Source organism: Heloderma suspectum, chromosome 1 (genome assembly GCF_057233095.1).
Source record: "Heloderma suspectum isolate Gila_16-S chromosome 1, 16-S_ref, whole genome shotgun sequence".
Taxonomy (NCBI): Eukaryota; Metazoa; Chordata; class Lepidosauria; order Squamata; family Helodermatidae; genus Heloderma; species Heloderma suspectum.
The window spans coordinates 69921634-69993220 of record NC_139458.1 but is presented as its reverse complement, the minus strand read 5'-3'; the positions used below and the strand labels follow the sequence as shown (position 1 = coordinate 69993220).

At 45.8% G+C, this 71587-nt stretch overlaps 2 protein-coding genes across 10 annotated transcripts; one reads left to right on the top strand and one right to left on the bottom strand.

The window, feature by feature from the left end:
• Positions 1-24858: 24858 nt before the first annotated feature.
• On the bottom strand, positions 24859-28206 carry CHAC1 (ChaC glutathione specific gamma-glutamylcyclotransferase 1). Its single transcript, XM_084827448.1, has 3 exons — positions 27783-28206; positions 27227-27262; positions 24859-26043 (listed from the first exon to the last, which is right to left on the bottom strand). The coding sequence occupies exons 1-3, from the start codon at positions 28203-28205 to the stop codon at positions 25639-25641; spliced, it is 864 nt and encodes a 287-aa protein (XP_084683574.1). The 5' UTR covers position 28206; the 3' UTR covers positions 24859-25638.
• Positions 28207-28568: 362 nt separating this feature from the next.
• Positions 28569-56036, top strand: LOC146357353 (uncharacterized). 9 transcript variants are annotated; one of them, XM_084845702.1, is made up of 5 exons: positions 28569-28642; positions 36422-36565; positions 41182-41279; positions 43685-43769; positions 49405-56036. In XM_084845702.1, the coding sequence occupies exon 5, from the start codon at positions 53819-53821 to the stop codon at positions 55229-55231; it is 1413 nt and encodes a 470-aa protein (XP_084701828.1). In that variant the 5' UTR covers positions 28569-28642; positions 36422-36565; positions 41182-41279; positions 43685-43769; positions 49405-53818; the 3' UTR covers positions 55232-56036. The 9 variants fall into 9 exon arrangements, 7 of the variants coding, with proteins under 7 accessions (XP_084701828.1, XP_084701815.1, XP_084701855.1 ...); XM_084845689.1 differs by having other exon boundaries at positions 49402-56036; XM_084845729.1 differs by lacking the exon at positions 36422-36565 and having other exon boundaries at positions 49402-56036.
• The last annotated feature ends 15551 nt before the right edge of the window (positions 56037-71587 follow it).

Below are 71587 nucleotides of genomic sequence, written 5' to 3'. Positions count from 1 at the left end.
TCAAATGGCATCTGTGGGATGAAACATTTTTTACCTCTTTAGGCAGGTATATCATCTATGGCCTCTCCTGGTTGAACATAGCCTTGCTACAGTTTTCCATAATCTTACACTATCCAGATTAGACTACTGTAATGCATTATCATCAAAGCAGAGCAATGTAATGTATTCTCATCCAGAGCTGGCAGCACCCTACCTCCCCAAATCATTTAACTGTTAACTGCTGACTAACATTATCAAAGCATGGGCCTGCCCTTGAAGACTGTTCGGAAACTTCTGTTGCTTAAGACTATGGTGGCCAGACGTTTGATTAGAACCTGTCATCATGACTGTATCATTCTTGTTCTGAAAGATCTGCAGTGGCTTCCAGTGTGTTTCTGGACTCTATTCAAGGTTGAGGCATGCCTTAGCCTTTAAATCATGTATGGCTTGGGAGAAGTGTACTTAAAGGACCGACGTCTCCCAGATGAACCTGTCATTCTCTGAGTACTCATGCTGGGCGAGGTTAGGCAGGTGGTGACTGGGGACAAGACCTTTTCAGTGCTGACGCCTGTTAAGTTTCAAACATCTTAATGTACTGTCATTGTTGCTTGTTTGTATAGATTTCCTTTTATTATTTGTTGCTTTGGATATCATTTTTAATAGAAAAGCAGCCTATAAATACTTACACAAATGCATTCTCTCCCATTGGCAGAGGTAATAAGGTGGCTCTGGGGCTGGGGAAAGAATTGTGTGTGTGTTGGAATTTATCTGCCAAAACATGTGGCTCTCCAGATGTTGGACTGAAACTCCTATCATCCCTCACCACTGGCCATGTTGGCTAGGGATGATAGGAGTTGCGGTCCACCTCACATCTGGAGGGCCCCACATTCCCCACCCCTGCTCTAGTGGCTGTTGTGATGGCATTTCTAAAACTTCCCTTATGTCCATATTCAGAATATACAACGCTGCCTTTGCCCAGGACAGACCCTCTGTCCATCTAGCTCAACTTTCCCCAACCTGGTGCTGGCTGGGAATTATGGGAGTTGTAGTCCAGCACATCTGGAGGGCACCAGGTTGGGGCAACTGATCTGGCTCCATATTGTTGACGCCGACTAGCAGCAGCTCTCTGGGGTTTCCGGCTGAATTCCTTACTAGCCCTACCTGGAGATGTCGGGGATTGAAACTGGCACCTTCTGCATGCAAAGCAGGTGCTCTAACACTGAGCCACAGTCCACATTGCAGTTTTTGCCAGGCCAGAAGTTCATTATATCCACTCAATATATTTCCAATAAAATAATACCACATTAATACAAAAGTGAAGTACATGTTGCTGCGTTTGCTCACCTTCATCCTTCGTTACCCTCCCAGTCCCTTCCCTGTCCCCTGCTGTTGATATTTGGACTGTAAGCCCCTTGGATCAGGAGCCCGCCCTTTTGCTTAAATTACTCCGATGTGCCATTCATACACATTGATAGCTCAGTCTAAATTATTTTTGTCCAGGCACAAGGATCAGGATTTGCATATATATGATGCATATATATGGTATATATATGATGACTCCCCCTTGTCTAGACATGTTGAGTTTGCACGTGCAGTCCCAAAGTCCCATTTACTTCCTTGTCTAGTCAATAGAACCTGATGCCTTGTCAGAGTGGCTCGCAATCTATCCTGTGGGATTTGGACTGCAGTGTGCAGCTCCAGCCCAGTTACCACAGCATTTCATTTTTAAAGCGAGAGAGATTTCCCTGGAAGCAAAATATCAGGCAAAAGGGACGGAGAAGCACACAGCTGTGTTTTTTTTAAGGTGTGCAATGTAAAAATCAGAAATATGGTCCATATGGGGGTTGTGGTTGTTGTTTTGTTTTTTAAACATAGCAAGAGAGAGGATGAATCGTGTGGATTCTCATGCAAAAGTGAGCCACCAACAACGTACCGAATAGATTTATGCTGCAGACATATACTGGGCTGTCTCATCCATAATGTTAACAGGCCCTTCCATAGCAATTACCTCCAGCTTGCAGAACTCAGACCAACCTTGCAGCCTTGTGCTCTCCCCCATTCTGTTTTCCTATCCAGATTATCATCCATTTTACACGTGGCAATGAAGGGATTCGTAGAAGGTGAAATTCCCTCCTCCACTCTCTCTATAAAAAATCCGTGTTTAAATGAGAAGGTGCAGAAAAGGCACCTAAGAAGATGACTGGTCCCAGGCCATGAATGAAATGGTTGGGAAGCCCAGTGGCTAAACCATAGATCTTTGGACCAATGTGCTGGGCAAGAAAAGGAAGCTATTAAAGAAGCAGAGATATTTTTTTCTGTCTTTATGTTTATTTTATTTTTTTAAAGAAAACAACAACAACAACATAAACACACAATACACATACACTAAAATATCTCTTAAGATTGTAAGATATCTACCCTTGGCTCCCCTTACACAACAAATGCTTATTATTATTCTCTACGTCTTATCTTAGTTGTATGTCATACATTGAGTTCACCGACATTATCTCATTTCTCAAGTTCAAAATCCACATACATAGATATAATTTTTCTCTATTTCTTGTACAAATTCTATAAAAGGTTTCCAATCTAACATAAATTTAGTCGTTGATCCTTCTTTAATTATATTAAGTTTTGCCATCTCTGCCAGCTCCATCATTTTCATGATCCACTCACTCACATTTGGTCAAATTGTTTCATTCTTCCACTTTTGTGCATACAATAACCTTGCAGCCATTGTCATGTAGAGAAAGAGGGTTCCCCCCTTCTCTTTTACGTGTTTATCTGTTAGTCCCAATAAAAAAGTTTCTGGCTTTAATTCTATAGTAGTCTTTAATATTCTTTGGACTACAGACTGTATTCGTTTCCAAAATATTTTAGCTTTTTTACAAGTCCACCATAAATGATATAACGTTCCTTCTTGATCTTCACATTTCCAACATTTTCCAGAAACACATACATTTTAGACAGTTTAAACGGTGACATATACCATCTATACATCATGATGTATATAGATGATGAAAAGAAGCAGAGATTTTGCCTCTGTCACACCACTTCCAATGAACAAACTCTCTGCCTCAGTGACCTGAAAAAATCGTTGAGCCGCAGACTCCCGTAAACACCATCCCTGCCTGACCTTTGGCATAATTTCATCTGCATTTCCCAGGATAGCTCCAATGCCTGGCGTGTACGACTCAGAAAGTGCAAATGCGGGCACCACCATGCCTGGCAAGCCATCCATTGCTGGGATCAAGGAGAGGCAGTATAAACACACCCACCTGTGATTGAGAGCTCAAGTTGTGAAACTCGAGACCCAAGGGAGATGGGGTAAACAGACTTCCGCAGAAGCGCGCAGCATTCATTCCAAAGATGTCTTGCCTACACTGCACTTCTGCAGAAGCAGGTTTCACTGAGACTAAGAAAAATAAGTTGCTGGTTAGTAATGAGAATGTAGACAATCTGCAATTAAATAATTGCTGTAAATAATTGCTTAGGACAGACGTGGACTCTCAGGCCTGGGGACCGACTCCGGCACTCCAGGGTCCCAATCCAGTCCCTTCCCCTGCCCTCCAAATGCCTGTCATTTGGTGCCTTCTCAGCTCCTGTGCCATTTGCCCCCATTCTAAAAGGTTGAAATGCCTCTCCTAAGGCTGAGTGACTGGCAGGAAGAGGTTGAAGTTACAATATGCTGGCAGTTTGACCTCACCCAACACTGTAATATGGCCCCCCAGACCATGTCTGAAATGGAATTTGGTCCTTGGTCGGAAAGAGATCCAGCACCCATGACTTAAGATCATCCCACAGAGAATGGGTTGAAAACACAGGGAGCGTTGGCATAGTCTCTGATGGGATATGTGTTGACCTTTAAAGCTGGTCCATGTGTGCACATTCATTTGACTGCAACATCAAGTGAAGATCTGCATATGTGAACGAGCCATCACATCCCTTGCTACTGATAGTATGTCCACATAATCCAATGATATTATTATATTATTAATATGATATTATTATAAAATGCCTGGGGAGAACAACTTATTCTGAAAGGCAATTTAAAATCCATTAAGGCTGCAATCCTATGCCATTTACTAGGGAGTAAGTCCCATTGAACTCAATGAGTAAGTAACTCAAGACTTATCCAGTGACAGTCAATGCTCAGGGTGAAAAGAACTGGCTTCACCTTCTGAGAGTGACTTGTTGAAGACAGGACATCAAAGGTATTGTGACAATATAGTTGCATTTATAGATTAAATGAGCCTCACACTATTTGCGAACTGCAGAAAAGGCAAGGGCTGGAGTCACCACCTCGCAATCCCAGCACACATGCTTATTCCTATAAGAACTCCTGGAGCAGGGAATTAGTTGGGCGGTGACTACCTGTGTAGAGTATTTCTTTACACCTGCACTCTTAAAGAAACAGCATCAGAAGGTTAACAAGTGGCAATCTCATCTGAAAGGCAAACATAAATGAGCATTCTGGCTTGAACACGGCACCTTCTTAAGGCAGAACTAAACATTGCAGACAATATGGCAGCCATAAATAAATAAATAAATAAATAAATAAATATTTTTTGATACTGCCCAATAGCCAAAGCTCTCTGGGCAGTTCACAACTGTTTAAACCATAAAATGCAACATAAGGTACAACATAAAAGTTTAAAACACAGTATAAAAGGCCTAGGAGAATAAGGTCTTCACCTGCCACTAGAAAGAGTACAATGTAGGTGCCAGGTCAGCCTCTCTGGGAAGCTTGTTCCACAACAGGGATGCCACAACAGAAAACACTCTCTTCTCCGTAGCCACTCACCAAACTGCCTTTGGTGGGGGCTCCTGGAGAAGGGCCACTGGGAATCATAGCTGGAAGGGATCTTGGAGATCGTGTAGTCCACGATCGTGTAGAGATCGTGAAGAGTGATGCCTCTTCAGTGAAGGCTCTGTAATGCATGATGCAGCTACAGCAGCCTCTGCTTAAATACTCCCAGTGAAGGAGAACCTACATCTCCCAAGACTATCTATTAAACAGCCGAACAGCCCTCACTGTTCAGAGATTCCTCCTAATGTTTAGCAATATCTGCTTTCCTGCAACCTCCAATCATTGGTTCTAGTCCTGCCTTCTGCAGTGGCAGCTGAAGGCCATTGTGGTTGATGGGGCAGAGGGTCGTAAGAGAATTCCGTGCCCACCCTCAGGCAGAGGCGCAATACAAGGTTAAATTCATGCAGATAGATTTTAAAAGGATTCCCCTTTCTCACTTTCCCTCTTAACTCTCTCTGATGCTCACTTAAACCGTGCTGATTACAAATATATAGCTGCCTTCCTAAATGCTCTTATATTTCTATTAGAGGCTCCTCACAGCCCCACTCCTTTCTCGCCATTTTATCAAGAGCCCTTGAGAAATTTGTGGACTTTTCTTAAGTGGGGTTTTTAAACATCAACTGCATGTGTTTTCCAACATAATATTTAGACTACTATTCAACAAATGGATTAATTTCACTGTGTTCTTGGAAAGCACTGAATCCCTTTCGACAAGAAAAGGTGAATATAAATAGAAAAGGAGGGGAAACGTCTTGCTTTGGTGTCCCCAGAAGAAGACTAAAGTCTCAGACACTCCATAAACAAGCTCTCCCTGTCATGGAGTTCTCCTGACCTTTACTTCAATTCTCCAGAGTTCAAGTTACTGGCAGTACTTTTTAGGAACTGCAGAGCATAAACACACAACCATTCATTTGGCAGAGTGGAAAAGCAAGGAGAGATGAAAAGGGAGCTGAAGAAAACACATTCCAAAGTCAATCCGGTTAATACAGCAGGGGGCAGGGAGAGAGCATGTAGAACTTCCTGAGTGTCCCACTGAGAATGGCCTTTGAGACCCAGCCTCTCACAAGGCTCTGCCTTTGCTAAAAACAGACGCAGCATTGCCTGGATGCAGCAGGTGGAAAATATTTGGCTGTGCATCTGTTTGCACTGGGAAGCAGTGGTGCTGGCCTCAAATCACTTTAGACAGAGAACCCATGGTGCCTTTTGGTAGAAGAAATGCACATGCTCATTCTGGATTTTTAGACTGCGCTATTAAAATCCTGTGGCTGCCAGTTTGGAGCCAGCTGAAACTGTTTTTCTGTATATCTAGGCATGGTCCCAGGCATGGTCTGAAGGCACATGAGGCAGCCACCTTGCTGAAGCTAAGCAGGCCTGGGTCTGGTCAGTGCTTGGAGGGGAGACCACCTGGAACCACATGTAGCCACCTTGAGTTCCATGATGGAAGAAAGGTGGGATATTAAGTAAATAAGTAAAATCTATTAACTCAGTGCCTTCAAACCATCCAGAAACCAAGGGTGCCGGAGCTAAGTAAGTGCTTAAAATGGGCATCCATGCAGTGGGGGCAGAAAACATATATGTATGACAACTGGAAGCAGGTCATAAATAGCAATGGCTTTATGACTACATTGCCACCCAAATGTCATGAAATGTTAAGAGCTTTAACTGAAAGGTACATCAATTTTGGCTAGTTTGTGGCTCACCAAATTTGCAGAAACCTCTTGGTGGAAAATAAAGCAGTGTATGCCGATTCACGCCACCAAATGCAAATACACACCCTTCTTTCCCATTTTCCTGGAATATATAATGGGGAGGATGTGTTCTTCCACATGAAGAAGGTTTTCCTTGGAAAATTGGCCAAGGGAGAAATTAACTTTGAACTCAAGCCAGTTGAAGCTGAGTATCTCTTTTCTCATCTTTTAGTGGACAAAGTGATGCCATCAACATCTAAGCAAAATCTACCACCTCTAATGTGACTGTGCAGTTAGTAGGTCTTTAATACAAGATTCCCAGTTAATATAGTTTTGATACTGAACTGTACAGCTTATGAAGTGTGCTCAATATGCTGCTGAGGGCTTGTCCACAGAGGTTATTGGTCAGATGTGTGTGTGTGTGTCTCTTCAGTGTACACCTGTAAGTGATGTGGCCACCCATATAGTATAGGCAGGGAATTACAATGTGCAGTCCGCAGAAGAAAGGGGTGGCAGCAACTCTTCGGGACTTCCAGACAGAGACTTCTGCATATGACAGGCACTGATTTTCTTTTGTTCGTTGCTAGTTCAAATAAACTGGAAGGATCAGTGTGGATGAAATAGCAGCTGTGATGCAAATCAGTAGCAGTAGCAGTGCCAAGCCTTTGCAGGGGGACCGGGGGGGGGGGACATCTGGAAGCACCCTCTGTGAATCATACTTAATTTTCTTAGCAACTGCTTTGTGCATTTAACAGTTTAATTCCTAGAATTCTTTATGGTAGAAAACAGGATGTACACAAAATAAGGATGTTCACTGAAGCCAATGAATGTTGGTTTCTCAAACAGGATGCCTACATACTAATTCCTAGAACAGTATCTAATATAATTAGGAACACTTTAGATACCTCAGGCTGTACGGCTTCTATCAGGGAGCACTTACACCAATGCTATGCACTTGCAATAATGTGATTGCATTATTTACTTTAGTGTAAGCACACACGGCCCTAATTTGGATCAGGACCATGGCATTCTGGGAGGAGGGATTTAAGCTTTGGAGGTTCCACTCCTTTGGAGAAATTTTTTCTTCCCCCCCCCTCCCTGCCCCCGGCCTGGAATTTCAGGATGAAAACAGGAGTGGGGAAGTTTAAATCCCCACCCCCATCCCAGAGTGCTACAGTCCCAATCTGAATTGCGGCCATGCCTACCTACACTAAAGTAAATAATCCAATCATGCATAACTCTGCTGATTTGAAGAACATTTAGTCTGGCCCTCAGTTGCAGGAATTGCCTAGGAGGCAGAAAGTGGAAGCATTGATTGGCCACAGGGCTGGCCCAAGACATTTTCCTGCATGAGGTGAGGGACAAAATGGTGCCCCCTCCCCATCCCACCTACAGAAGCAGGCTGGACTGGCAGTTGAAACTCACCTCAACACTTGCGATGGGATAGCGTCCTCCACCACACCTGAGGTCGCAGACTGGTTTAAGGGCCCAGGACAGGTTGTGTGGCATGCACAGCTCAGTGCTCCAGAAAAAGGAGCTGGGGAGTTCTGGGGGAACAGCCAGGCAGCTGCCACTGCTGCCTCCCAGAATCTGCCACCTCAGGCAATTGCCTAATGGCAGGCCTAATCACTATCACTTTGCCTAATGGCAGGCCCTGATTGGCCAACTGGAAGAAGTAGCAAAAAGAGAAGTATTGACTTGGTCGCCAAATCAAAAGGAGACAGTAGAACTAATATTTAAGACACTGGGGTGCATGTTTGAGATGCATACCCTATTTGAACTGAAGCAGAGGTTTTATTCCAGAGTTCAGGGCCCCACTGAAAGTTTGAGGGGATATGCCCCAGCACTCGCAGGAGGTTTTAGGAGCAATTCAACATTTGGAAGCAACTACGGCTGGATCTACACTTACTGCCTTTTTTCGCTTCGAATGAGGTTTCACTGCCTGCCTTTCACGCTACACAGTACTCGCCTCGAATTGGAACCAGAATTTCCCACTTCCGTGCTCCTGCTTTCAATACCCTGATATCCTGGTGTTTCCCCTTAATGTGCTCTGATTTTCCGCCTTTGCTACCGTATCTGGTCGTAGTCCCCGCCCCTGCCTGTCCATATACAGTGGTGTTTGTATTTCCCTCCTGTCCAATCACACCTCTCGACAGCCCCATGTCGTCTTCCGGCTACTGACCGCATAGCTTTCTCAGCAGCCCCTGTTTCCTCAGCAACAAGCAAAGGGCTGGATGTGCGCACCCTTGTCAGATCTCAGAAGCTAAGTGGGGTTGGCCCTGGTCAGTAGTTGGATGGGCGACCGCCTGGGAATCAGGCTTACTGCACTGAGTAGGGAGTTATTCTATCCCTTCAAATTAGATTAAGTTTTACCCCCTCCTATCCCCTGCCCCAGATGTTTTTGTAATTAAGGCATTATCCTCGCAGAACCGGGGCTTCTCCACTATGTTTTTTTTCCCCTAATTCTGGCATGATCTTCGAATATTCGACGTTGTGAAGCTTCACAACGTCGAATCTTCAAAGATCATGCCAGAATTAGAAAACAAAACACGGAGAAGCCCTGATTCTGCGAGGATAACACCTTAATTGAAAGAAAACACATCCAGAGCGCAGGATAGGAGGGGGTAAAACTTAGTCTCATTTGAAGGGATAGAACAACCCCCTGCTCACTGCAGGAAGCCTGATTCCCAGGCGGTCGCCCATCCAACTACTGACCGGGGCCGACCCCGCTTAGCATCTGAAATCAGATGAGCGCATGCAGGAAAACAGCAGCACAGCGCTCAAGTGTGAACTGAGCTCACGCATTTGATGAAGCACTGCAACGGGGAAAATGGGTGAGTGTTAATAATCACATTTTAATGCGAGAGCGTTTAACCCGACAGGACCCTGAATTCATTGCGATGCCGGGCGCAATGTAGATCGGCCCTTGGTCCCAGGACATAGAGCTGAGGCTCAAGGACAGATTGTGGAAGGCATGTATGATGCTGCTGCACAAAGGGAATTAAATTGTTCCTTTGGTAAAGGGGAGCTACAGGAATGTATGGATTTTGTTTAATCTGTTCTGTCTGAGGGCTCCTTCACATTGAGCTTTTATCCTGCAGTTGAGATTGCTCCTTCACGGAAGTCTGCGGGCTCTTTACACGACACCGTGATCATTCAAGGCATCTCCTGCACTAAATGCCCTTTGTTCTGTTTTTAAATAGATCACAGATAATGAGCTATCAAATTGCCCCCTTGTGTTCCGCTTCAGTTTCCCCCGTGAAAAGAGTAAAAGCGGCAAGAAGAGGAGCGAGATCAATTAAAGATAATGGAAGACTCAAATACAGGGAGAAGGAGGGGGGAGAGGGAAAAGGAAGCATGTGAAAAAGGGAGTGATCGTGATCCTGCATTTAAAACAGAAGCAGAAAGCCCAGTTTTAAATGCAGGATTTTAGGCTGGTGTAGAGATGCCCTGTGTTTTGCAGATAGTCAGGCATCTTTCACTCCATCGTCTGCTCATTGATGGATTTGGATTTTTTTTCCCCCTTTGGAAAAGTCTGCAAAAAAGTCCACCACAATTTATGGAACTTTCATTGGCTCTTAACGTTTTGTGTATTTTTCTTAGCTCAGTGCAGTCCCTGAGCAGAGCACGCAAAAGAAAGACAGGCCCACAGTAGAGGCTGAAGAGAGATCAGGTGTATAAAACATCTGGGTTCAGATGATCAGCAAAGGAACAGGCTGGGTTCAGACGATAAGTGGAGGAAAAGAAGCCACTGTGGCATTTTCCTCCTGCTGATCATCCAAACCCAGCCATTGTGTGTGTCATATATATTAGCATATTTTCCAGCAACTTTCGTGTTTTTGTACAACTAAATTTGTGTACAATTCCAGGAAGTAAAAAAACTGGTCCACAAGTCAGAAAAAGCCGGTTTGCTGCAGAATCTGCGCGTCAGATTCATAGAAATCCAAACTAATTTGAATCCGTTGCAGATTCCTCCGACATCCCTAGGGATTGACCCCTTTCCTAGACGTTAAGGAGGATGCCATAATGCTTCTGGGTAGCCACAGGCAAAATGGGGGAGGGGGGCAATGGAGCAATTCAGTCAGAAGTGTGATTGCATAAATATCATGCAATCTGCAGTGGGTGATGCTAATCTTGCACACATGGGAAAGACAACGGAGGCTAATATCTCAAAGGAGGGACTAGATGGAAGGAGCTGAAGGGAAGGATGGAAGAAATCAGTGAGAGGATCCAGAGGGAGATGCAAAAGGTGAAAATGAAGTTCATGGGGGCAGGAGAATAGAGTCACAGATCACCACATAGTGGAGGGAAGGGACCACTGGTCACAGAATAAATTTCACGAGCATGGTGGGGCAATGAGCTGAAGATGTGATAAAGCAGGGCACATTGCCAGAAGATGTATAGCAGGAAATGATGCTGCTGTGGCTTTAAACAGAGTCTCCTGGGTCACTGCCTAATGGCTCCAGCTTTATACCAGCCTGCCCAGGATATGATGAAGGAAATGATAGAAGCTGGGGTTATAAAAGAAGTTATAGCCTGTTGACTGCACCTGTTGTGCTGGTGAGGAAGACGGCGGGGAAGTTTCATTTCTGTGTGGATTACAGGACGCTAAACCTGGTAACTCACTTGGATGTGTACCCAATTGACAGAAACAGTCTTTTGGATCCGATGGCAGTAGATCATTTATGTATGTATTTTATGTATTTTTGAATTGCTGTTCCACTCAATGAGTGCTTGAGACTTGCTATAAAACCATAAAGAACACAACAATTAACACCCCCCACACACACACAAACCTAAAAACAATACAGACAAATACATTCATTACAATAACACAGGAGAATCTAAAGTCAAAGAGTGGCATTGACCACTGAAAGCTTGGTGGAACAGTAAGTTTTTACCAACCATCTAGAGCCAATAACAAGGGAACCAACCTAACCTTCCTGGGGAGGGAGTTCCTCAACTGGGGGGCTGCTACAGAAAAGCTTCTGTCTTGAGTCCTCACTAACCTTACCCCTCTAGGAGGTGAGACATAAAATAGGGCCTCAGATGGTAAATGCGGGCTCCAAGCAGGTTCAGTTAGATAGTGGCAGAGATGGGTATACTTACATGCTTGTAATGACTGCTCATTACTGTAAATTTGCAATGGCAAGACCAGCTGTTAGTGTTATTGGCCTGTTAACCCTCCCTCCCACCCTAAATAGTATTTATATGTGTGTTGATGAGTCTCTGGTATGATTGTCCTTCAGCCTCTCCTCATCCTTGGTCTTGAACGGAGGCATTGCACCTGGTTCCTGTAACAGCAACATGGATTTTTATTGTATGAGATTATAGCCTTGCAATAGTATCCCAAAATATGGCACCATTTCTATTTCCTAGAAGCCATAAAGAGGAACTGTAAAAAGCTCTCAAGTACCTTATATGACAAGTTCATTACCAAATCAAACCTCAGGATTGCAAAAACTGGTGAACAACTCACACTTCTTTCTTTGAGTCTAATAATTGGCTTTTATTATACTTCACCAACCCACAGCTAGCGCAGGGCAATTATTATTTTGTGTTTATATAATACTTTTAACATGCATATTGCTTTAAATATCTTTAACCTCTTTGTCCTTGTAATATCTCTGAGGTGGACATCAGTATAAGTCCTGTTTTAAGGCGTAAGAACCGATGACCAAAATCAACATGATAACAGAAATGCATGAATGCATCTCTACTCCATTTAAATGTTGGCAAAAAGCAGCCACATGTGTGTAATTCCAGATCATGTAGGTACACATGTATTTTGTAATGGGGCAAAACAGCATGGTGGGAAGATATTAAATCTCCCTTCTCATGGCCCTGATCCAGACTGGGCTCCCCATGGCTGTATCTCACACAATTTTAAAAAGACAGAGATGCATTCATGTGTCTCTCTTATTACATCTAGTCTGACCGCAAGAACAACAGAATGCCTGAAGCTACCATGAGTTCATGCCTGAACCCAGGTCCAGTACAAGCTGCTTGAAGCAGAGCAGGCAAGACAGGTGAGCCTTTTGGCTACCACATAAAACAACTCTTTGATGCTCCATTTGGAATTATGACTTCCCAGAACCTTTCTCTTCTCTGGAGTGACAATTGGCAGCCCACTTCAAGAGTATAGGAAGGTGTGGCTGTTGTATAATTTCTTGTTGAGGTTTAGTGAACACGCACATGCACACACATGCATGCACACCACTGCCACCCCAGAACTGCCTGCTGTCTGATCAGACACTTGCTGCGGCTCCATAGCCCCTTGCAGAGGGAAGGAAAAAAGAGGCCTAGGAAGGGGACCCGCAGAGTCCCAACAGAGGCTGACTCTCAACTTGTCCATAATGCTATAGTGGGAGACATGAAAGGGCCTTTTATGGGAATGGGGAAATGATGCCCAAAAAGGGGATTGGGTTATACATCAATGCTGAGTATGGAAGAAGCAACTACTGTGTGGGGCAAATGGTTTTGTCAGCATGACTTTACAGGTTGAGCTGGACTGGCGAAGGTAGCAGACTGGCACAGGTAGCAGGCTGGGCTAGTCTCACTTCCCTCCCACATCCCTTAAACATTTATAAGTAACAAAGCCAAAACCAGTATCTGTCTTCCAACTGACAGGCCTAGAAATGCAAATGGAATTATTTGAGTGGACTGCCAGTTATAAATCCATCTGCAAAATGCCTGTGCCTGTGCCAGCCACATAGTTAAGTGATGGGAGATGTTTCATGGAGAACTAGTACGTGCAAGAAGGTTTTGTGTATTCAGTTCACAGAGTATGTCAGATCCAGATATCTTCCCCCTCCTGCTCAACGTGTTTCCCGATCTACAGTATGGGGCAAGGCCTCTATTTTGTTAAGTGTGTGGAGAACATAAATGAACTATCTTGGTAAGATACAGAGAAAGGTGACAACTGTGGCTAAAATGTTACATTTTTAAAATGGAAGACCAGAACCGGAGAGGTTAATATTAGTTTTGACAAATTTAATAGGTGTAGGGAGCTGATTTTAACTTGGAATCAGTTTGTATTACTTGTCTTCAGTTTGCATGTTTGTCTTTCTACTGCCCAGGTATTTAGGGAAAATAGAAAAAAAGAGAGAAAGAAAGAAAATGTGTGGGAGACGTCTGGCAGCTACAGCTTCTTCTGTCACTGTGTGTTATTGGTTGAAAAAGCAATGTCTGCTCTGGTGAAATTGGAATAATTGGAGTTGGAAAGAATTGTATTGTAGTAAGAGTCCTAGATTTTAAACAGTCCCAATAAATATGTTTTGTTTTCTTTCAACCCCTTTCCTGGCCTATTTATTCCATCACCCAACTGGATTATGGTCCAAAGTCCTTTCCCATTAACCCAGCTACATTTGCTTTACTGTAATATTGGGCTTACTGCTATAGGGCCTTTATAGTTCTGGTAAATAGTTATTCTCTAAGTTTTTTATGACAGCTTTTTATCATCTGGAAAATAACTATCTTTAGCTCCCCTTGGCCTTCTTCTCCTCTCTGGCACATGAATCTTAAACAATTATGCTGTCCTGGCACATCAGTTTTTACGACTGGGCCTGAATCTCACCTTCTCAAACAGAGGTAAAACCAGCTCCTAGGCAGGAATTTGAATGTTGACTGACAGGTGCCTTAGGAGAAGAGTGAACAGTGGCATCTTGGAACAAAATGAGCTAGGAGGCACACTGGTGCCAGTCTCTCATTCTGCACTGGTATTGTTATAAAAGCCAAAGGTGTGCTCTAAAAGTTGCAACCTGACAGTCTGACCCACTCATAAATCAGGCTGTGACCCGCTGTAACTGCAAGCTCCTTCTCAGCAGTGCTAGAGACTGAGCAGCCCTATTTATATTGATTCCTTTATTTAAAATATTTAATTTAACCTCCCTACCTTTTGCAAACAGTGACATTTTGCAAGCTGACTTTATAATGTATTGTAAAAATACAATATACAAATAAAGGTATAAGGTTGATTCCAGAAAAACACCACATATAAAACTTGCAAATCAGGGAGGGAGGCTGATGAAGCCCAGTCCACTCCCTGCCATGCTGGTTTTCTACTTGCAAGGATGGGTGGATTGTTTGTTTGCTTTAATGTCAAGGAGCATTAAAAAATTAGATCCACTGCCTGCAGTCTGAAGCGTGCAGTGGTGGCTGCTGGCTCCAATGGCAGTGGGGCCATGAATCCACTCTGGGTTTCGGCCAGAACCAGTCAGAATTCTAAAGGAGCTATCCGAGGTGCACCAGTTCTGACTGAAACCCGAGCAGATGCACTGCCCCACTGACATCGGAGCCACCAGCCTCCACTGGAAGTAAGTGTGCACACGCGGGTGTGTGTGCATGAACAAGAGAAACTGCCTTGCAATGTGACTCCTGCTTATGCTGCTGCCTAAACAGCTACAGAAGTAGACACGGAGATAGCAACTGAAGCCTCTGGGAGGCAGTCACCATAAAAGAGGGGGTAGGGAATAAAAAGCATGCTAAAATCATTTAATATGAATGAGTCCTGCTTGGAAAACGCTAGAACTAGATGCATCCCACGCGGAGCATCTGCTCTACCTCCTTTTCCAGTGAAATAACATCTTGAGTAAAATCCAACATAAGTTCTACATAGAGTAGACCCATTGAAAGGAATGGGACTCAAGTTAATCATGACTGACTTAAGTCCCATTCATTTCAATGGGTCTATTCTATGTAAGACCTAGGTTAGACTTTACTCCTTGTGACAGCAGTTTTTCTTTAAATAGTGGTGACTTCCTCCACTCCCCTATTTGATAGCGGGAACTGGGCAAGGTAATATTGCCACCTTGACTCCGCAAACCTATACATGTCTACTCCAATATAAGTCCCATTCAATTCAATTAAGCTTACTCCCAGATAAGTGTGTATACGACTGCAGCCTAAGGCACAAACGTTATCAAGAGACATATTTAAGTACCTGTCAAAGAAAAACAGTGTCATGCCAGTGAGAAAGAGAGTTCATCACACTAGGAAGTTCTGGAATTTAAACATTTTAAAAAATTTCCCCTTCTTTTGGCAGGCATTTGTAGCCCTAGGATGATGGTGATAATTATTGGCTTTTGGACTGATGATAAGAAAGCTGTTCATGTGAGTGCTGATACATGTGTAATGCAGGATTTAACTCTTAACATAAATAAGCACTATATGGGCTGATGGTCCTACCTACAGTGACTTTGGTTGCAATGTCTGTGCCTACTACTTTGGTAGCTCTTGAGATAACAGAACTCTCCCTCCCCCACCCCGTCTCTCTCTCTCAGCTTGAGCAGAGGTGCACTGCAAGGCACTTTCTCCTGCTCTTTCATAATGGTTTCTTGGAAGTCTCCCTCCTGTGAACCTTTCTTGGCATCTGTGCAAGGAGAGAATTCTGTTTCTGTACTCAGCCTCCATCTTCAGAAGACCTGCTTCGAGAGCAGCAATGGCCCTTGGACCCCTGCCACAGAGGAAGAGAGCAACCAGGCCTGGAGGGTGTTGTTCTTGGTACCAAACCACAAACAGGAAGTATATAAAGGAACCCTCCAGGGCTTCTTTTTGGGGCAGAGATTCTGCAAAGCTGATCTAATGCTTGTAATGTGATGGTTCCATCCTAATACAATAGAGATGGGTGCAGCGTTTCTTCTGTTTTTTTTTAATTATTATTCTTTAGAGGAAAAATGAGGGCGTGTACACCGAACATTGGGAATGGGCAGCTTCCAAAGACCAACATTTTGTTCTGTATAAACAAACAAAGATAGCCAGACTGGGCCATTCCAGGGGGAGAAAGATCTAAGATCCACTGTTGGGCAATATCTTTATTAGGATCAACCAAATTGCCACAAAAGAGTGTGCAAGCTTTTCAGTTCTCCAGCACTCTTCATCAGGCTAGATGATTTAAGAAGAATAAAGCAGGGAGGGGGCAACCAAGACTAGGCCAGGTGTTGTGACCACGAGCTCTGCATTTAGACTCAGTCTTAATATGGAGATTACAGGAATGAATTAGTTACTGGTAGGTGCTGCAGGCATCAGATTTCATTTGCCATTCTGGGACAAAGAAGCAATGGCTGACTTGCATTTCTGGGGGCAGGGGGAGTCCAGCTGCAACTCAGATCTGTCTTTTGCCTTGGCCGAAACACACAGGCTCCTGGATAGGCAGAGAACAGAAGTAAAAAAGAAACATGGCGGTCTTTCTATTAGAAAAGCCAGAGATTAATTTTAGGTGATGCACTAGATAAAAAAACTCAATAGAAGCCACATTGTGTAGTATTACCTAGTGGGTGGAGGGAATGGTACTTTTTTGTTTTCCCTGCCCCTTGTTTTTTGTACCACCTAGCCCAATGAAGAGTTTTGGAGAATTCAAGTTTCCACTCTCTTTTGTAGCATTTTGATGGGTCCTAATAAAGGTATTGTCCAACTGTGGATTTTGGATTTGTATCTGTGTAACATCTTTAAGCCACAATATGCTGGCACTTTGGCATTTGGTCCCACCCACCACTGGAATGTAGCCCCCCCCCCCCTTCTCCAAGTTTGTTGATTTCGGCCCTCCGACTCAAAGAGGTTCAACATTCCTGGCATAAGCAGTAGTGTCGTGGCAAATTCAGAAATGCAGGGTCCCTTTGTGACAGTCACAGCCACGCCCCCTTCTAAGATTGTACAACTTTGTAAGATATACCGCCTTCAACTGGGATCCAAAAACAGTGCAGCTGAGAGTAAGAGTATTTCAATTGGATGTCTGAGAAAAAATGCAGGGGTGTTAATCTTCCCCACACACACACACTCACTCAGTCAAACACAAACATTTTGGGTTTTCGAAATATGATACTCTATGGAAGCTTCCATAGAGGGTAAGCCATTTAACATCACAGTGATCCAAATATACGCCCCAACCACAGATGCTGAAGAAGCAGAAGTAGATCAGTTCTGTGAGGATCTGCAGCACCTACTGGATAGTACACCAAAAAAAGATGTTATTTTCATTACAGGAGACAGGAATGCTAAGGTGGGTAGTCAAACGACACCTGTACAGGCAAGCATGGTCTGGGAGAACAAAATGAAGCTGATAGAATTTTGCCAAGACAACTCACTGTGCATAACAAACACTCTCTTCCAACAACCTAAGAGACGACTTTATACATGGACTTCACCAGACGGTTGACACCAAAATCAGATTGACTACATCCTTTGTAGCCAAAGGTGGCGGACATCTATGCAGTCAGTAAAAACAAGACCTGGAGCTGATTGTACTTCAGATCACAAACTTCTTATTGCACAGTTTAGAATCAGACTAAAGAGAATAGGGAAGACCCACAGATCAGTTAGATATGAGCTCACTAATATTCCTCATGAATATGCAGTGGAGGTGAAGAATAGATTTAAGGGACTAGATTTAGTAGATAGGGTCCCGGAAGAACTATGGACAGAAGTTCGCAACATTGTTCGGGAGGCGGCAACAAAAAAGTCCCAAAGAAAAAGAAAACCAAGAAGGCAAGATGGCTGTCTGCTGAGACACTGGAAGCAGCCCAAGAAAGAAGGAAAGCAAAAGGCAACAGTGATAGGGGGAGATATGCCCAATTAAATGCAAAATTCCAGAGGTTAGCCAGAAGAGATAAGGAATTATTTTTAAAACAAGCAATGCGTGGAAGCGGAAGAAGATAATAGAATAGGAAGGACAAGAGACCTCTTCCAGAAAATTAGAAACATCGGAGGTAAATCCCAGGCAAAAATGGGTATGATCAAAAACAAAGATGGCAAGGACCTAACAGAAGCAGAAGAGATCAATAAAAGGTGGCAAGAATATACAGAAGATCTGTATAGGAAGGATAATAATATCGGGGACAGATCTGATGGTGTGGTCAGTGAGCTAGAGCCAGACATCCTGAAGAGTGAGGTTGAATGGGCCTTAAGAAGCGTTGCTAATAACAAGGCAGCAGGAGATGATGGTATCCCAGCTGAACTGTTTAAAATCTTGCAAGATGATGCTGTCAAGGTGATGCATGCCATATGCCAGCAAATTTGGAAAATACAAGAATGGCCAACAGATTGGAAAAAATCAACTTATATCCCTATACTAAAAAAGGGAAGCACCAAAGGATGTTCAAACTGTCGAACAGTGGCACTTATTTCACATGCCAGTAAGGTAATGCTCAAGATCTTGCAAGGTAGACTCCAGCAATTCATGGAACGAGAAGTGCCAGATGTACAAGCTGGGTTTAGAAAAGGCAGAGGAACTAGGGACCAAATTGCCAATATCCGCTGGTTAATGGAGAAAGCCAGGGAGTTTCAGAAAAACATCTATTTCTGTTTTATTGACTATTCTAAAGCCTTTGACTGTGTGGATCATAACAAATTGTGGCAAGTTCTTGGTGGTATGGGGATACCAAGTCATCTTGTCCACCTCCTGAGGAATCTGTATAACTGTCAGGGTGGACACTGAGCCCATAGAATCCCAGAGTAGTTCTGATTCTGAGGAAGAGCAGTCGCTCCTGGGAGGGGTGCGCGCTCCTCTTTCCCAGGGCCAACAGCTGACAGAGATTCCTCCCACCAACATTCCTAGCTTAGATAGCAGTCCAGGGAGTAACAGAGAGCGGATAGCAAACTTGGTGGACGCGCGACGCCGACGCAGAGAGCAGCGCCAGATGGAGGGCGCAGAAAGGAGGCGGAGTGCCCGGTTGGCGCGCAAACAACGGCTGCGCCCAGAGGATCCAAGGGAAAAAGGGAGGGAGTCTCCCTAGTCCTTAAGTTCAGGGGTCTGCCAGTAATTCCCTTTCAAACGGGGACCAACTGTTTCAACTTAGGGCATAGGTTCGGTGCTGCTCAGATCTAGTTGCAAAGGGTATAGCGGTTAAGTTGTAAAAGAAGAATAAAGCTTTGAAAAGCATCCCTTCGTCTGCGTCTGGACTTGGCTACTGGATTAGACTGAGAGAGGCCTCCAAGGAGCCCTTGACAATAACGACCAAGTAGCAACAGTAAGAACAGACCATGGAACAATGGACTGGTTTAAGATTGGGAAAGGAGTACAGCAGGGTTGTATACTCTCACCCTACCTATTCAACCTGTACGCAGAACACATCATGCGATGTGCTGGGCTTGATGAAGCCAAGGCTGGAGTTAAAATTGCTGGAAGAAACATTAACAATCTCAGATATGCAGATGATACCACTTTGATGGCTGAAAGCGAGGAGGAGCTGAGGAACCTTATGACGAAGGTGAAAGAAGAAAGTGCAAAACCTGGGTTGCAGTTAAACCTCAAAAAAACCAAGATTATGGCAACCAGCTTGATTGATAACTGGCAAATAGAGGGAGAAAATGTGGAGGCAGTGACAGACTTTGTCTTTCTAGGCGCAAAGATTACTGCAGATGCTGACTGCAGCCAGGAAATCAGAAGACATTTACTTCTTGGGAGGACAGCAATGACAAATCTTGATAAAATAGTGAAGAGCAGAGACATCACACTGACAACAAAGGTCCGCATAGTTCAAGCAATGGTATTCCCCGTAGTAACCTATGACTGCGAGAGCTGGACCATAAGGAAGGCTGAGCGAAGGAAGATAGATGCTTTTGAACTGTGGTGCTGGAGGAAAATTCTGAGAGTGCCTTGGACTGCAAGAAGATCAAACCCGTCCATACTCCAGGAAATAAAGCCAGACTGCTCACTTGAGGGAATGATCTTAAAGGCAAAACTGAAGTACTTTGGCCACATAATGAGAAGACAGGACAGCCTGGAGAAAATGCTGATGCTAGGGAAAGTGGAAGGCAAAAGGAAGAGGGGCCGACCAGGGGCAAGATGGATGGATGATATTCTGGAGGTGACAGACTCAACCTTGGGGGAGCTGGGGGTGGCGATGGCTAACAGGAGGCTCTGGCGTGGGCTGGTCCATGAAGGCACGAAGAGTCGGAAGCGACTGACCAAATAAATAACAACAGCATGGAAGCTTCACCCTCTCAACTCAGCCCTCATGGACCATCTCATTTAAACAGCCCCCTTGCACACTCCCTTCGTGCCCCACCATTACTCATTATCCTTTCCGAAGCTCCTTCATTATCTCTCTCCCATCCTGCAACAGAAACATCCACAAATCCAGCTGGATTGAAACACACACACACACACCCTACCTTCTTCTCTCCCCGCAACTGATTTTTTTCTGTTTCCCTCCCCTCCACCAGGGTTTGTTTGTCCAGATACATGCCAACCTTGTGCCAAAAAGCGTAGCTGACAAGGCAGGTTGCACTTGGCAATTCTGCTTACTGTAGAAATTAATGTTCAAGAATTAACGGCGCAATCCCATGGGTGTTTATTTCGAATTAAATTTGCAGAGATCTTGGGAAGGCAGCTAAGGCTGCAGTCCTACGCACGCTTACCTGGGAGAAAGCCCAACTGGCAATTGAACAGAGTGGGGCTGACTTCTGAGTAAACATGCATAGGATTGTGTGATCAATCCTAAAAACTGGCACGAGCCAGCCACCTGCCCTGCCCCATAAGTAAATAATGGTGGCAGTGCCCCCCCCCCGGTGCTGCCGTGGCCAGCAGCAGCCCTGAACGGGTGGCCGGTGTTGCGGGGGACGAGCGCCCGGCGGGCAGGCACGGAGCAGGGCCGGGCAGAGGAGCCAAGGGCTGAGGAGGGGGTCGGGGGGCCGGGGGCGGGTGAGAGGAGGCTGCAGAGCTCCCTCAGGCTCCCTCGCTCGCTCCCTCCCTTTGTCAGGCCAGCTCCGAGCGGTAGACGAGAGGCAGCCCCCGCACGCCCTCTGCTCCTCCGCCTTCCCTAGCAGACTGCGACCCGGCTGGGGCTGGCGCCACCCCGCGCCGCTGCACCACTGGGCTTCAGCCACGCGGCGGTGCCGCTCCATCGCCGCTGCTCGCACGTGCGGGGAGGCCCAGCGAGCAGGCGGCATCTCCCGGAGGAGCCGGGAGCGCCTGAGAGTCGGCGGTGGGCTCCCCTGCGGGGGGAGGGGTCTCTGCAGGCGCCCCGGAACGGCGGCGGCGGCGGCCGGCGCTCATGGGGGCCGGTGGGGCGCGGGGCAGGGCAGCGGCGCAGTACTCGGAGATCGTTGGAGGCGGGCAGAAGATCCTGCGTGGCGGCTGGCAGCTGCACGCCGTGCATGGGAGCCGATGTGCCTGGTTGTGGGGGGATTTGTCCGCCACAAGTGGGCAGGGGAGAGGCGGAGGGCTGCAGCCCCATTCGCCTCACAATAGAGCTGCCTCTGGCTCCTGCGAGCCCACGGCACAGTGGGCGGCCTGCGACGCTTATCACGACGGGTTCATATATATTGGCGAGGGGAGGGAGTTTTCATCACCGGCGATGGCCTGGGCGGTAGGTGCTTGTGCGACTTGTGCAACCGTACTGCGAATGGTTGCCCCAGGAACAGGGTCAAGAGGGAGACTAAAATGGCGCTTTGATTGCTAGGTGAATTAGATTTCTGCACAGCAATCCATGGAGAGAAGTGCTCCCTTGAAGGAACGCTTCCCGGCTCTGTATGAAGACTTGGACCTGGTTTGCGTATGATGGCTAGCTATGGACCAAACGACCCATAGTTAGCCGTGGCCACACTGGCGCAAGTGAGCAAACAAGCACACTGCCCTCCGTGTGCTTGCCACTTCCGTTTACTTTCCTGATCACAAAACAATCCAGGAATGCCCCATTCCTGGGTTGCTGCTGCTGTTGTGATGTGTGAACCCAGCATTCTGGGCTGTTGAGGGACAAAGAACACAGAGTTTTCACTCAACAATAACCCATTGTTTTGTGATCTGGAAAGAAAGCAGAAGCAGTGAGCGTGTGGGAGGCAGTACGCGTGCTCCAGCCCAGCCACAACTAACAATGAGTTGTAACATAGGGGCTTCCAGTTCCAGGTGAAGTTCAGCCCTGATACTGTGTAGCTTAGAGATGAAGCACTAGAACAGTGGCAGGGAGACTTCCGGCTTGCTGGAACTTTTTAATCTAGAACCTTGAGTTCCACCAACCAGAGCCATTTGCAAAATGGTAAGAACATGAGAAGAGTTGTGTTGGATCAGACCAAAGGCCTGTCTAGTCCAGCATTCTGTTCACACAGTGGCCAGACGGATGTGGGAAGCCCAAAAGCAGGACATGAGTGCAACAGCACATACCGCCACCCCTGCTCGTATTCCCCAGCAACTGGTCTGCAGGGGCATTGCCCCGATACTGGAGGCAGTAGGCGCTATCAGGACTAGAAGCCATTGATAGCTTAGTCCTACATGAAATTGCCTAATCTCTTTTTAAAGCCATCCAAGTTGGTGGCCGTCATTACATAGCCCCAGGGGTGGGGTGGGGGGCTTCTGTACCCTTAAGAATTAAGGACCATGGTGCCACATGCTCAGCCCAGGAACTTGTTTTCATGACCAAAACTGAGCTCAGAGAGAAAGATTCATGCCTGGTCCCACTGAATCTCTCCCCATGAGCATTCATTAGAGCAGTAACATTTACGACAGAAAAAAGCTGTTTAGTTGTTGTTAAACCACTGGAAGTCAGAAACTCTTGATGAACCACTGCAAATCGCTCTGCACTAGAACACTTGACCGAGAAGCCGTGAATGAACACTTCGCTATAAGGCAGATGGAGACATGGTAGTTATGCCTAATATAGTCATCCTCAGTGGAGGCTGGTAGCTCTGATGTCAGTGGGATGGTGAAGCCACTCCAGGTTTCAGTCAGAACTGTAAGGGAGCTATCCAAGGTGCTTTGAAAGCTCCTTTGGAGTTCTGACTGAAACCCGGAGCAGATGCACTGCCCCACTGACATTGGTGCCACCGGCCTCCACTGGTCTTCCTTTGTTGAATTTAATTCAAGAAAAGTGCAAAGATGTGGCACTGTGGCAGCTGTTCTTATTACAGCAGCCTTCCCCAACCAGGTGCCCTCCAGATGCTGGCTGAGAGTTGCAGCCCAGCACCCCTGGAGCGCACCAAGTTGAGGAAGGCCGGCCTACAGCTTCACGTGGCACGGGAAGAGGAGGCTCAACAGCGCCACATTTTTGCACAGGTTCTACTGCCCCTGAGCACAGACAAGTTCCGGAAGGTGAAGTCACACAGGCCTTGCAGGCGAGAGAGCGCTCCACACGGCCATCAGTGGTGGCTGTGGGAAATAATGCAGCATCGTAGGTGGAGGGATCCTGTGTGGGCGTTGGTGGCAACATGCACATCCTGCCCACAGCAGGATTCAGAATAGATGATGGAAGGGACCAGAAGGGCATCTTGATGCTCGGCCAGCCAGCAGCGCTCAGCCAATCAGCTTACACAGTCAAGCCCATACCGTGGCACTGAGAGCAGGGACCCTGCAGAGTGTTCTTTACAGAGCCAATAGCTTCAGCAGTCCCGAGTGAACATCTGCTGGCTGCCGGAGAAGGACAAACAGCTTCACTGCTGGATCTCTTTGCTGCAGAGCTTTGGAAACTATTGCTAGAGCACTGTCAGTTATTCACTATGAGAGTATTACAGCATCTGTGACATAGCAGTTATATTTCCCTCTACGATCGCACAAAACCCCTTGGCAAAGGCAGCTTAACGCTCTTGTCAGTGTAAGACCCAAAAAAGTTTCCCTTCTCTGATTAATAAAACTGTTGGTTTGGTTTTATTTCTAGGCACAAGAGATACACACTTCCTCCTTAGAGACGCAAACAATGGTAAGATGTCACATGTTAGGTGCTTTTTCACATGGAAAACCTTTGTTTCAGGATTTGTTAACAAAATACTTGCAATAGCAGCAGTCTCTTACAATGGCTACATTAGAAGCAGGGAACTAATTGGATCCTTTCCCAGCCTTCCTTGTTCAAACAACTCTTTAGGGCAGGGGTGGGTGACTTATTGCCCTCAAGGTGTTGGACTACAACTCCCATCATCCTCCACCATTGGCTATGCCAGCTAGAGCTGATGGAAGCTGAGGGCCACGAGTCACCCACCCCTGCTCTAGGGTGATAATACTCAGCCTAGGTCTTTCATTCATGTCAAACTCAATGTCTCTATAGTCCTTCATTCGTTGTGCTTTTAGGAAGCCGAGGCAGTGAGCAAAGGGCTGTTTCCTTAACCAATGTGTTGCCAGAGTTGGACTGTTCTGTGGCAGAGAGAGACAGAGCTTGGTGTTTATAGCTTGCAGTCACGTAAGCAGAAAGGAGGCAGCTGGTGCAATGTAAGAAGAAGGAGAACAGAAATATTGTACACTAGACAGTACACAGTGATACTACTGGCAGGGAGCTGCCTCAAGTAAGCAGGCTTGGAGCAGCTGCTACAATTGGAAGCTCCGCTCCTGCAAGTAGAAAAGCCATTCCTAAACCAGAAGGCACGAGCCTACCAGCCCCCGCCCCCAAATAACTTGCAACACGCCCTGCACTGCAGGGTACCTCCTAGGCCATCAGCAAACAACTTGGACACTTTCTTCTCACGAAATATATATATATATATAATATGCATGTGTATGTTCATTACAATAAATACAGCTTCAAGTTATAAAAAAAGTAGTGCGTTAACAGTTCACTTGAGTCTAAGGAAATTTGGGCCCAACGGAGCCTAAAGAAGGCAAGGTAAGTTCATATTGCACTGGAAACCCCGGCATACGAGTGACAGACAAGTCAGTGGAGAAAAAGGCTGACACTTAACACCACACCTGCAGCTTTGCCAGCTTATGAGGTAGACCAAAGCTGATTGTGTTTCAACACTGCAGCCATGGCCCTGCTTTTGTGGGTGGGGTCGGATGGGGGCTTCAGAAGTACTAGAAGGAAAGCACACCATATCTTCAGCCCTCTCCTGCCATTCAAAAGTATGAATAACCCTGTTTAGCTTGGACTTCTTAAAACCCTAATTAGCAGCACAACCCTACACATGACCCATCAGAAGAAAGTCCCACCAAATGCAATAGGACCTACTCCCAGGTACATCTGCATAGAATTAGAGAGTTTTTTGAACCAGCTTTGCATTCCCACCACAGCTGGAAGAGGGGCAACAGCTCTCTCCAGGCCGCACCGACAATAATGGATCCGTTGCCAGTCAGATGCCATTTCAGTAGCAGGCATGCAGCCATTGCTCTTCCACCCCCTCCCAAACTACTCCACCCACTGGCTTTATTAATCCAACTTCTGTTGCATTAAAAGGTTTGTGTTCGTTGAGTTTACTCCTGTCCTTGGTTAAAAAGTAATCTTCCAGCACCTCTGGCTGGCCAAGCCACATTCAGTCTTCCACAAAGGACTCCTCAGCATGGTACAGGCAGGGCAGGACAGAGATCAGAGCCTCCTCAATAGAGAACAAGTGGTCATCCTCTACCTGAGGGCAGCAGAAGCGCATGAAGTCCGCTAGCCGTAGCAGGTACTCTATGTTGTGGCCTGCACGACCGCTGGAGACTATTATTTGAGCTGCAATATCCTCTTCAGATGCCGGCCCAAGGTAGGAGGGGTTCTGGGGGGTTGCAATGTAGACCAGGGCCAAGATAGGTTCATCAGTCTCTTTTTCCTGGGGGTGGAACTTCACCAGCTTGGTGTCATAGCCTCCAAGCACTGCTTCCCGCATGTTCAAATACTTGAGCGAGGCAGCAATTTGATCTCCACGGAGTTCATAGGCGACACCCCATGTGCACCCCTGGAACAAGAAATCAGATTACAAGGGTTATTTACCCCAACATTACTATATCCTGGAAACAGGTGAGACTGCTATTTTTATGTCAACCTGTTAAAGGAGGGCCATAAAAATTCATCAGGGATGGAGGAGCTTACCTTCCCCAACTTGAAGGATCCCTATACTTATGGGGAAAAGTCCTGCTACAGTACAAAAGGAGAGGATAGGTCTATTTTCAAGTCATTTTGGCTGTTGCTTCTCTACTTGCATCCTGAAAACAGACGAAGGCAAGCGGGCAATCCCTGTGCTGTCAGAAAGGCCACAGACAAGCATCTTTGGAATATGCAGATTGTCCAAGGCGCATCTCTAGCAAGTGACTTTTCTCCACCATTTGTATGTCTCAGACTTGTACTTGATTTGCACATTACCAAGACCATTTTTCGCCAATGCATTGCCCACTTTTCTATGCATTTTGAGAACACAAGTAAGGAAAGTAATGGCAGAGGTTGCCCACAGAGCAGTCACCACAACCTGTATGAACTGGAGTTTTCTATACAGAAGTAGTTTTGCATGTACTTATCTTGGGGCTATGTAAGCAATATGGCTCACTGCTTTGTCCCATCTAATTTTAAAGACTTTTGAGATGAGCTGGAGAGGTTAGAGGCCAAGATTTAAAAACTCTGGTCCTTCCTTCCACTCCAATTGAACCTCTGTCCTGCGTACCTAGTGATTAATACAGACAGCTTTTTTTCTGGAAAGCCATGGCACTGATTCAACCACATACCAAATCTTTTTCAGCAATTGTTTTCTTGCTGTGGGGGCCTCCAATGTTATTGAAACCTCACTTTTGTCGCATAACCTGAAATTATGCCCATGCAAATGGACTGGATGTTTACTATATAAACAGCACTCTACTTGCCAAGCTACCAGATTATCCAGCTGTTTTGGGCATCCCTTGGGCCATATGAACAACAAAACCTAACTGATTGTAACCTCAGTAATACTGTTTCTTCTATCAGCTTCACCTTTCTACCCAAGGGAACTAAGGGGTGAGAAGGGAAGGAGATAACAGTCATGAAGAGCTCTTTAAAAATTGCTTGGATTTATCCCCCCCGCTCCCATGCAGGGGGTGGGAACCCAGACTTAGCCTTGCAGTATAGGCATGCAGGCTACCTGGATAAGGATGCAGCAGGCACTGAATACTTACTTTGTAATCTTCTAGGAGAGTGACCACTCTTCCAGGCTAAACAGGAGAAGGAAGGGAGAAGAGAACAGTTTTAACATACAGGTCTAAAATATCTATCAACCCAGTAAGCCCCATCACCCCAAGGTGGATCGATTGATGCTGCCATGGAGACCCATAAATCATTGCAGTCCAATGTGGGAGGCACCAGCAGCAGCCCCCTCATGCTGGGTGAGGGCCATGAGAGTTGTAGTCAAGCCAGTTGAGGATGCCTAGCATGGGCAATGCCAAGCCAAGGGCGAAGGAGAGTGGCTGGCTTAGGGAGGGCTGGAGAGGCAATCCCCCCTTGAATAGCGCAGAACCCGGATTCCTGGCTCCCCCCTCTTACAGTTCCACCCAATCTTCCCCAGAGACCCCTCCAAAAGAGTCCCACCACGGGGCCCTCCAAAAACGTCCTTCCCGAGAACCGAGATGAAGGAGCGGGGAACCATCCCATCCCCCGTCCAGGACCCCCTCCCCAGCATCCATCCTCCTTCTCCACGCCCGCCCCGAAACGCCACCGGGCGCTCGCTCCTCTCACCATCTTTTCGCTCCCGCGGTGGAAGGTGTCTCCTTGCCAGAAGCGACGCATGTAGCCGCGGATGTAGCCCACTTTGCGGGAGGTGAACTCGAAATCGGGTCTCCACACCAACGAGCCGTAGCCGAAGACCCAGAGCGGGGATTTCGGCGGCCCATCTTGTGCAGCGGCGGTTTCCTCCTGCTCCTGCGCCTGTGCCTCTTTCTGCCGCCCAGGGGGATGCTCCCCTCCGCTGGAAGGATGCGGATGCTGCGGATCCCGCTTCATGGCCCCGCAGGGGGAGTCCGGCAAGCAGCCAGGGAACTTGCAGCTGCACCGTTGGATCAGGGCTCCGGCAGGGGAGTTGGCCCGGCTGGAGGGCGAGGCTGAGGCTTGGCGCGCCGGTGGCAGGATGGCGGCGACGGCCCGCGGCGGAGGCGAACACATCCAACACTTACCTGCCCCGCGCTCGCTTCGCCAGCCCTTTAAATACCAGCGTGCCGGCAAGCCCCGCCCCGCTGTCACTGCGCTCTCCCGCCTCGCGCCGTCTATCCTCCAATCAGCGCCTCCAGCTTCAAGGCCGCCGCGGATTGTCCCGCCTCGCGGGCTGCACGAGGGATCTGGATTGGTCAGACCGGTCTGTCTGACGTGGGCAGAACGCGCTCGCCGATTGGTTGCCTTGCTGCCCGATGGAACGAGCCGGGATGATGCAACCTGCCTGGGAGCTTTCGAGTAAAGGAGGCAGGTGATTGCGTCAGACTCCGCTCGCTTCGGGAGGAGCCTGGCGGGAAGGATGGGATCGGGGTCAGTAGGAGGAAGCGTGCTTCGTGGGATGGCCACAGCGAGGTGCGGGGCTCTGCCTCCGCTACAAATAGCATTAAGAGGTAATGGTTTGCCCTAGTTTATGTAAGGGTGTGTGTATGCATGTGTATATGTATGTATGTTTATACGCTCATGTACACACGAACACACACTCATCTCTCCATAAATAACAAAGAGTCTTATGGCACTTTAAAGACTAACAAATTGCTTATGCCGGAAGCAATTTGTTAGACTTTAAAGTGCCACAAGACTCTTGTTTTTCCTGCAGCAGACTAACACTGCTACACTCTGGAAATTACTCTCTCCCTTATCAGGACCCCGCCCCGTGACGGGCGGGATCATGAAAGCACAAAGGCACCGCTGGAGGGTGTGGGGACAATATTATGCAGCAGTGTTCATTAGAAAGATCTAACTAGAAACCAGCAAAATATGAAAGCCAAAAGAGACCTTCGCCCTCCACCAGTAATAGCATCTTGCAGAGCAAGGCGGAAGCGGCTATTGTCAGTGGAGAGGAATGCCCCCCCCCCTTATGGTGGTTTCACTTCTTTCAGGAGCCGTCTCCTTTCCCCCTTCGCAATCCCCCCTCTGCCTAACATTCAGTCCATGGCATCTTGCTAACAAAACCCGAGCACGCACTGCTTGCTTGATCTTGAGCTGTCTGGGCAGCAGGGGGCCGGGGTGCCCAGGGAAAACATGTGAGCAGAGGCAGCATCTACTCCTGTGTCCCTCTCACCCTCTGGATGGTGCAGAGGACTGGGCCCACTGGAGCCAATCTTCACCACTGGGATGCCAAGAGAGAGAGAGAGGGCAGGTGAGTAAGCAAGAGGCAGTGGCGAGGGTGGCTCTTTATAGGAGCTCCCTCCTTCCCTCCCTTCCTGGATAGTGCAGTGACGAGGACTGGGCCTTGCGGGGACCACTCAGAGAAAGCGTGCAAGAGAGCGAGGGAGGAGAGGCATATTTTGGAGGAGCAGCGCTCACTTCTGCCCACTTGCCCACCCCTGTTTTCTGTGGGCAGCACAGCGGGGAGCATTGGGCCCTCTGTGGAAGGAGGGCGTAGAGAAGGATGGGGGGCATGTTGCTGAGCCCCACTCACTTAACATGGAACCAGCCCTGCTTCTGGAGAGATGACTGTGTCGCCATCCCGGCTTTCAACCAGTGCTGTGTGCTGCAGGCGGTGTGCTGTGCAATTGCTAGGGGACAGCACAATTATGCCAGTTGCAGCTGCTGTGCTGGTCTTTGTGCCAAGATCTGGTCCCAGTGGCAGTCTGAGGGACTGCATCATCACTGTGCAAATTGGTAAGAAGGAGAAGGCCCTAGCTATGACTTGGGATGGCGACGGGGAGCTTATACAGAATGACTGAGGATTTGATGGTGCTTTTGATGGTGCTTTGTTCTTTTAACCAAAGAACAATAGTTTATTTTCAGTTCTGCGACACTTGCTAGATGGATGGACGACAATATGGTGTGTAAAGACAACAAAGAGCCTTTTGGCGCTGGAGGGCGCAGCCCTATTGGGATAGGTGGCCGCCTCCGAACACGGAAGTGACCGCCTATCCAATGCAGGGCAGGAGAAGCACAGAAGGGATTGTTCCTTCAACCGCCCTGCATTTGCGACTAGACAGCCAATTTCGGCTGTCTAGCCTTGGGAAGGCAGAGTGGGGGAGGTGGCTGCCGGACGACACATAGGATGTGTCATACTGGCATTTCTGCCTTCCCCACCCCAGAACACCCCCCAGAATGCCCTGTTTTGCCTGCTCCATGCTCTTCTTCTGAGCATGGGGCCGTTCTGAGCTGCCTGCGAGGCGGCATGGAAGGTGGGGAAGGTCAGTTCTCAGGGAGCCAACCTTGGAGCGCGGGCTGTAAGGCTGGTTCCCAGAAACCGACGTATCCTATGGCTGTCTAGCCGCTGACTAGTGGCAATAGGATTGCTCCCTTAAAGACGTAATACTAACCGTAGTGAAAATATTGTCCCTCCTGTAGCCTTCCAAAACAGTAGCTGAGGGCACTGCCACAAAAGAAAAGGAGCTGCCCCCCTCCCTGTGACTTCTCCTGAATTCTAAGCACTCAGCATCAAGAGTAAAGTTGGTTTGAGAAATCTCTAATGGCCCTGAAGGATAGGAGAAGGATAGTGATACGGAGATAAGCAAGAGGAGAGGTATGAGTGCCCATATCTCTCTGATACTGAGGACTTGGTCTGAAGCAAAGACATTTAGGTCACCATCCTATATGCATTAGGCATTAAAAAAGGCCGACAACTCCCAGCATTCCCCAGCCAGTTGTAGGACATTTTTCTGTCTAAACAGGCATAGGATTGCATCCCTAATAACCCAAAGAGTTCATGCAAGACTGGCAGGTATAAAGGGCCCATGGGAGTGTGGGGTGTAGTCCTAGGCTCTCCAACAAATTAGACAGGAAGAGGAAGTCAGGTATGAAGGGAATAGACAGAGATGACACTACTCCCAAGCCTAGGACTTAGGCGCTAAATGGTATTACAAGTTCGTGGCTCTAGCACCCCCAGGATGACAGGCTGAGGATTGACTGTTGCATCACAGAGAATTTCTAAAGATGTCCAGCAGTTTATGTGCTTTTTTGCCAAAAAAAAAAAAAGTGATTCAGAGTACATATTAAAACAAGCGCACTCGCTCTGAATCACTTTTAAAATGTGTCATTTTTTACAAAGAGATGCATAATTAAAATGTGTATGTAACCATTTAATCTAAGAATTATTTAACTGAAATTAAAACAACCCAGACAGGTTTGGAAATTACACTGCCATGTCTGAGTGAACAGAGAGTTGCATTTGGAAACTGTCGGCCTGCATTCAGATCCCTGCACAGACATGAAACCCGTGGGATGGCCTGGGATAAATCACTATCTCTAAGTTTAAACTACCTCACAGTGGTTGCTATGAGGATAAAAGCAGAACTTATTCATGCACAAACCTTGTGGAAAGATCCTGTAACAATTCAAGCTAAGAGGGGAACTTTGGGACACATAATCTTTATGGAGGGCAAAATAATCAAGGGAAGGGTGCTGCCTCTCTTCCCCAGTTATGGTCCTGCTTTGGAATTCAACATACCAACTGCTGCAGAACAGTATCTCAACACTGTAGATAATTTTAGGCAACGTATCTAGGAGGGGCAAAATACTCGGGTTTATGGTGTGCAGGCTCAGCACCAGAGGTTGGCATCACCAGGCCCCTACTAAGGTCCACACCCCAATTGGAGGCCCATCGCCAGTCCTTGGAGCGTTTTGGCTTTGGTTGCTCCTCCTTGCTGTTGGTGCTAGTTACCTGCCTTGTCCAAGAGAGCAAACACTGAGAGGAAGAACCAGTAACCTCTGCACAGCTTCTTGCTCTTCTTTCTCTCTGGGAGGTGGTCCCAGTTGGGCCCAGAGGGAAAGTAGCTAATGGGAAAGGAGGAAGTGGCAAGGAGGAGGTGGACCTATTCAGGGCAGGAACCCAATGAGAATGTCTTGGCCTAGAGCTTCCCAAAACCTGGACCTGGCACTGATGGTGTGAATGGCAAAATGGCAAGTCACTTTAGCGCTGAAGTATCTCTCTAATGAGCACACCTATACTACAACATGTATTGGCTTTATACCAATTTAGCTTTCATAGCTTCTTCCAAAGAATCCTTGGCACTTTAGTTTGATTAGGATGCTGGAAATTCCCTGTCCCTTCACAGAACTACAATTCCCAGGATTTCCTGGGAAAAATTAAACACCATTAAAACAATTTAAGCCTGTAGTCAAGCTCAGGCCTGTAGTGAAGGCCCAGTGCTCTTCAACATTTTTATTAATGACTTGGAGGAGGAGGTGCAGGGAATGCTGATCAAATTTGCAGGTGACACAAAATTGGGTGGGATAGCTAATACTTTGGAAGACAGAAACAAAATTCAAAGGGATCTTGATAGACTGGAGCGCTGGGTGGAAAACAGCAGAATGACATTTAATAGGGATAAATGCCAAGTTCTGCACCTAGGAAAAAGAAACCAAACGCACAGTTACAAGATGCGGGATACGTGGCTCAACAACACTACAAGCGAGAAGGATCTTGGAATTGTTGTCTATCACAAGCTGAATATGAGCCAACAATGTGATGTGGCTGCAAAAAAGGCAAATGCTCTTTTGGGCTGCATTCATAGAAGCATCGCTTCCAAATCCCAGGAAGTACTAGTTCCCCTCTACTCAGCACTGGTTAGGCCTCATCTGGAGTACTGTGTCCAGTTCTGGGCACCACATTTTAAGAAGGATGCAGACAAACTGGAGAGGGTTCAAAGGAGGGCAACAAAGATGATCAGGGGACTGGAAATAAAGCCCTATGAGGAGAGACTGAAAGAACTGGGCATGTTTAACCTTGAGAAGAGAAGACTGAGGGGAGATATGATAGTGCTCTTCAAGTACTTAAAAGGTTGTCACAGAGAAGAAGGCCAGGATCTCTTCTCCATCATCCCAGAATACAGAACACAGAATAATGGGCACAAGTGACAGGAAGCCAGATTCCGGCTGAACATCAGGAAAAACTTCCTGACTGTTCAAGCAATACGACAATGGAACCAATTCCATAGGGAGGTGGTGGGCTCTCCCACACTGGAGGCCTTCAAGACGAGGCTGGACAGCCATCTGTCAGGGATGCTCTGACTTGGATTCCTGCATTGAGCAGGGGGTTGGACTTGATGGCCTTGTAGGCCCCTTCCAACCCTACTATTCTATGATTCTATGATTCACTGAGTTGGATCCAGTTAACCCCTCTTGCCAACATAATGGCTTATATCAGTGTAATGGGGAAGGGGCGATTCCCCCTTGTAGCCCCCCTGGCCCCCCCTCAAAATCTGCTCCACAGGGTTGGGGGACCTTCCAGAGCAGATTGGGGGATGGGCTGCTGTGGGGAGGAAAGGAAGGGAAACTCCCATTGCGTGAAGGGAAGCCCATGTATGTGATGTTGAATTTCACCCACTGGGCCGGTTTGCATGATCAAATAGTTTTTTATTTAAGCCACGGTGGGCTGCGGTGAATACCAGTGTGGGCCAGTGGCCATTTTGAATATTGAAACTGCAGCCATGGATCATTGTGTCATCTGAACCTGGGTGGTGGGGTGTGTGCAAGAGTTAAACAACTCTCACATAACCCATGTTCTGTCCTAGGGCTATGCAAGGGTTATTTAACCCTTGCTCAATCCCTGCTGCTTTGGTTCTGATTACACGACAAGCTGTGTCTGGCTTGAATATTAAAAAACGCAGCTGGCACATGCTGCAGCTCATCGTGGCTTAAACAAGCACGTGGGTAGCAGTGATCATCCAAATGAGGTCATTGTATTAGGACAGACCAGCAGACTCCCAGTGGCCCGGTTTGCACGTAACAACTACCCATGTTTTCTTTAAACTATGGGTAGCTATGACCATGCTGGCTCCAGATTGCTTGTCCACTTCTGCATTACTAAAACAATCCAGAGTTTTCTCCCTCAGCAACCCAGAGTACGGGGATCGGATGTCATGGTGAACAACCCAGGAGTGGGCGTTCCTGCCTGGGCTGGTTCGCAAAACGGTTAGGAGCCAACACGCTTGCTCGCTCCCACATGGACACAACTAACACATGGTTTAAACAACCCATGGGAGTCATGACAGGCGAACCAGGTCAATATTAATTTATTTGCAGAGTACCTCAAAGCAACTTTGTGGTTGTTGTTGTAAGGCCTTCTGTCCCAGCTTTTTCATACCATGGTTGATTTAACTTTATTGTTTGTATTAACAATGGCTCAGTTTGACCATTAAGCTGTTAATGTTGCTAAGTAAAAAAAAAAGTCTCTAATATTGCAGGAGTGAGCAGTGATAACCTCAAGCAGAAAAAACGGTGAAAACTTGAATAAATGTTAAGAAACTGAGGTGGGATTTGTCAAAGGTTCTTTTCCTCCTCACCCACATTAGTGCTTGCAATTTCAAATGATCCTCTCTATACAGAATATTTTCCTCAAGGACAGGAAGAAGGGTGAAGCCAATAGTTATCCCAGAAGTAATGTAGCAAAGACAGAATAATAACAACATAACACTAATACATGTGAGAGCAGAAGACAGGCAACAGTTTAGCAGAAAAGATGGCTTTGGGAATTACGACAGAGTGAGATCTGGCAGAAAACTGATAATAATAATTTACAATGATAGAGATATTAATGGAAAATAAATAAATTGTGTTTACTAGTGGTATTGCCAATGCCTCTAGGAGCCCTCCTTCTGGAAACACCCTTTGGTGTCCTACAAGAAGTTAGTACAGAATTTTAGGCTATGAAAAAGAGAGATAATTGTAGATATCCTGTTTTCATTGCTTCTTTAGACTGCAATCCTATACATATTTACCTGGGAAATAAGTCCCGTTGAACTCAATGGAACTTACTTTTGAGTAGACATGTGTAGATTGCACTGTTAGTGGCTTTATTAGTGAATGTGAACAATGTAGTCAAGAAGTGAAGAAAAGGGCTTTGAATTGTGAACTGCTACAAAGCTTTTCTACACAAGGCATTTATTATGCGCTTGTCCCTACTCATGGTTGTTTATGGTGTCGTGACCCTCCAGTTTTTACCTTTGTTTTTAAATAGCACTTTTAGCAAGTTTTTTTTAAAGCAGGCAAAATGTGGTATTATTTGTAAAAGCGGAAGAAAATTTGTGTAATCGCATTATTCTGCCACACTACAGTGCTACTAAGGTTATGTAGCTGGAAAGCGGAAAAGGAAATGCTTCATGTAGTTTTTGGATCTCAGTTCTGCAGTGAAACTGAAAGTAGATACAGCAGATTAAGAGCCTTGTGTAGAAAACCTCAAAGTTAAGGAGAGCTACACACTAGAAATTAAATTCTGCACCCTCTGCTATGTCTTAGGGTGCAATCCTATGCATGTTTAGACAGAAAAAAGTCCTACGGCTCTCAGCATGCCCCCACCAGGCTGGTAGTTGTAAGACTTTTTTCTGTCTAAACATGCATAGGATTGCACCCTTAAGATGCAAGCCTGGCATATCTTGTCAGAGTTATAAAATGAAGGGTTGCTAGGATTTGAAAATACATTTATTGCTTTTTCATATTAGTACATCATTCACTCTAACGGTAAACTTGGCAGGCCTTTGTCAATCAGTAAGGCAGTGAAATGAAACCACACACCGGCAAGGCATTAGAGGGTTGAAAAGTTTGACACCTTGTCATCTCCAAATGGAGATGACAAGGTGTCAAACTGAACTGAATCCCTAAGAATTTGGAGCTCTTCATCTGTTTGGTCTACTTTCCACATGGACACATAAGACCAGCCTTTTCCAACCTGGTGCCCTCCAAATGTGTTTGACTGCAACTCCCATAGTCCCCAGCCAGGATGGAAATTATGGGGGTTGCAGTCCAATACAACTGGAGGGCACCAGGTTGGGAATGGCTGGTCTTAGACATCCTGGCAAACAAGGCGACCTTGGTTTTAGTATAATCTAGTGCTAAGCGTTGCTATTTACATGTTCCTAGAGTAAGAAGGTGATTCGTCCACATCACAATGGTAGAGATTACAGCCAGTTTCTAGTTTTAAAAGTTGCAATGTTATAGCATCCCTATAAGATATGAGTTAGAAACTTTTAAAAAATCATTGTGCAATAATAATAATAATAGTAATTATAACAGTAATTATAATAGTAACAGTAATAATAATATTCCCACTTCTCTTTGGAACTTGTCGAAAAGCTCTTATTACCATTTGGTAATATTGTATTGCATTCTTAAAAGTTTGGGGAATAACATAAATCTGATGGGATGAAAGCTTATGCCATAATAAATTTGTTAGTCAATAAGGTGCCACTAATTCTGTTGTTTTTGCTGAACAGACTAAATGCAGCTACCCATCTCTGGAAGGAAAAAAAGAAAAGACTGAAGACTAGAGTTCTGCAGACAGAAACTTTTTTTCAGGCCATTGGGTGGAGTGGGGGATTACTTGCTTCTACTTAGTAAACAAATGAGATCCCTCCAGGGTGAGTATTCAGTGTGTTACTCTCAGGTGACTGAAGCATATGCACAGGTATGGGCTAGGTTTCTTTCAGGCAATGGTGAATCATAGCCAAGCAAGAAGTCCATTTACAGAGCTGGTGTGATGCATGGGAACAGCCTGTACCTAAAGCAATTATCTTCATTTCAGCTTCAGATATCTTACATATAAATATAACCAAGAGGAGGTCGCCCCTGTGCTAGAGAATTCTAGAGGGCGACTAGCCAAGGAACTGTATTATAAAAACAAAGTAGAACCACTAAAGGACTGTACTGTACAGAGAACACTGGCAGTAAGATAATCACTGGCAATTCTGAGACAGGAGCAACGCTAAGTCAGCCCAGTTTGATCTGTCTTACGTCAGCTTTCCGTTTGACGTTCATTCACTCTAAGGAACTATCGAGATAAATACATAGTTGGAAACCACTTCCTTTTCTACGGTTCCAGCTTGCTCAGTTCGTTGGGCAACTGCATAAAACTCTGTGACGCTACACTAATCTACACTAAGATTTGTTCTTTGTATAAAGCCAAACTAGCTTTTTATTTTCTATTTTAATTGCAGCAAAGGTCTTCTCAAGATGATATTTGCATTTACACAGGATCGATTCAAGTGCTGTTCTTAAAAATCCTCCTGAGCCCCCTACAACTGCACATAGGTCTCAGTATGGGGACATGTCTACAGGGTGACTATTCAGAAGAGGCACGTGCTTCGTGGTCCGCAAGGGAAGGGCCCCCAGAATATCAAAAACATGAAAAGATGAGGGACATTCCTTGAGCTTCCTTTGGTTAAAGCCAGGACTCGAGTTAATCTGGGAGTCCTAACTTCTGATCTGGACGCTGCCTCATATTTCAGATTTGTAGGGGCAAGTTTTAGGGTGGCCATGTGTTGTCTTATACAAAGTACAGTCGTCTGTTTGAAGGCATCCTCTATTTGAAGGGTGCCCTGTTCCATTCTGGTATGAAGATAAAGGACGATAAGAACTGTTGCCAATCAACAGGTAGCACCTGGACAGCAGACTGAACAGGTAGGCGCACAGGTCACCTGCTTGTAGTTTTTCACACCCCAGTGAGATGTACTGCATTTCTATTTAAATTGTAATTATTTCTAAATTTGCATCTATATATATAATTGGCATATGTGAATTTTATGCAAATCCCTGTCCTCTTTTGTCCTCTTTTTTTGGTGATTCATAAGTGGCCACCCCAGCTAGTTGTGATTAGTCTGTGATGAGGCAAAGCACTTCACATATTTATATACCTCCAGGGGCACCATCTCCTTCATATGTTCCAGGCTTCTGGTATTAAAAACAGATTCTTGAACTGAGCTCTGGCTCACATTAGTCTCCAGCTGTCCCCATTGGGCTCTACCACAAAGAATTACAACTGTCCAGATGCACATGGCAAACAAGGGCTGGATGCGCCCGATCTCATCTGATCTCGGAAGCTAAGCAGGGTCAGCCCTGGTTAGTACTTGGATGGGAGACTGCCGGGGAATCAGGCTTCCTGCACTGAGCAGGGGGTTGCACTCGATGGTCTTGTAGGGTTGGCCCCTTCCAACCCTATGATTCAATGATAGCCACCCATCTTGCACCAGCTGGAAGGTGATGCTCTGCCTCCTCATCCAGAGCTTCACATTTACTCCCATGGGGTTCCTGGATGAATCTTTGGCCATGAAGAGCTGCCCCTGTCATTGAAATGGATGACTAAAACCTTTGCAGGTGGGTGAACTCTCTACACTAGCCTTCCCCAACCTGGTGTGTTAGACTACAACTCCCATTATCCCCAGCCAGTGCTGAGTGCCACTAGAGCAAGAACATGTGGCCCTCCAGATGTGAGATGGACCAATGGTCAGATTCGGTACAGGGCAGCTTCCCTGTATATATACCAAATTTCAGAGGGAGCCCCAGGGATTGCAGTAGAGACGTAAGATTCAGGAAGGTCCATAAGATTAGCCTTATCTTCGATATGTTCAAAGTTAAACGGTGACCAAACCTCAGATTTAACCTCAAATTATAAAAGCGTTTATTGCAATTGCTTTCCGTCTTGCCAAGACACATCGTAATAACTATAGCAGAGTAATCAATACAGGCTAGCAATTTTGGAATTTTGGAAACAGCGGCATTTGTGTTTTTGGCATGCATACCTAGTACCTAGTACTGTTTGGTGATTTAGAAGGCCCCATGGTATTGCACAGAACTAGCAGTAGTCTGGCCATACCTGAGGAATAGTCACACATGGTTTGCAAGTCAGGGGAATTTTTCTCTCTCTAAATAGCACTTCTGTGCCTTCAAGAAAGTGTGGGATTGGGGAGCATAATTGGTCTTTACTAGGGATTGTGTTCAAGGGGAAATTTGCACTTCCCTTGTCAGCCAGTGACAACGCCTTAGGCAACTTGTGGCCCTCCCGATGTTTGGGCCTATAGCTCTCATCAGCCCTAGCCAGAGCAGCCAATAGTGAGGGATGATGGGAGTTGTAGGCCAAAACATCGGGAGGGCCACAAGTTGCCCACCCCTGCCTTAGGAATCTGCCCACACTGTTGAGAATCTGGACTTCTCCTGATCATTCTTCCGTTCATTAACTCTTATCATTTCAGTCTTGCCTTTGGGGACCACAACTATGCAAATATACCTGGTTTTGTGGCATTTTCTAGTGTAGTTTTGGTATTTCATATTTGTTTCTTTAAAAGGGCTTTCCCCCCTCTTTGACTGGTGTGCCAACCATCTTCTGACACAGCAGTTATCACTAGCATGAACCACTATCATGATATTCAAACCCTTAGCAGGCCTGTCTGGGACAGATGAGTACCTGCAATGAGAAATGTTCCATCCTCTTGCAGAGCATTGCAGCTGCTTGAAGCCAAACACAAACCAGTTTGTTCTTGTGAAGTCTGATGGATTGAAGTGATTGGTCTGGAACCTAAGGCTGGGTTTCAAACTAGAACAGATAAATAATGCTACCGTCAAAATGGCTTTATACAGAAAGCTACAGGAAGAAAGCCACAACTTATTTCTTGTGTATGAGTACAAACTCTTTATAGTGAGCTGAAATACACGGATTCAAAGAACAGAAGAATGATTTCCAGCTACATCATGGACATGGATGATAGCTGGCTTGGGAGAAGCTTGTTTTAAAATTAATGTTTTATTGTGAAATTTCAACAAAACAAAACAAAAAAGAGGAAAAGAAAAAAATGTAGCTACATAAATTTTTTATATATCAGTTTCTATGAATGTGAATGAAGTGTGTGTGTGTGAGAAAATAAAGGTTAGAACTCTACATAAACCTCAACAAAAGCAGACTAAATATCCAAATAAGCATCCATTCACAGCTGCCATCTATACACCACCTGTTCACATGTTGAAAGCATTGTAAGGCCTTCAATCCATTGCATTAGAGGAGGTGAGCATTTATCCTTCCAATCTCAGTCTTTTAGCTGTCAAAAGGGTACGGAGAATCCATTTGTGCTGACCATGCATTAACTTCCAGGAAGCAGGTAGCTAATTTAAGAGGACATGTACATCAGTAAATATCAAAGAGTGTTCCAATACAAAGTTTAGCCATATATTGGCCTCCTCCCCAAAAGAGGCAACTATTGGGCATTGGCTGTCCTGAGCTAGAGACACAACATAAACCTGGAGGAGTTCATTTTCTGCTTGTCATGGCCTCCCCTCCAAAACAGAAGGAAAACAACATATCAAGGTAAATATTATATACATTGCTGACAAGTAGTTTTGAACAGTGGCCATGTTTTTTAATTGAAGAAGGGCTGAAGGCCAGTAAATTTGTGTCCACTCAGTAACTCACTTCTGCATGAGCTATGACCAGGTAAAGGGTTCCCCAATGTGGACAGAGGCTGTTTCTTTTCTGCTACCTCTAAATCCCATAGCCTGCATCTTGGCTTGGGTATGGAAGCCAACAACTAAGGTGAATAAAGAGAAGACTCTAATTTTGTTGACACTGTGAGGAGGAAAGGTTTGAAGAGCTCTTTGTGCCTAATTTCACATCACTTCTGAAACCCATCATTATTCCCACATTGCATTGCATGTCAAACCACTGATCTTGTGGTACTTTCCAAGCCAGCATAACTAAATGAGGCCTCATCAGAAGTGGCAAGGTACTGGCCTCATGTGATCCAGGGAACCATTGTGATTGGTGCTTTATCTAGCAGACTGCCTTCCCCTATATATATTCAGATGAACTTTTCAGATGAACTTTTAAGATCTTCAGAGGAGGCCTTGCTGGTCATTCCGCAACCGACAGAATGTTGCCACGTAGTATCCTGAAGGTGGGCCTTCTCAATGGTGGTGCCCACCCTCTGGAAAACCCTCCCTTGTGCAGGTCTGGAGGCAGAAAATGTGGTATGTTTCAAATGCCGCCTGAAAACACACTTGTTCACCCAGGCTTTCGCTGCCTTGTAATTAATTGCAATTAATCATATACTGCTCCATCTTATCGTTCCTTGTATTGTTTTGTATTGTTGGAATTGTTTTTAATAGTGTTTTTAAATGTGATTTTTAATATTTATATGTGAACCGCTTAGAGAATTTATTATATTAAGTGATATATAAGAATTACTAATTAATTAATTAACACACTCCTCAGGCAACACTGGAGATTACTCTGGGAATGGTTTTGCAGGGGCAACTGTGGCAGAAAATGTGGGAGTTGATTCTCGCTCGATGGCAGGACTGCACAAGGAGGTGAGAGCCCTACCAAGTCCTTAGTCTCTGCTCATAGTAGGAAGAAGTGGGATATAAGCCCCCATGTCTGCATTTTCTCTTGTGTGGGAGAAAGCAGCAGAGATGCATAATATGGAATTGGGGAATATGCTGTAGCTAGGTGGAAAACCACTGAGAGCTGCATTGGGCCACTGGGCTACCAGTTGCTGATCCTTACCTCAGCCTTGCCAAGAAGTCCTCAGATATTACTAGGCCACAACATTTTGATGAGCCTGCTTGCTGACACATGCCTGTTAGTAATGTTTGCCACACTATGGTTTGAGAATTAAATAAAGAACAAACTTGTTTCCAGTTCAAAAGACTTTCTTGTCTGGTCATCTGGAGGCAATTTTTACCACAGGCAGCCAAGACAGTGGATAACTGTTGCAGTTTTATTTTGTTGAGCTATAGTTCAGTACTTTGGGAGCCTTTAGCTGCCTGTTTACTCCCTACAGCAGATAAAGAAAACACTTTTTAAAAAAGTGTATATCTAAGAATGGGTTGCAATCCAGGTTTAGTACTAAGAATAATAATAGTACAGGAATCTTTGAATTGATTTCTTTCTTTCATTGATGAAAATATAAACTCCCAGTTAAAATAAAAGCAGCAAAGTATTTCAAAGCAATTGAAGTTACATTTCCTAAGCATTTCTTGCTGATGCAAAATAAAGCATTGCTGAAACCATTTTGCTTACCAAGACTTCTCTACAGAGTTGTCTGGCAGTATCACAGGCAAGGAGCTTCAATAAGCTATCTGACCCCCAAATCAGCCCATATTTATACAATTTCTAAAATATTAATACACTGCCAAAATGTCAGCACTAATTGCTGTTTCATAAATCTAAGTTCACACTCTTGACTTCTAAAAGAAATTTTTGATTATCAAAACACACATACAAAAACTTAAACATACTTTCCAAGTTAGATACAATTAATTTTGATATATTCTTTGGCAAGGCGATATCTTACTCAAAGTTTACTAATTAAACCTAAGTACATACATTTTCTTAGACATCTATATATCAGGTTTAATGTTTACCTTGTTGTTGGGTTCAGTCGATAAGTCGTGTCCGATATTTTTTGCTCATTAATTGATAAGTGAAGTGAGTTCACTCTGACCCTTAATAATACAGTTTGATGTCTCTCCATTTCTCACATAATCCTTTTCATCCCTGGTGATGAGTTATAATTTCGCATTCTCTCTTTGGATATTATCCAAACTGCTTTGCCAATTACATTTTGATAACATAAGAACATAAGAAAAGCTATGCTGGATCAGACCAAGGGTCCATCTAGTCCAACATTCTGTTCACACAGTGGCGAACTAGCTGTTGATGGGAGACCCGCAAGCAATACATGAGTGCATCAGCACCTCCTGTCCATGTTCCCCAGCAACTGGTGTACATAGGCTCACTGCCTTTGATACGGGAGATAGCAGATAGCCATCAGGACTCGTAGCCACTGATAGCCTTCTCCTCCAGGAATTTGTCTAACCCCCTTTTAAAGCCATCCAAATTGGTGATCATCATCACATCTTGTGGCAGTGAATTCCATAGTTTAACTGCATGCTGTGTGAAGAAGTTCTCCCTTTTCTCTGTCCTGAATCTCCCACCAATCAGCTTCATAACCCCGGGTTCTAGTATTATGAGAGAAGGAGAAAAATCTCTCCCCTTACTCACCTTTTTTCCCAAGCTCAACAACTTCAGCTGTTATAACCTTCCCTCATAGGGGAGTTGCTCCACCCCCTTGATAATTTTAGTTGCCCTTTTCTGCATTTTTTCCAGCTCTACAATATCTGTTTTTTTAGGTTAATGCTTACCTAAAGTTTATTGTGAACTCACTTGGTATCTTCCCTATTGGTACCAGGTACCTTGTCATTTATTTAATTCTCTGGATTCCTGATTATGTTCTATGCAACATGCTTAATTGCTTGGGGCTTTCAGCTCCAACACAAGGCAGGGCTTGCTTTTTTGTGGTAGGGAAATAGTCTTTTTCCCCCCAGTAATCATTTTGAGAACATTGAGAACTGCACCACCAACCTTTTGTGGCAGATCCATGACATAATTACGAGCTTGCCCGACATTACTCTGTCCCTACAAGTGATGCTTAGATACACTGGATTTTGCAGAGAGTGTCTAAGCATGTCACATACACATTCTCTCCCTGGCAATTAAGATAGGCTGAGCATGTGGGTCTTCCCTCCAGTTAGGATATAGTCCTGCTCAGTTCCAGCTGGGTAACAGCTGAAGGCCAAGAAAGCCAATGTGGTGTAGTGGTTAGAGCATTGGATTGGGAGTCGGGAGACTGGGTTCTCATTCCCACATGGCCATGAAGCTCACTGGGTGATGTTGAGCCAGTCACTGACTTTCAGTTTAACTTCGGCCACAGGCTTGTTGTGAGGCTAAAATGAAGAGGAGAAGGATCATGTACGCTGCTTGGTCTCCTTGGAACCCTTGGTCTCCTTGGAAGAAAGGTGAGGTATAAATGTACCAAACAAATGCAGTTGCTCAGCTAGTATATCACGTCGGGGGGGGGGGATAAATGCGAAAGAGATACGGTGAAGACAGCAATACCATATGCCATTCCAGGTGTCATCCCTCTGTTTTAACTCCTGTTAGCGCTGATCCAGCCCTCATTACATGTTGTTGTAGTTTCACATAATGGAGGGAGTACCCTTGCTGTTTTCTTTTCAGCCCCTTCTTAAAAAATAATGGGAGAGGTGCTTCAACCCTGGGCAGAGAAGACTCAAAAGAAAAGAATCCAGAAAATGGAACGATATTTTGCAAAGGGAGAATTTGTCTCACTCCATCGTCGTCGTCATCATCATCTTGTTCTAATGAAATTTGATAGGATGCTCTTTAGCCCACATTCCTGGGACTGAGCCACTGCATCATGCCTCAGGGATTGGCATGGCTGTGTCCACCACCTGATAAGGTTGGGCAGCAGCCCATGGATGTTGGAAGGGTCTGCAGGCCGTTCTGGTTTCAGCAGAGCTATCTACTCTCTCTTCCCTCTACTATTCTGGCAATTTTCTTCTGGAAACATCCAAAGCAGTGCAGCCTCACTGAGAGAGGAATCCACGGTTTGAGACAGCTTTTCACTGCATCCAGGCAGAGGCTCCCTTCCCATATGTGGGGATGCCATTAGTTGCACTTGCTTCTGATCTAATCTCATCCCCAATCCACCTTTCCCAGTGCTTTGGGAGATCAATGGGAAAGGTGGATGCTGGGATTAGTGACAGTAGCTCAGGAGAGGAGGGCAGTTTGAGTGACACACCTGGATCAGAAGAGCCATGTTGGCTAGGAATTATGGCAGTTGCAGTCCAACACATCTGGAGGGCACCAAGTTTGGGAGAGGCTGAGATAAATTTTTACATTAATAAATACAAACATAAATACTGTTTCTTACCAGAGGTGGGGCCCTGGATGTCTCTTGCCTGGGGGCCCACAGAAACCTGGAGCTGGTGTTGGAGATCAGCTGTCATATTTCAGCACCAGAGGCCTCAGCCCACTTCCCGGCACACAGGAATGATTGCAAGAAGAGCAATGCGGGTCATGCTGTCTGTGTGATGGGCTTCCGGGCTTGGCAGTATTGATGCCAGAGTGTCTTGGAGAAAAGGAACCTGCCTTTTCTAGGGATGCCACCACCTGAACTTCTGGTTGTGTGCTAAAGTGTAGGAGAGGGTCAGGGGAGGCTGGTGGCTCCACTGTCTGGGGGGAAGTGAGTTTGCATTCAGTTTCAGTCAGTACCAGTTAGGACTCTAAGTGGTTATCCAGGGTGCGGAGCACCTTGGACAGCCCCTTTAGATTTCTGACTGAAACCCGGAGCAGATTCACTGGCCCGCTGACATCAGAGCCACCAGCCTCCACTGGAGAAGATGCATGGGAAGCTGATGTTCAGGTGTGCCCTCCTGAGCCTATTGGACAGTCAGAGCACCTCTATGTCAGAAGAACATAATTCAGTGTATCTAAGCCTATGTACACCCGTTGCTGGGGAACATGGGCAGGAAGGTGCTGTTGCGCTCATGTCCTGCTTGTAGGTTCCTGGTTGACAGCTGGTTGGCTACTGTGTGAACAGAATGCTGGATTAGATGGACCCTTGGTCTGATCCAGCAGGGCTCTTCTTATGTCAGAAGAACATAAGAAGAGCCCTGCTGGATTAGACCAAGGGTCCATCTAGTCCAGCATTCTGTTCACACAGTAGCCAACCATCTGTCAACCAGGAACCTACAAGCAGGACATGAGTGCAACAGCACCCTCCCACCATGTTCCCCAGCAACGGGTGTACATAGGCATACGGCCTCTGATATTTGGAGGTAGCATATAACCATCAAGACCTGTAGCCACTGATAGCCTTCTCCAGGAATTTGTCCAACCCCCTTTTAAAGCCATCCAAGTTGGCGGCCATCACTACATCCTGTGGTAGTGAATTCCATAGTTTAACTATGTGCTGTGTAAAGAAGTACTCCCTTTTATCTGTCCTGAATGCCTCACCAATCAGCTTCATGGGATGACCCCAGGTCATCCTAATATTTTGAGAGATGGAGAAAAATGTCTCCCTATCCACATTCTCCACACCATGCATAATTTTGTAGACCTCTATCATGTCTTCCTCCTTCATGGATCTCTGCCTTGTTGTGGCGAAGGGGCTTGCGTAACTCAATGAAGCCATAAGCTATGCCATGCAGGGCCACCCAAGACGGACAGGTCATGAGAGTTCTGACAAAATGTGGTCCACTGGAGAAGGAAATGGCAACCCACTCCATTATTCTTGCCAAGAAAACCACAGGGAACGTATCACAAGGCTAAAAGATATGACGCCGGAAGATGAGCCCCTCCGGTCGGAAGGTGTCCAATATACTACTGGGGAAGAGCAGATGGTAATTCCAAGTAGCGCCAGAAAGAGTGAAGCGGCTGGGCCAAAGCCAAAAGGACACTCAGCTGTGGATGGGTCTGGTGGTGAAAAGAAAATCCGATGCTGTAAAGAACAATATTGTTTAGGAACCTGGAATGTAAGATCAATGAATCAAGGTAAGCTGGAGGTGGTCAAACATGAGATGGCAAGAATGAACATCGACATCTTGGGAATCAGCGAACTAAAATGGACAGGCATGGGCGAATTTAATTCAGGTGACCATCATATCTACTACTGTGGGCAAGAATCCCTTAGAAGAAATGGAGTAGCACTCATAGTCAACAAAAGGGTGGGAAAAGCAGAACTGGGGTACAATCTTAAAAATGATAGAATGATCTCAGTACGAATCCAAGGCAAACCATTCAACATCGCAGTAATTCAAGTCTATGCCCCAACCACTGATGCCGAAGACGCTGAGGTTGATCGGTTCTATGAAGACCTACAACACCTTCTAGAACTAACACCCCCAAACGATGTCCTCTTCAGCATAGGGGATTGGAATGCCAAAGTAGGAAGTCAAGAAATCACCGGGATAATAGGCAAGCATGGCCTTGGTGTGCAAAATGAAGCAGGACAAAGGCTAATAGAGTTTTGCCAAGAGGACACGCTGATCATAGCAAACACTCTTTTCCAACAGCACAAGAGGCGACTCTACACATGGACATCACCAGATGGTCAATATTGAAATCAGATTGATTATGTCCTTTGCAGCCAAAGATGGAGACGCTCTATACAGTCAGTAAAAACAAGACCTGGAGCTGACTGTGGCTCAGATCACGAGCTTCTTGTTGCAAAATTTCAGCTTAAATTGAAGAACGTAGGGAAAACCACTAAACCATTCAGGTATGACCTAAATCATATCCCTTATGAATATACAGTGGAGGTGAGGAATAGATTTAAGGGATTAAACCTGATAGACAGAGTGCCTGAGGAACTATGGACGGAGGTCCGTAACATTGTTCAGGAGGCAGCAACGAAATCCATCCCAAAGAAAAAGCAATGCAAGAAAGCAAAGTGGCTGTCTGATAAGGCTTTACTAGTAGCTGAGGAAAGAAGGGAAGCGAAAAGCAAGGGAGAAAGGGGAAGATATATCCAACTGATTGCAGAGTTCCAGAGAATAGCAAGGAGAGACAAGAAGGCCTTCTCAAATGAACTATGCAAAGAAATCGAGGAAAACAACAGAATGGGAAAGACTAGAGATCTTTTCAAGAAAATCAGAGGCATCAAGGGAACGTTTTGTGCAAAGACGGGCATGATAAAGGACAAAGAAGGCAGGGACCTATCAGAGGCAGATGAGATTAAGAACAGGTGGAAAGAATACACAGAAGAACTATACAGGAAAGATCTGAATGTCCCTGATAGCCATGATAGTGCGCTCACTGAACTTGAGCCGGACATCCTCGAGAGTGAAGTCAAGTGGGCCTTAGGAAGCATTACTAACAACAAAGCTAGCGGAGATGACAGTATTCCAGCTGAGCTATTTAAAATCCTAAAAGATGATGCTGTTAAAGTGCTGCACTCAATATGCCAACAAATTTGGAACACTCAACAGTGGCCACAAGACTGGAAAAGGTCAGTTTACATTCCAATTCCAAAGAAGGGCAACGCCAAAGAGTGTTCAAACTACCGTACAATTGCGCTCATTTCACATGCCAGCAAGGTTATGCTCAAAATCCTACAAGCTAGGCTTCAGCAGTATGCGAACCGAGAACTACCGGAAGTACAAGCTGGGTTTCGAAGAGGCAGAGGAACTAGAGATCAAATCGCCAACGTTCGCTGGATCATGGAGAAAGCAAGAGAATTCCAGAAAAATGTCTATTTCTGCTTCATTGATTACGCTAAAGCCTTTGATTGTGTGGATCACAACAAACTGTGGCAAATTCTGAAAGAGATGGGGGTACCAGATCACCTTACCTGTCTCCTGAGAAACCTGTACAAGGGTCAAGAAGCAACAGTAAGAACCAGACATGGAACAACCGAGTGGTTCAAAACTGGGAAAGAGTAAGACAAGGCTGCATATTGTCGCCCTGCTTATTTAACTTATATGCAGAGTACATCATGAGAAACACCGGGTAGGATGAATCACAGGTCGGAATTAAGATTGCCGGGAGAATTATCAACCACCTCAGATACGCAGATGATACCACCCTAATGGCAGAAAGCGAAGAGGATCTAAAGAGCCTCTTGTGGAGGATGAAAGAGGAGAGTGCAAAAGCTGGTTTGAAACTCAACATTAAAAAAACGAAGATCATGGCATCTGGCCCCATCACTTCCTGGCATATGGAAGGGGAAGAAATGGAAGCAGTGACAGATTTTATTTTCTTGGGCTCCAAGATCACCGCAGACGGTGACTGTAGCCATGAAATGAAAAGATGCTTGCTCCTTGGGAGGAAAGCTATGGCCAACCTAGACAGCATAGTAAGAAGCAGAGACATCACCTTGCCGACAAAGGTCCGTCTAATCAAAGCTATGGTTTTCCCAGTAGTAGTATGGCTGTGAGAGCTGGACTATAAGGAAGGCTGAGCACCAAAGAATTGATGCTTTCGAACTGTGGTGCTGGAGAAGACTCTTATGAGTCCCCTGGACTGCCAGGAGGTCAAATCAGTCCATCCTAAAGGAAATCAACCCTGACTGCTCATTGGAAGGACAGATCCTGAAGCTGAAGCTCAAATATTTTGGCCACCTAATGCGAAGAGAAAACTCTCTGGAAAAGACCCTGATGCTGGGAAAGACTGAAGGCAAAAGGAGAAGGGGACGGCAGAGGATGAGATGGCTAGATAGCATAGTGATGCAATGAATATGGACTTGAGCACGCTCCAGGAGAGAGCACAGGACAGGAAGGCCTGGCGTGCTATGGTCCATGGGGTCACGATGAGTTGGACACGACTGAATGACTGAACAACAACAACAATCATGTCTTCCCTTACCCTCCTTTTTTCCAAGCTAAACAATCCCCACTGTTGTAACCTTCCCTCATAGGGGAGATGCTCTGACCCCTTGATCATTTTAGTTGCCCTTTTCTGCACTTTTTGCAGCTCTACAATACCTTTTCTAGGTGTGGTGATCATAACTGTGCACAGTATTCCAAGTATGGTAGCACCATAGGTTTGTATGGGATAGTATGATAGTGGCAGTTTTATTCTTAATCCCTTTTCTAATTATGCCTAACATGGAGTCTGCCTTTTTTACAGCAGCTGCACACTGGGTTGACATCTTCATCAGGCTGCCCACCACAACCCCAAGATCTCTTTCCTGGTCCATCACCGCTAGCTCGGATCCCATCAGGCTGTACTTGAAGTTGGGATTTTTTGCCCCAACGTGCATCACTTTACACTTGCCTACACTGAACTGAATTTGCCATTTAGATGTCTTGTATTAGGGAGTGGCCCTCTAGAGCAACCTTCCCTAACCTGGTGCCCCCCAAATGTGTTGGACTGCAACTCCCATCATTCCCATGCTGGCTGGGACTGATGGAAGTTGCAACCCAACAATGGCCCCAAAGAAACTAGATGGGTCAAACCCAATGACTCGTAAGCTCTGTAATCAACTCCCCAGGGAAAAAGATGATGGGCATAGTAAGTGTGTCAGCCGTAGCTGAGCACTGCTTCTTGTCCTGTCGCCATGATGTGTGCACTGTGGGAGCTCTACTGAGCTGTGCATTAACTGTATTCTGAGTTAACGCTAATGATATCTGCCCACCCACACAAGAGATGTGCCGATCCTGGATAGATTATGATCATTGCCACTCTCCCAGCTTTCCACCAACATTTTGTGACTTGTGTACACTTGTGTACCCAAGTCCCTTGTGCTGTTGCGACATAGGAATGTTGGCGCAGAGTTGAATTCAATATTACTGCAGACAATAGAGTGATGTGTCTCAGCAGAGAGCAGAGGCCTTATGTAAGCTGTAGGACTGGTACTTCAGTTGGTCCTGTCTACTAGGAGGAGCTGGCTGTGCTTTTTTAGAGGGCCCCTTTCCAGTCCTACAACCTCTGGCTTCCACAAGGCAGAGGGGTGGAAATGTTACTGGGGTCCCATCTTCTAAGTTGGAGGAGGGCAGGGGACATCAGGTTGGCAGGGGACAGGAGGAAGTGCTGAAGGTTCACCCCTGGGTGGGCCAGCCTGAATCACCTTCTCATCTGTATCTTCCTCAGGATAGTGGAGTGGGGGTGGGTATGGCGGTCATGACAGACTGTGCTTAACTGGGATACATCCCTTTCAACTCGTGATTTATTTGTGAGTAAACATGCTAAAAGTCTGTTAACAGTAAAAAAAAAGAAAAGACCACAGCACATGTTGTAGCTCTGTTTGTCTTTCAGTTCACTATAACAGTCTCTACTCCTTCCACTTCACATATTGTAACAGGTGATGCTAAATGTTTTTTTGATTAGCACTCTACTTAGGTGAGTAAAGTATCAGCATTAGTAAGCAACCTCACTCTCTAATGGTTAGCTACCTTCCATTCTGCCTGACATTGGTATAACAGTGATACTTGTAAAATCTTTCATCTACATCCGCTGGTGGATTAAAGGCATCACCTTATCTATTTTTCCATCTCCCCACTGAGCACTTACCAATTCAGTCATATCTTCCCTCCCCCCCGCTTTATTTATATACAAATTTAGAAAATTGTATTTATAGTAAAATGTATATCCCATCTTTCTAGGCAAAATGCCCACTCAAGGTGGCTTACAATATCATTATTATATATGCATACAAAATAAATATAATCAAACAATACATTTTGACCCTTTATAGTAGTTTGGTCTGCGGTGATTAGGGTTAGGAAGTGATACTGGGGATATTCATACAAATGCATGGCCAACACATGGGGAGAGGGGAGGAGGACCCCCTCTCCCAATGGTTGCATGCCTCCTAGCCGCACCTGATTTCCACAGTATGTAGTGCACATGAAGACTGCCCTTGCCACCATCTGCTCAACACACAGAGGATGGAGGTGGAGTCAGCCCCTCTTGGTTATACAGGCAGACAGTGATCCTCTGAACACTCCTAATGTGTAGGTCTGTGCCATGAAAAACTTCACCTGTTGATTTTTGCATATTAAACCTCTGTGAAAGCAGGAGCAGGCCAAACCATTGTGCACGTGGGGAGGGGTCTGGACAGCTGGCAACCCTTCCCCCCACTCCGCCATCATTTCGGACTCATGTTGGAAGTTGATGATGGCTTGCAATGACTGTACAGCTCATCATGGAATATGAGAGTCACAACACAAACAGGTAACATTCATAGCATTACATAACAGTCATCCCGGAATGTGTTGTCTGAGTGTACGGGTGACTGTGCTGCTCACTGGATACAGGTGACACAGTAGTGTCAGGATTGCATCATGTTGCAAGCCCGGGCACTTCTAGGCCCCCCAAGAAACCTGGCCTGGAGCCAGCATTAAATTCAGCTGAGTCAACCTTGTGCTCAGGAGTTGCTTCACTTCTCTGTATAGATGGGTTCCCCAGGGCTCCATCTCCTCGCTGGGTGATATGGGAGCTCTTGCTTGGCACTGCCAGATGGATGGAATAACCCATCTAGCTCCAAAGCTGTGATCAATGGAAAGGGATTAAGACTCCAGATATCTACATAAAATTCTTCAAGCAAAATTTTAATTCACTTCTCATGGCAGATTAACAAGCATTAAATCTCAGTTAAATTTTTATGGTTGTGTTTGCATGGGAGCTGAAGCTGCCTCTTAGATCTTTTACTAGAGATGTCTTGAGAGAATCCAAATTCCCTCCTGTTTTTGTCATATTATTGCTCTGTAAGTGTGGCATTAACTTTCATTACATTTGTATCCCAGCCTTCCTTCAAGTAGCTCAGGGCAACATACATAATTTCTCTCCCACCCCCCACCCGCAGTTTTATCCTCATGTTAACCCTGTGAGGGAAGTTAAGCTGAGAGGGAGTGACTGGTTGAAGACCACCCAGTGAGCTTAATGGCTGAGCGGAGATTTGAAATTGGGTCTCCCCAGCCGTTGCCCAGCACTCTAACTGTTACACCACATTGTCTTTAATAATTAAAGTGCTGCTTAAAAAACTTTCCATGTGCTAAGTTAACATCACCTGAAGGGGATTATTGTCCACAAATGCTTATGCCATGATAAGTGTGTTAGTCTTTAAGGCAGGGGAGGGCAGCCAGCCCAAGGGCCTAATCTGGCCTGCAGAGGTGCCCAAGTGGACAACTGGACTAGAAGCTAGTCCAGTTGCTTCTGTACATGGAACTGGACAGGAGGTGGTGCGGGGCGGGGGAGCCATCTTGTCCTTTGCCTCAGGCAGCAAAGTATCTTGGGTCAGCTCTGACTTGGTGAGTACTATATTTCAGCTATCTGCTATAGAGGCACCTTGCTTAAATACCTCTATAAGTGTGTTAATAAGGGATGCCCTGTCAGGATCATCCAGGCGTGTTTTCCAGCTCAGAGTCCCTGAGGGCATTTACTAGAATAGGAGAAGGTGGCGCCTGAAGTAGAGCAAGCAGAAGGCACTTCTCCATTGATTAGTCAAAGGCAGAAAGCCAGGCTCCTCATAGTTACACCAGGCCAGATCATACAGCCTGCCAGTAAGTCAGGGGCTGATGCTGCACACCCTTATCCCTTCTTGTGTGTGGCCAAAAAAGAGGACACCAATTTGCATAACATTTGCACATGGTAATATATATGTATAGATACATACCTAGGAATCATAACTATAATTTAAACAGAACTACAATCCATCTCACCATAGTGGGAAAGACTGTGACCAAGTGATCTGGGATCCAGCTCAGTCTGCTAGCCAGGTGCTAACTGTGGATGGGCAGCGTCAAGGCTTCTGCTGCTCACCCTCCTTATGGTTTGTTACTTTCAGCCCAGACTTGGACAGGACAACCTGTCATATAGGACACTTTCAAATAGAGGATTGTCCTCTGACAGCTCTTCATATAGAGGACCGTCCTCTGTAAAGTAGGCCTGTCTCAGGCCTGAAACGACGACACATATCCATGACTACTCCCTAGGCTAGATTTTAGCCTCAGACCTGGGAGGCCAGAATAGCTTCATATAAGAATGTGTGTGTACAATTCTAGACATACCTCCATATGAGGTGGTAAACAACACCATGGGATACCAGAAATAGAAAAGATGGGGCAGTTGCTTTATAACTGGAATATTGAAGCCACAAACAAAGCGAGTAATCTCCCTACTATTTAGTTATGCAAAGATTAAATTACTGGAATGTGCTAAGAAGGAAATGAAAGTACCTAAATGGCATTGTGCCAATAAGTCATAATGGCCATTAGAAAAGTGGCTGTAATCGCCTATGTATTGCTCTTTCTTGCACTGCCGAGAGCCAGCCACAAGGGAGGCTGGGGGAGGGGGATTTCTGGTGCTGCAGGTTTGGAGACACTCATTTCTTAGGGCTGAGTCAGCTTTGTGCTTCGCGTTTCCTCCCTACCCCCTTCTCCAAGGAATAGCTCATTGAAACAGCAAACTGTGGACTCCTGCCTGGCATTATTTTTAAGGGGATTTTTAATTTTTTGTTTGTTTGTTTTGTTTTGTTTTTTTTCTGGGGGATTTTGTTGTGTTTTTAGGGGTGGGTAGCCTGCCTGATAGGCGGGAGCGAGGGGGCATGTGTCCACCTGATGGAGGCAGTGGGGGGAGTGTTGGGGGCCAGAACATACCGAGGCTGGGCGGCAGGCGCTGGCGGAGCGCTAGGGGCAGGCCATGCCAGGTAAGGGGAACAAGGGAGAGATGTGTAATATCTGTCCCCTGCTCCGGGCCTGTGCAGAGCCAAAGGATGGCTGGGGGAGGCATGACCCCATCTTCTGGCCTTGGTTTGCTGCTCTGCAATGCCAGGTCTGTTACCCAGAAAACCTCCCTCATCCATGACATGATCCTGGATGAGGGTGCGGACCTGGCATGTATTACGGAGACCTGGCTGGCCGAGGCTGCTGCTCCAACCCTTGCAGCCATGTGTCCAGCTGGATTTTCGTATGCACAGCAGCTGAGGGCTGGGGATCGGGGAGGGGGAGTGGCTGTTATCTACCGAGAGTCCTTAGTCTTCACCAGACCCCCTCTCCAGGAGACCAAGGTTGCTGAGTGCATGTACTGGAGGTTGGGCCTGAAGGGCAGTCTGAGGATTCTGCTCGTGTACCGTCCACCCCGCTGCACGACTGACTCCCTGGCCGAGGTGCTTGAGGTGGTCTCTGATGTGCGTGTACAGTCCCCTAACTTATTGGTGTTGGGGGACTTCAACGTACATTCGGAGGCCATCCTCACAGGAGCACCTCGGGACTTCATGGAGACCATGGCATCCTGGAAGCTGCACCATATTCTAACTGGGCCCACCCATGTAGTCGGTCATGCACTAGACCTTGTGTTTGTTTCTGGAGAAGCAGGGAGTGATCTGGAAGTCGGGGGTATATCCACCACCCCCTTGTCATGGTCAGATCACTATCTGGTAACGTTGGACTTCTCGGTTCCACAACCCCTCCGCAGGGGTGGAGGACCCATTAAAATGGTCCGCCCCAGGCGTCTTATGGATCCAAATGGATTCGTGAACGCGTTTGGGGATTCTCTGGGGCACGCCAACGGCCACTCAGTCGAGACCCTGGTGGGTGGCTGGAATGCCACAATCACTGGGGCATTAGATCAGGTGGCTCTGAAACGCCCTCTCCCCCTGAACAGGGCTCGGACTGCACCATGGTTCAATCCGTGGTTACGAGCTCTGAAACAGGAGGTGAGATGGCTAGAGCGCCGGTGGCGGAAGTCTTGCTCCAAAGATGATCAGACACGGGCTAGAGCTGTATCTTCAGCCTATCACGTGACGGTGAAGGCAGCAAAAAAGGAATATTATGCTGCCTCTATCGCGTCTGCAGAGTGCTGTCCCAGGAGGCTGTTCCAAGTGGTCTGGAGCCTGGTCGGTCCTGTGGCTCCGGAACCACTGGAGCATTCTAAGGCCTCCTGTGAGGCCTTGGCAAGGCACTTTGCAGATAAAATTGATCAGATTAGGTGTGTTACTCTGCACGCTGTGGATAGTTAGTGAGCAAGAGGCGGCCTGTGGCAAACCGGTTTTGTGGGATCGGTTCCAGCTTCTTCCTCCTGATGAAGTGGACAAGGTGCTTTCATCTGTAAGGCCGACCACTTGCTTACTTGATCCTTGCCCATCTTGGTTCATTATGGGCTGCAGAGAGAGACTGGGTGAGGGGATCAGGGCGGTGGTGAACGCCTCCCTTGAGGAGGGAGTGATGCCATCAGCCCTCAAGGAGGCAATGATAAGACCGCTCTTAAAGAAGCCCTCCTTGGATCCTCAAGTTCTGAACAACTTTCGCCCCGTCTCAAATCTGCCATTTTTGGGCAAGGTGATTGAGCGGGTGGTGGCGGTGCAGTTGAAGGCACACTTGGAAGAAACTGGGTATCTAGACCCATTTCAGTCGGGCTTCAGGCTTGGGCATGGGACAGAAACGGCCTTGGTCGCCTTGGTAGATGATATGAGGAGGGCTCTGGATAGGGGTGAATGCTCCTTCCTTGTTCTCCTCGACCTCTCAGCGGCTTTTGATACCGTTGACTACGGTATCCTCCTGGACCTCCTGGAGGGGTTGGGCATTGGAGACACCGTATTGCGGTGGTTCCGGTCCTTCCTCTCAGGCAGGTATCAGAGGGTAGCACTGGGAGAGGAGGTTTCAGACCCGTGGCCACTTACTTGTGGGGTGCCATAGGGTTCCATCCTCTCCCCGATGATATTTAACATCTACGTGAAGCCGCTGGGGGCTATCATCAGGAGGTTGAGGATGCAGTGTCATCAATATGCGGATGACACACAGCTCTACCTCTCATTTAAATCTTCACCAAGGTTGGCCGTAGAATCCCTGTCCAAATGTCTGGAGACGGTGAGTGGCTGGATGGGGAGGAATAAGCAGAAGGTGAACCCTGACAAGACCGAGGTACTTTTGGTGGGAGACAAGAGGAGGCTAGGGGATGTTGACCTGGTGTTGAATGGGGTATGGCTACCCTTGAAAGACCAGGTCCGCAGCCTGGGGGTCATTTTGGACTCCCAGCTGTCCATGGAGGCTCAGGTGTCAGCTGTGAGCTGGACAGCGCTGTATCAACTCCATCTGATACGGCGGCTGCGCCCCTTCCATCCCAACCATCTGCTTCCATCAGTAGTACATGCCCTGGTCTCCTCTTGTTTAGACTACTGTAATGCGCTCTACGTGGGGTTACCCTTGAAGACGGTTCGGAAACTGCAGCTGGTACAGAACGCGGCAGCTTGCCTGATTAAAGGCAGCCGCTGGCGAGATCACATCACTCCAGTGCTGAAGGAGTTGCACTGGTTACCAGTTGTTTTCCGGGCCAAATTCAAGGTGTTGGTTTTGACCTTTAAAACCCTATATGGTTCCGGCCCAGCCTATCTTAAGGAGCGCCTCCAGCAGCACCAGACAGGCCGCTTAACAAGATCAGCCTCGGATGGCCTTCTCTCTGTCCCATCAGCCAGGACAGCTAGACTGGTGGGGACGTGGGAGAGGGCCTTTTCTGTGGTGGCCCCCACTCTGTGGAACTCCCTCCCTAGGGAACTCCATCATGCCCTCTCTTTAATGAGATTCCGTCGTGCATTAAAAACGTGGTTGTTCAGGCAGGCATTTGGGGGTGGGTTAGGGTATTTTAGAAAATGTTTTTATTGTAGAATTTTATTGTTTTAAACTGTTTTATTGTATGTTGCACATCGCCCAGAGTGGCTGGGTGACCAGCCAGATGGGCGATTAATAAATTTAATAATAAATAAATAAATAAACTCAGCTTCTTGCCTTTGTGTAGAATGAGGTGCCAGGAGTGCAGATCTTTCAGGTTTGAAAAGGAATGAACATTGTACCCCTAAGCATTCATAGAGCCATTGTTTCCAAGTCATGAGACGTCATAGTTTCTCTTTATTCTGCACTAATTCAACCTTATCTGGAGTACTGTGACCAGTTCTGGGTGTTACACTTGAAGAAGGATTTAGAGTTATAGACATATTGGAAGAGGTACAGAGGAGGGCAGCAAAGATGGCCAGGGATATGGAAAACAAGCCTTATGAGGAAAGGTTGAAGGAACTGAGTATGCTTAGGCTGGAGAAGAGAAAACTAAGGGGAAACATAATAGCTAGGAATAGACGAATCTGTCAGTTTCAGTTTCTATCCATTTCTCATTTTACCAATCTTAAATTCCGTTCATCTTGCACTTCGCAAATTGTCTTAATTTCAATTTGTTCTGAACTTTGAGATTTTGTAAAAGTTTTCATGCCAATTCATAAGCATTTTTGTGCATATTTCTCATAATACAAGAGGTTGTATATGCATTTTTGCTTAATGTATTTCCCTAAGATAGTGTGTTAAACATTCTTTCCCCTAATATATGCACTTTTGTATGCATTTTTTTAATTGGAGAACTCCACCACAAAATTTGGAGAAGCGCAAATTTCGAAGGATAAACGAGTTTCAGTTTGTGCACTGGTTTCTCCCCCATCCCGAATTATAGCCTTCTTCAAATATCTGAAGAGCTGTCACATGGAAGAGAATGACTCTGCTGCCCCCGAAGGAAGGACTAGATCTAAGGGGCTTCAGTTATGGAGGCATTTTGGTTAAACATTAAAAGAAACGTCTTAACGGTAAGAGCAGTTCAGAGATGGAACCAATTCCCTAGAGGGGTGAGTGGGCTCTCCCTCAATAGATGTCTTCAAGTGGAGATTGGACCACCATCTGTTGGGGATGCTGTCGCTCTGGGTTTCCTGCATCAAGCAGTGGATTGGGGTAGATGGCCTACAAGACCCCCTATGATTCTAATGATGTGGTGGCCCAGGGACCATGGCAGGGGCAGAGAAGGGCACATTTCAGTGGACAGGCTGATATGAGAGAATACAGCCCTTAACACAGTCCTTGTTGTGTCACAGTGACAAGAAATCTGATAGCCAGGTTCAGGTAGGCCTGGGGAAGTTACTTTGGGAATTACTCTGGGGAAGTAATACTTTGATGGAGGCAGGGGTAAGGAATGTGTGACCCTCCTGGTGTTGGATCACAACACACCTCAGTCCTGACCATTGGCCATGTTGGCTGAGGCAGATGGGGGTTGGAGCTCAATCCTATTTGGAGGGTCACAGGTTCCCCACCCCTGCTTTAGGATACAAAGATTCTCCCCCCGTTTACTCTAGAGTCAGTGAAACGCAAGCATCAGGCTCACATCTCAGCTCACTGCTTAAATGCTCCTCCTGGCTGGAGCAGCATCTGGCAGTGTTCCAGTCAGCAACTTGAAACTGGACCTCAAGAGATGATAAAACTGTGGCTGCTGCTAAGTGAAGGGCAACACTTGGAGCACAGGGACAGAGTGAAGATGACAAGAGAGAACAGAGACACAGTGAGCTGTATGGGGCGCTGATGCTTCACCTCCAGCCACTGAAAACTGTATCCAAGAACCTCTTTGGCTTTGAGGGCTGATTGCCACATTGTTTATCACAGGGATGTCTTGTAGAAGCAGCCCCAGAAACAAAATCTGGGGAAGTCAACCCTGAGACTTCTGTAGAAGCATCCTACACATTTCTACCATGAGGACTAGAAACCCACTTTTTAAAAAGTAAAACTCTCAAAATACTAAATTCTCTGCCTGATGCCCAGTTTGAATTGTACACCCAACCTTGGGCAGGACTCCCTAACATGGGGATGAAAGGGGAGTTTGCCCAGGCAGTGATGCAGTTGGGTAATTATGGACACATGACATAATGGTCTTACACCTTCATCCCTTTAGATGTCTGTGTGTATTACTTCAGTTGTGAAGTACACAGCTAGCATTTCTTTTCTGTCCCCTGCCCCACCATTTAATGCTTTATGACTGCTTAGAGAAAGACAAATTTGCTAACCCTGATTTTTTAGGGTTAATAATAATAGTGATAATAATAAGGTTTAACTCATGATTTAAAAATGAAAAGCTGCTATCTATTCTTGCTAGTTTAGCATTAAGAGACAATTAAAGTGCAAGAGTTTGTTAACTTAGGGCACAATCCTATGCATGTTAAGACTTTTCTTAAGACAAGTCTTACAATGGCTGGTTGGGGAATGCTGGGAGCTGTAGGATTTTTTTCTGTCTAACATGCACAGGATTGTGCCCTTAGCATTGGAAGCCCCCTATATACCACCAAGTACAGGAATAGCACGTGTGTTTTTTCTTCTGCTTTGGTCATATGAATGCTTCTAGAAGATTAAAAAGGAGGAGTTTTAGCTCCACCTGACAGAAAACAAGTTTACTTTATCACCAGTGTTAATTGTCCAAGGCATTTGTCATAGGCACTCTCTCTCTTACATGAATAACTAGTAGTACTAAAGAAAACAGGTATTTATCATCAATGTTGTTTGTCTGAGGGCATCTCTACACCAGCCTAAAATCCTGCATTTAAAATTGGGCTTTCTGCTTCCATTTTAAATGCAGGATCACAATGACTTCCTTTTTCACATGCTTCCCCACGCCCCCCTTTCCTCCTCCTTCTCCCCGTATCTGAGTCTTCCATTATCTTTCATTGATCGCACTCCTCTTCTTGCCACTATTCCTCTTTTCATGGGGAAAACTCAAGCTGGACACAACGGGGTAATCTGACAGATCATTATCTGCGATCTATTTAAAAAACGGAACAAAGGGCATTTAGTGCAGGAGATGCCCTGGAGGGTCATAGTGTCATGTAAAGAGCCTACAAACATCCATGAAGGAGCTATGTGAAGAAAGAGTCTGAGCAATTAACTCCTGAGATATAAAGGAACAAAAAAGCCTCCAGGTTCAGCAGATGTTCTGCCTCACCCTGGACTATGGTGGGGCATAGGAGGAAGGGTGGTGCCTGTGCTAGACACTGGGTTTATGGCTCAGTGGAAGTTCATAGCACCTGTACCTCCAACAAAGATGGCTTAGCTTCTCTGTTCATGGGAGCTCCTTTGCTTGTGATAAGGGGTCCCTGAAGGAAAGACAGCTAGTAAAAACCTAGTAAAGTGCATGTAAGGATTTACGGTCACAAAACACAGCTATTCCACCATCCCCACATCTTTAGTGTTCAGGAAATACATCGAAATTGTGATATGGCCTTGCTTTGTCTTTCTCATGGCAATAGATGTGCATGCTGTATGTGTTTAATGCATCCGACCTGCGACAAATCCACAGGTGTGCCTGGAGCGCCCTCTGTTGGTTTATGTTTGCAGAATACTTGGATTCTTATCTACAGGATGTTGCTGGGGCGCTGCTGCTTGGCTTTGCTGTAACTCAGAATTCAAACCAACAGGAAGTCCGAAACTGTCCTGCATCCTTACAGCACAGCATAACCTCCACCTTCCCCTAGATGTATGAAGACTGGATTGGCATAAGCGGATTTATTTGAGAAATGGATATAATGAAATAAATATCTCATACAAACAGAAGGAAACCAGCAGGGGCCACAGAAGTTCTTTCCATGGACCAAACTAGAAGTGACATGGAAGATTTGTGATCAGGATCTCCCACAGTTTTTAAAAAGCAAAGTTAATAGCCTTGGGGGGACTCCCCAAATCAGATGGGGGGCACAGCACTGGGGAAAGGAGGTTAACCTTCCCCCCCCACACACACACACACAGTTTCCCTGATTACCCCCCCCCCTCCAAGGTGGCATCTACTCCACAGGGGAAAATATGCAGGTACCCATATAATCCCTGTATGTTTAGCTCCACAGAGGAAACAGCAGTTTCAGGGGACAAATTTTAGTCAGGAAAACCACGTAGGGCCAAGAGAGGTTAACCCCGTCTCCCTCAGCACAACAGCACATCTTCCCCCCTTCCATGAGTCCTCTTACCTTTTTAGAAAAACATAGGAGATTCTGATCATGGCATTGCATGTAGGTGTGCCCTCAACTGGGGAAACTTTTGAGAAGCATTCCTGAGGGGTAGTGGATTGCTATAAACATTGGTTGTACCCAGAGAAAAGGGACCATTTCACATCCTCATTTTTACAAGCTGAAGTGGGCATAAGTAATTGCTACTACGATGCTTAATCTTTAGTGACTTACAGCACAATCGTATGCATGTTTAAAAAGAAAACCCCCTACAACAGTCAGCATGACCCAGCCAGCATTTCTGGGAGTTGTAGGACTTTTGCCTAGGGAGGTGTTGGGCTCTCCCACACTGGAGGTGTTCAAGACGAGGCTGGACAGCCATCTGTCAGGGATGCTCTGACTTGGATTCCTGCACTGAGCAGGGGGTTGGACTCGATGGCCTTGTAGGCCCCTTCCAACCCTACTATTCTATGATTCTATGACTCCCTGTCTGAGAGCTCCTTCACACGGAACTTTATCCTGTGATTGAGTTTGCTCCTTCATGGAAGTTTGCGAGCTCTTTACATGACGCTGTGACCCTCCTGCACTAAATGCCCTTTGTTCCGTTTTTAAATAGGTCGCAGATAATGAGCTATCAAATTACCCCATTGTGTTCTGCTTTGGTTTCCTCCATCAAAAGAGTTGAAGAAGAGGAGCAAGATCAATGAAAGATAATGAAAGACTCAGATAGGGGGAGAAAGGGTGGGGAGGGGAGGGGAGGGGGGAAAGGAAGCGGGTGGAAAAGGGAGTCATGATCCTGCATTTAAAACGGAAGCAGAAAGCCCCCTTTTTAATACAGGATTTTAGTCTGGTGTAGAGATACCCTAAACTTGCATATAATTGTGCCCTAGATTACATAGATTTTACTAAAAGTATCTTAAAAACAAACAAACCCCAACAACATATAATAATCAACAACATATAATGAGTAAGAGGGGCTTAAATAATAATAAACAATTACCAGGAAGAGGGGGAAACCATTTAACTAAGTGGGGTAGTATAGGCAGTAGTGTAGTGGCAAATTCAGAAGTGCAGCGTCCCTTCGTGACAGTCACAGCCACAGCCACGCCCCCTTCTAAGATTGTACAACGTTGTCAGATATACCGCCTTCAACTGGGATCCAAAAACATTGCAGCTGAGAGTAAGAGTATTTCAATTGGACGTCTGAGAAAAAATGCAGGGGAGTTAAAATCTCTTTCACTCACTCACTCACAAACATTTTAGGTTTTTAAAATATACTGTATGGAAACTTCACCCTCTCAACTCAGCCCTCATGGACAGATCCCTTCTCATTTAAACAGGCCCCTTGCACACTCCCTTAGCACCCCAACAATACCCATTAGCCTTCCCTAAGCTCCTTCATTATATCTCCCCCCTCCCCCTCCAACAGAAATATCCACACACCCAGCTGGATTGAACTACACACACACATACACAAACACACACCCACACCGTGGTGTAGTGGTAAATTTGTAAATGCAGGAGCTCATTGTGACAGTCTCCAAGGGCAGTCCAAAAATTCAGGCAGCTGTGTAAATCCATATCACCAAACCAGTTCTAGGAGTTTCCATCTCCACCAGGAGCAATGTCTTTGGTAAAGCAAATAGGTCTTAATTGCCCATTCCAGACCAAGTCATCCCAAATACTTTGCATTCCAACATGGAACAATATACTGTTGCTTAGAAAATTCATTTCCCCCACAGCTACAATGAAGATTGCAGCTAAGCTCAGAGGGAACAGGGAATTCTGAGGGGGTGGCAGATGACATCAGAGGCCCTGCTAATGAAAAAGTGCCAGGGCTACGTCCCTGTGAGCCCTGCCTCCACTACACCTCTGAGTATATGTACAGTGAATAAAAGGTAACGTTAAACCTTTTCAGGGAGGCACTAAAATCAGAGCAGTGGCAGTCAAAGTGAGGCTCGTGAAGAGGAACACAAACTGAAGGGGAAGGGTCACAGTGCAGTCTTAAGTAAGTGGCAAACAGGAGCCAGGATTCACACAAAAAATTGATCTTGGACCACATAGAGGTGCCATGACCTATGTTTTTACTCCAGCAGATTAACATGACTACCCCTCTGGAAAATGCATATTCTTTACATCTCGCAGCCTGGTTGCCCATCTGTTTTTCTAAAGTGGATCAAAAAGCTTACTAGCTTTTACGGTACAACTTACGGTACAATTTTTGCAGCCAACAATAAAGTGAAAAGAAGCTTTCTATGAACCAATGCACAGGTATTGCAAGGCACACATAAGGAGGACAGATACTTCCCATGCAGCAAAAGAGCAAAAGCTCACTTGGTCTTGATTTTCAATATAAATGCAGAAGGTGGAAGTATGGCATCATTACACTCCTGACGTGTGTGTGTGTGTGTGTGTGTGTGTGTGTGATAATGAGGTTGTTAAGCAGAAGAAGACAGAGGAGTTACCAGAGGGACAATGTGCTTGGGAAGGGAAAGTATTCACAGGATGCATCCAGTTGAAGGGGTCTTAGAGCTAACAGTCAGAAGGCATTGTGCAGCTATTCTGTCTTTTTTTTTTTCCTTAATGGATTTTCCACGGTAAGAAAAAAGAAGGGAAAAGCAGTATGGAAACACTTGTGATTGGAAGATGCTGTCATCTTTAAAATAAATAAATAAATAAAATAAAAATAAATCTGGTCTCCCACACACACACACCTAAAATTCTGTAAATGAGGCAAAACGATGATTCCGTAGCACCCGTAGTGACATCACCTTTTGATCCTTCAATAACTGCCCTCTTATCACTGTGAAGCAGAATTTACCAAGCATGTGTTTGTTCACTCACCAATATGTTCTTATAAGATGACAGGAGATGTTCTGAATTCAAAACATTAAGAAAAATAAGTTTAGGGGTCTTTTTCAATAGGGCTGTATCTTTAACTTTTCTGTGAACTGCCCAGAGAGCTTTGGCTATTGGGCGGTATAGAAATGAAATAAAATGGTTTTTCACAGTGGAAGGGATTTAATATATTTTTTCAGACCTCAGCCCCAAATCCCCTTTCGTATCTGAAATGATGTGTTCTGTATTTGTCAGACTGCATGAGAGTAGGCATGATGTAGTGCAAGGGTGGAGAATCTGTCCTGACTGGGCCCTCAATCCAGTCCTTTGGGGTTTCCCAAATGGTCCCACCGCCTTTCTTCCAATCATTTGGTGGTTTCCCAGCTTCTGTGCAGTTTTTTCCCCTCTCTAAAAGGTTGAAATGCCTCTCCTAAGGCTTTGTCATTGGTAGTAAGAGCTTTAGGGTGCAATCCTATGCTCATTTAGACAGAAATAAGTCCTACAAATCCCAGTCTCCCTCAGCCAGCCATGCTGTCTGGGGGATGCTGGGAGTTCTAGGGTTCATTTTTGTCTAAACATCCATAGGACTGTGCCCTGGAGCTAAAATATGCTGTTGGTTTTAGTATTTTGGCCTTGACTCTTTTGCCTTCAGCCCTGCCCGCCACTGAAATGCGGCCCTGAGAGCTTCTCCAAAATGTAATTTCGCCCTTAGGCTGAAAGAGATTCAAGACCCCTGATGTCGTGGTTCACATTCTTGACGTGGACAGGGTGACCTGGTCTCAAATCCATGCTCAGGCAAGAAGCACAATGGGTGACCTTGAACCAGTCACTGTTTCTCAGCTTAACCTGCCTCAGTGAGCTGGTTCGCATAATTGCCACAGCTCTCTGTGGCTTATTAGCCACAGTGGGTTGCAGTGCCTGCAGGTGCCAGGTTGGCAATCCACTTGCCCGCCATGGCGGCCTCTCATTATGTGCAAGCCAGGCCAGGGTGGGTTGTTGGGGTGGTTGACAAGCCACCCCGAACCAATGAGCTGTTTTCAGGTTGTGGGTGGCTTGTCAATCACCCCAACAATCCACCCTCTCTGGTTTTGTACCTAACAAGAAGTTACGGCGCACCCCCCCACACACACACATTCAAAATGGCCACCACCACTGTGATGAGAAGCCTTGCAGGGAAATTCACGCATGGTGGCTTCTCATTATGTGTGAACTGGGCCAAAGAATTGTTGTGAGGAAAAAAGTATCCCAATTAACATGGCCTTGAACTCCTTGGAGAAAGAGTATGATAGTACTACTACCAATAATAATTTGCCGAGACATTTGTCATGAATTCTGCATTCACAGAATATTCACAGGAAAAAAATCCTACCGCTGACAAAAGCAGGGGCATGCAGGAACAAAAATATCAGGCCCAGCTTGTGCTGGGAAAAAGGGAGGTAATCTAAAAAATATATTCTTTAATAAAAAGAATGGTAAAATAATAGTGCACATTTCATGAAGTATATTTAAATTATGAAGTGCCAATTTGCTGTCCAGAAACTGTTTTTTAAATGGTGGTAATTAGGGCCCCAACAACAAAGATGTGCAGTGGTCCACAATGTTTCTCAAAAAGTTTAATATGCCCTTAATCATACATAAAAGTAAATGATTTAACAATACCTAGTTTATTGTTGCCATGCATTCTGGCAGTGGAATGGTTAACCAAGGGAGCTGCACTCTCTTCTGTCAAGACCTCCAGTTACAGAGATATTTATTGTGGTATTTTTGTTTAACAAGAAAGGGGGTGGGAGAGTGGGAAGCTGGTTAATGCTTGAGAAAAACAGTTGGCAAGGATATAATCAGACAGGAAACAGGAAATGATGTCATTAGGTAACAAACAGGAAGCAATGATTATAACACAATGAGATCTCCTTGCTTTGGGTTGAAACTTAAGGAAAAAAATTATTCCCTACCATCAGTACAGCAAGAGGGTGCAATTTTGGTTCCAGTTATTTCAGTCAGGGGTTTATTTACTGGGAAGTAAAATTTACACAGTAGTACTGAATACGTGATAAGAGTGCACAAAAAGTGCTTGCTTAGTATGGTTTGTTAGAAAATCAGAAATCACCTATAAACCTAGATTAAAAGGTTTTCACAATAACCTACTGTAAACTCCATATTAACTCCCTATTATGGACAGGGAAATTGGGATATTACCTACTAAAGGAGAGGTTTTCAAAAGCAGAAATTATGAAAGCTTATGCCATAATACATTTGTTAGTCTTGAGGTGCCACATGATCTTTGTTTTTTGCAGACAATGACCTGGTGCACACAACACCACAGCCCATCATGGGTTAATTAACCCTCGAGGGGCTGCAGCCCATGCCCTCCACCATTATGAATATGCAACCCCTTAACGGGGGTCACAGTGACTTGTTGTGCTGTGCGACCTGGCCAGGGAAGGTTACTCGAGTGTTAAACAACCCTCACAAAACTCTAGAACATCCCAAATTAAATTTGAAGGAGATAAGAACAAAAGGGATGCTAATGAAACTGGCAGAGAATATTCTTTCCTGCTTCTGACTCTAGAGAGGAATGGCCACTGCCACTTAGAGCAGCCCTGTGTCCTGCTTTACAGAGGATGCCCCTCTATTTGAAGGCGCTCTCTATTTGAAGGGTTGTCCAGTCCAGGTTTAAAGAAGGGAGAGCACAGGGGCCTTGACATCCCCCATCCACAGTTAGCACCTGGACAACAGACTGAACAAGCACACAGGTTACCTGGTCACAGTCTTCCCCCATTATGATGAAATGTATTGTATTTCTATTGCAGTAATAGTAGTTTTTTCCAAATTTGCCTGTGCATATTAGCACGTGCAAATGTGATGGACATCTGTATCTTCTTTTGTCCCGTTCTGGGTGATGCATTTCCTCTCCTCTGGTGATGCGTAAGTGGCCATCCTGCTGTGAGTGGGCACTTCCCCCCTTAAGCTTGCCACCATTCTGGAGTTGTATGCAAAAGCATTCTGGCACCTTGTGCCTAGTTCCTTTTCTCCGTGATGCGGATGCTTCCTCTTTTGACTGGAGGCTACGTGGGTGAGCCATGTAATCTGGTATTTTACACCTTGCCCTCAGCTTGCCTGTCTAGGATGGTCATTTTGGTCCTGTGAGCATTGTGCTGCCTGAGAAGTGGCCAGGGGTGAGATGGTAGGAAATCACTTGACCGAGAGGGAGAGGCTTGCTGCACAGCCACCAAGAAACCGTCATGCATATCCACTCTTGCAATATGCGCCCCCGCAAAATGGCACCTGCCACCTCCCCAGTCCTCTTCTCAAAGGGAAGATAAATCTCCATGTGTAGCACACTGTGGATGGATCTGCATGGATTTGCCAACATTACAGCTGCAGCAACACCCACAGGGGATGTTTCAGTGTGCGTGCATCTGCAGTGGCAGGTCATATGCCCTAAGAGACAAAATGCATCCCCACAAAATGAGGAGCCTCCCTAGAGAGACTCGCTTGGCTGGCCCCTACGTTCTGGTCTTTCCGGTGCCAGGTGAAGATCTTTTTATTCTCCCAGGTATTTTAAGAACTGTTGTTATTATTATTATTATTATTATTATTATTATTATTAAATTTATTAATCGCCCATCTGGCTGGTCACCCAGCCACTCTGGGCGATGTACAACATACAATAAAACAGTTTAAAACAATACAATTCTACAATAAAAACATTTTCTAAAATACCCTAACCCACCCCAAATGCCTCTCTGAACAACCACGTTTTTAATGCACGACGGAATCTCATTAAAGAGGGGGCATGGCGGAGTTCCCTAGGGAGGGAGTTCCACAGAGTGGGGGCCACCACAGAAAAGGCCCTCTCCCACGTCCCCACCAGTCTAGCTGTCCTGGCTGATGGGACAGAGAGAAGGCCATCCGAGGCTGATCTTGTTAAGCGGCCTGTCTGGTGCTGCTGGAGGCGCTCCTTAAGATAGGCTGGGCCGGAACCATATAGGATTTTAAAGGTCAAAACCAACACCTTGAATTTGGCCCGGAAAACAACTGGTAACCAGTGCAACTCCTTCAGCACTGGAGTGATGTGATCTCGCCGGCGGCTGCCTTTAATCAGGCGAGCCGCTGCGTTCTGTACCAGCTGCAGTTTCCGAACCGTCTTCAAGGGTAACCCCACATAGAGCGCATTACAGTAGTCTAAACGAGAGGAGACCAGGGCATGTACTACCGATGGGAGCAGATGGTCGGGAAGGAAGGGGCGCAGCCGCTGTATCAGATGGAGTTGATACAGCGCTGTCCACAGCTGACACCTGAGCCTCCATGGGCAGCTGGGAGTCCAAAATGACCTCCAGGCTGCGGACCTGGTCTTTCAAGGGTAGCCGTACCCCATTCGGCTACAGTTAGTTTTAAACAGTTAGTTTTAAACAGTTTAACTGTTTTAGTGCTTTCAGTATGTTATTCTGCTGGTGGTTTTAATTTGGTTTTATGAATTTGTAGTGGTTTTATTGTTTGCTGCTGGTTTTATTCTGGGCTGTATTTATTTTTTTGTTTTAATGTTTGTATTTTATGTTTTGAGTGTATTCTACACCACTCAGAGAATTTTGGTTATTGGGTGGTTTAAAAGTACAGCAAAATACATGGCCCAGCTGGATAGAGGTGTTTTTTTTGGTTTGTTTTGTATCCTTAGTAAATGCAATAAATAAATAAACTGCTCAAGAGAGTAAAAGTATGCTCTGACCATTAAGATGATAATTAGGTGGCAAACCTACTTGGGCTGGGCAGGGCAGAAATCCCACCTCTCCTAGGAACTGCTCACACCTAGGGAAGTACGAAAGTGACTTACCTTTCGTGGATTATGTTGATGGTGGGGGGGGGGAGGCGCTCCATTCCTCCCCCCGGAATCCTCAAATGGCCGGCTGTGCTCCGTGGCAGCTCCGCGGAGCAGCTGGCCAGGCCAGGCCAGGCCCGGCCAGGCCAGAGCTGTCCGCAGCCGGATTTCTGGCCATGGAGGGCTCTGGGTAAAAAACAAAACAAAAAAATGCGTACGCAAAAGGCGACGGCTGTGGCCGCCGCCATTTATGTTCCTTCTTTTTGGCCGTCTTAATCTACGTAAATATTTACATAGACTATGACGGCGAAAATAAAGGGGAATGCAGATAACGTAGCGGGCGCTATTTGCGTCCCTTTTTGATTCCCTGTTTTAGCCTACGTAAATCTTTACGTAGGCTAAAACGGTGAATCAAAAGGGGACGCAAATAGCGCCCGCTACGCTATTTGTGTTCCCCTTTATTTTCGCTGTCATAGTCTACGTAAATATTTACGTAGATTAAGACGGTAAAAGTAAGGAACGCAAATTTGCGTACGCGGTTGTTGTTTTTTTTAAACCCACCCAACCATGATAGGCTACGTAAAGATTTCCGTAGCCTATCACGTCTTTTTTTTTTTTTAAACCTAGCCATGCTATGCTACGTAAATCTTTACGTAGCCTATCACGCCTTTAAAAAAAAAATTTTTACACAAGCCTGAAAATGGCAGTGGCGGCAGGTGGTCGGAAGACTGGCCGCCGCTGCTGCTGGAGCCACCGCCACCCAGAAGATCCACCCCAGGTGAGTCTCGTCCCGGGGGGGACCCGCGGGCGGGCGGCAGGCCATTCCGCCACGGAGTTCGGGGGGCCGAATGCACTGGCATTCGGCCTCTCCGAGATCCATGGCGGAATTCTCCGACATCCCTACTCACACCACTTTAGGATGTCAGGAAGCTTCCCACAGGAGGGGATTTGACCACAGGCTCTTGTGGGTTCTTATAAAAACTCAGTGCATAAATGCACTGGCTGTCTGGGGTTGCCATGAATGCCTAGGATATTGAGATCTTGTGCAGAATTTTGGGAATCTTTGCTTAGGGGTGGTTCTGGGAAAGCACAAGTTTTATCATTGCTGCAGAGAACAGCTTGTAAATCTAGTTGGAGTGTCTAGGAAAGAAAGGCACAGAAACCAGAAGGGTTGGGGGGAGGGGGGAGTGTAGCCAAAGCTTCCAGTCAGCAAGGAGTCTCTCACTGTGGTGTTTTCTTCACTTCCAGCTACCTCACCTCTCATCTGTATCCCTTTTCTCACATAGCACATAGTTAAACTATGGAATTTGCTCCCACAAGAAGTAGTGATGGCCACCAATTTAGATGGCTTTAAAAGGTTAGACAAATTACTGGAGGAGAAGGCTATCCATGACTACTAGTCCTGATGCTTCTAAGCTACCTCCAGTAATCAGAAGCAGTAAGCCTATTTACAGCTGTTGCTGGGGAACCTGGGTAAGAGGGTGCTGTTGCACTCATCTCCTGCTTGTGGGTCTCCCGTCGACAGCTGGTTGGCCACTGTGTAAACAGAATGCTGGGCTAGATGGACCTTTGTTCTGATCCAGCATGACTCTTATGTTCTTATGTTCACTGTCTAATCCCCTTTTTCCCCTCTGGAAACCCACAGTAAGCCGGAATCCTCCCAGCAAATCTTTGATAACGAGGACTGTCAACAGATAAATGCATTCTCCATAGCTCAAACATTATCAGAGTGGTGTGTGATGTGACCATGTCGGAGCACTGCTGAGCTGACAGGAATTGTCCAGTGGGGGCATATGGAACACTTCTGAATTATGTTTTGTGTGTGGTTTATGCAACTGTGGTAGCCAGAAGCAGAAATAGATGAATGTTTTAGAAAACAAACCCTGTTCCACACCCTGTAGAACTTACACTGTAAGAGCAAAAACATAAAGCACCAGTGCAAGTGGAGATGGGGAAGTGAATGACATTATTGAGAAGGTCAGAATGGGACAGATTAAACCTTTATCTTTAAGGGATGAAGTTGTGGGTTTCTGTAGATATGGAGATGCACAGCAACACCTTTGCAAATGCAGAGCAAAGAGTCTCCACCATCCCTTTTTACACACCACTGAGGTTTAATACATTAACAACTCTTAGAACAAAAACAGGTATTTTCTTTGTAGCTGTGTTGTTTTTTTTTTACTTCTGATTCACTTAAAAGGCTATGAACACTGCAGCTAGGAAAACAGAGTGTGTGGCAAAGAGCCTTAGAGCTATAACACATCTTCAGAACTAGAGTGTGGATTAGGAGTCAAACACAGTCTTATCTCTGGTGTACAACAAATATAAATTCATCAGGCAAGCTGGATAAAAGAATCTAACAGGGCAGTGACATAACCTGTGTCAGTTTCAGCATAAAATGTTTACACGAAAGACTCTGATTTTTTCTCTATCTAGGTAGCTATCTAATGATTTAAGAAGCAAATTCACAGTGTATTAATACTACATTCAATTTGAGTAAGTAATAATACGCACTGATACTTATACAGGGGGAGTTGTGCTTTCTAGGTCAGGGGTGGGAGACCTATATTCTTACGGGCTGCTCTATTTCCAGAGATGTCTATATTTTCCAAGCAGGGAGTCAGAAATTAATTTTGCCACAGAAGCTTGACCACCTCACAGGCGGTCAGGTTGTTTAATAAAATTGGCAACATCTAGCAGTAAAAGCTTCATAATTACAGAGCATCTGCAGTCAGGAATAAGGTTGGGGCATTGCATGCAAAAGCCAAAGAATGGTGTAGCGCTGAAGAGAGACTGAGAGTGCTTCCAGATGGAGGGCTCCTATTGCTACCAATTAAAAGACATTGTGTAGCTATTCCGTTTTCCTCTCCTTACAGATTTTGTGTAGGAAAAAAAGCAGAGGGAAAACATGGGAGGGTTACAAATGAAAGATGACA

Excerpts from the sequence above, each read along its gene's own strand:
- CHAC1 (XM_084827448.1), bottom strand. The coding sequence starts at position 28,205 with ATGTGTTCGCCTCCGCCGCGGGCCGTCGCCGCCATCCTGCCACCGGCG. Across the intron at positions 27,263-27,782 it reads ACCGCGGGAGCGAAAAGATG|CCTGGAAGAGTGGTCACTCT; the intron begins GTGAGAGGAGCG and ends TCTCCTGTTTAG. Across the intron at positions 26,044-27,226 it reads CTCTCCTAGAAGATTACAAA|GGGTGCACATGGGGTGTCGC; the intron begins GTAAGTATTCAG and ends TTCTTGTTCCAG.
- LOC146357353 (XM_084845721.1), top strand. The coding sequence starts at position 53,819 with ATGTGTCCACCTGATGGAGGCAGTGGGGGGAGTGTTGGGGGCCAGAAC.